The sequence below is a fragment of the Hordeum vulgare genome, chromosome 3H (assembly GCF_904849725.1).
Source record: "Hordeum vulgare subsp. vulgare chromosome 3H, MorexV3_pseudomolecules_assembly, whole genome shotgun sequence".
Lineage (NCBI taxonomy): Eukaryota > Viridiplantae > Streptophyta > Magnoliopsida > Poales > Poaceae > Hordeum > Hordeum vulgare.
Window position 1 is genome coordinate 32,725,675 of NC_058520.1, and position 72,089 is coordinate 32,797,763.

The following is a 72,089-nucleotide window of genomic DNA, read 5'->3' on the forward strand; positions in this document are numbered from 1 at the left end:
TTGCGAGACGGTTACTCGTTTAAGTCAGGGAATAATGGTTGTTCTATTTCTATGAGTAATATCTTTTATGGTCATGCACCCAATGTGAGAGGATTGTTCATATTGAATCTTGATTGTGATAATACACATATACATAACTTTGAGACCAAAAGAGTTAGAGTTAACAATGATAGCGCCATGTTTTTCTGGCACTGCCGCTTAGGTCATATTGGTGTAAAGCGCATGAAGAAACTCCATACCGATGGACTTTTGGAGTCACCTGACTTTGATTCACTTGACATGTGCGAACCATGCCTCATGGGCAAGATGACTAAAACTCCGTTCTCCGGAACAATGGAGCGTGCAAGTGACTTGATGGAAATCATACATACCGATGTGTGTGGTCCGATGAGGGTGGAGGCACGCGGCGGATATCATTATTTTCTCACCTTCACTGACGATTTGAGTAGATATGGTTATGTCTACTTGATGAAGCACAAGTCTGAGACGTTTGAAAAGTTCAAACAATTTCAGAGTGAAGTCGAAAATCATCATAACAAGAAGATCAAGTTCCTACGGTCTCATCGTGGGGGTGAGTATCTAAGTTTCGAGTTTGGTACTCACCTAAGATAATGTGGAATTGTTTCACAGTTGACACCGCGTGGAACACCACAATGTAATGGTGTGTACGAACGTCATAATCGTACTTTATTGGAGATGGTGCGATCTATGATGTCTCTTACGATTTGCCGTTATCATTTTGGGGTTATGCATTAGAAACAACTGCATTCACTTTAAATAGGGCATCATCAAAATCCATTGAGACGACACCATACGAACTGTAGTATGGCAAAAGACCAAAGTTGTCGTTTCTTAAAGTTTGGGGATGTGATGCTTATGTCAAAAAGCTTCAGCCTGAAAAGCTGGAACCCAAAGCAGAAAAGTGCGTCTTCATAGGTTACCCAAAGGAGACAGTTGGGTATACCTTCTATCTCAAGTCCGAGGGCAAAGTGTTTGTTGCTAAAAACGGAGCTTTTCTTGAGAAGGAGTTTCTCTCGAAAGAATTGAGTGGGAGGAAGGTAGAACTTGATGAGGTTGTCGAACCTCTAATTCCTCTTGATGGTGGCGCAGGGCAAGGGGAAACCCCTGTTGCTGCGGTACCGGTTGAGGAACAAGTTGATGATGATGATCATGAAACTTCGGATCAAGTTACTATCGGACCTCGCAGGTCGACAAGATCACGTACTGCTCCCAAGTGGTACGGTAATCCTGTCTTGACAATTATGTTGTTGCACAACAATGAACCTGCGAATTATGAAGAAGCAATGGTGGGGCCGGATTCCAAAAAATGGCTGGAGGCCATGAAGTCCGAGGTAGGATCCATGTACGAGAACAAAGTATGGACTTTAGAAGTACTACGTGAAGGCCGCAAGGCTATTCAGAACAAATGGATCTATAAGAACAAGACAGATGCAGATTGTAATGTGACCGTTTATAAAGCTCGACTTGTGGCAAAGGGTTTTTATAAGTTCAAGGAATTGACTACGATGAGACTTTCTCACCGGTAGCGATGCTTAAGTCTGTCCGAATCATGTAAGCAATAGCTGCCTTTTACGATTATGAAATATGGCAGATGGATGTCAAAACGGCGTTCCTTAACGGTTTTCTTAAGGAAGAGTTGTATATGATGCAACCCGAAGGTTTTGTCGATCCTAAGAATGCTAACAAAGTATGCAAGCTCCAGCGATCCATTTATGGACTGGTGCAAGCATCTCGGAGTTGGAATAAGTGCTTTGATGAGGTGATCAAAGCATTTGGGTTTATGCAAGTGGTTGGAGAATCTTGTATTTAGAAGAAAGTGAGTGGGAGCTCTATGGCATTTCTAATATTATATGTGGACAACATATTATTGATTGGAAACAACGTGGAGCTTTTGGAGAGCATAAAAGGTTACTTGATTAAAAGTTTCTCTACGAAGGACCTAGGAGAAGCTGCTTACATTCTAGGCATTAAGATCTATAGGGATAGATCGAAACGCCTGATAGGACTTTCACAAAGCACATACCTTGATAAAGTTTTGAAGAAGTTCAAAATGGATCAGTTCAAGAAAGGGTTCTTGCCAGTGTTAGAAGGTATAAAATTGAGTAAGACTCAGTGCCCAACAACTGAGGAAGATAGAAAGACAATGAGTTCCGTCCCCTACGCTTCAGCCGTTGGTTCTATCATGTATGCAATGCCGTGCACTAGACCAGACGTCAGCTTGGCCATAAGTATGGCAGGCAGGTTTCAGAGTAATCCAGGAGTGGATCACTGGACGACGGTCAAGAATATTCTGAAGTACCTGAAAAGGACTAAGGAAATGTTTCTCGTGTATGGAGGTGACAAGGAGCTCGTCGTAAAAGGTTACGTCGACGCAGGCTTTGAACCGATCCGGATGACTCTAAGTCTCAAACCGGATAGGTATTTATTCTTAATGGGGGTGCGGTAAGCTGGTGCTGTTCCAAGCAGAGCGTCGTAGCAGATTCTACATGTGAAGCGGAGTACATGGCTGCCTCGGAGGCCGCTAAAGATGATGACTAGATGAAGCAGTTCATGATAGATCTTGGAGTTGTGCCAAGTGCATTGGATCCATTGACTCTGTTATGTGACAACACTAGTGCCATTGCCTTAGCATAGGAACCAATGTTTCACAAGAAGACCAGAAACATCAAACGACGCGTCAACCTCATCCGCGACTACGTCAAAGGAGAGGACGTGACTATTTGCAAAGTGCACGCGAAGCTGAATGTAGCAGACCCGCTGACTAAGCCTCTTCCACGGGCAAAACATGATCAACACCAGAACTGTATGGGTGTTCGATTTATTACAATGTAAAATCACATGGAGATGTGAGGACTAGATTATTGACTCTCGTGCAAGTGGGAGGCTGTTGGAAATATCCCCTAGAGGCAATGATAAATAGTTATTATTATATTTCCTGTTTAAAGATAATCGTTTATTGTCCATGCTATAATTGTACTGAATGAAAACATAGATACATGTGTGGATAAATAGACACAACAATGTCCCTAGCAAGCCTCTAGTTGGCTAGCCAGTTGATCAAGGATAGTCAAGGTTTTCTGACTATGTGCAAAGTGTTGTTGCTTGATGACTGGATCACATCATTGGGAGAATCATGTGATGGACTAGACCCAAACTATGAACGTAGCATATTGATCGTGTCATTTTATTGCTATTGTTTTCTGCGTGTCAAGTATTTGTTCCTATCACCATGAGATCATATAACCCACTGGCACCGGAGGGATGCCTTGTGTGTATCAAACGTCACAATGTAACTGGGTGACTATAAAGGTGCTCTACAGGTATCTCCGAAGGTGTCCGTTGGGTTAGTATGGATCAAGACTGGGATTTGTCACTCCGTGTGACGGAGAGGTATCTCGGGGCCCACTCGATAATACAACATCACACACAAGCCTTGCAAGCAATATGACTAAGTGTGAGTTACGGGATCTTGTATTACGGAACGAGAAAAGAGACTTGCCGGTAACGAGATTGAAATTGGTATACGGATACCGAGGATCGAATCTCGGGCAAGTAACATACCGAAGGACAAAGGGAATGACATACGGGATTGCCTGAATCCTTGACACTCATGTTCAACCGATAAGTTATTCGGAGAATATGTAGGATCCAATATGGGCATCCAGGTCCCGCTATTGGATATTGACCGAGGAGTACCTCGGGACATGTCTGCTTTGGTGATAGAGATCAAGAAGCACAAGTTCATGGCCATATCATGTCACTTTTGATTTGCATGTGATGTTAATCCTTTTATGCACCTTATTTTTCTTAGGATGATAGTAGCATTATAAGGTGATCCCTCACTAAAATTTCAAGATAAAATTGTGTTGCCCCCGACTGTGCACCGTTGCGATAGTTCGTCGTTTCGAGACACCACGTGATGATCGGGTGTAATAGACTCAACGTTCACATACAACGGGTGCAAAACAGTTGCACGTACGGAACCCTCGGGTTAAACTTGACAAGCCTAGCATGTACATAGATGGCCTCGGAACACAAAAGACCGAAAGGTCGAGCTTGAATCATATAGTTGATATGATCAACATGGAGATGTTCACCATTGAAACTAATCTCAACTCACGTGATGATCGGACTTGAGTTAGTGGATTTGGATCATGCCACACTCGAATGACTAGGGGGATGTCTATTTGAGTGGGAGTTTATAAGTAATATGATTAGCTAAACTCAATTGTCTTGAACATAGTCTAAGTAATCTTTGCAAAATTTTATGTTGTAGATCAATGGCTCACGCAGTAGCAACCCTGAATTTTAATACGTTCCTAGAGAAAGCTAAGCTGAAAGATGATGGAAGCAACTTTGTTGACTGGGCTCGTAATCTGAGGCTTATCCTCGCGACTGGCCAAAAGCAATATGTCGTTGATGCTGCGCTAGGTGATGCACCACCCGCTACGACGACCCAAGATGTTTTGAACGCTTGGCAGACCCTTAAGGATGACTACTCATTGGTTCAATGTGCAATTTTGTATGGCTTAGAACCGGGACTTCAAAGACGTTTTGAACGTCATGGAGCATATGAAATGTTCCACGAGTTGAAGTTTATCTTCTAAAAGAATGCCCGGATCGAGAGGTATGAGACCTCCGATAAGTTCTATGCTTGCAAAATGGAGAAGAACGGGTCTGTCAGTGAACACATACTCAGAATGTTTGGGTACTCTCACCGTCTAGATGAGCTGGGGATTGAACTCCCGCAAGAGGCTATCACTGATAGAGTTCTTCAATCACTGCCACCTAGCTATAAGAGCTTCGTGTTGAACTATAACATGCAAGGGATGAACAAGTCACTCGCCGAGCTGTTTGCGATGTTGAAAGTCGCAGAGTCAAAAATCTAGAAAGAGCATCAAGTGTCGATGGTCAATAAGACCACTAGTTTCAAGAAAAACGGCAAAGGAAAGAAGGGTAACTCCAAGAAGAGTGGAAAACCTGTTGCCCCTCCGACGAAGAAACCCAAGGCTGGACCTAAGCCGGAAACTGAGTGTTATTATTGGAAGGGAAACTAGTCACGGGAAGCGAAACTGCCCCAAGTATCTGGCCGATAAGAAGGCGGCCAACGCCAAACAAGGTATATTTGATATACATGTTATTGATGTGTACCTCACTAGCTCTTGTAGTAGTGCTTGGGTATTTGATACCGGTTCTGTTGCTCACATTTGCAACTCGAAACAAGAACTGCGGAATAAACGAAGGCTGGCGAAGGATGAAGTGACGTTGCACGTGGGAAATGGTTCCAAGGTTAATGTGATCGCCGTCGGCACGCTCTCACTTCAGTTATCATCGGGTTTAGTGATGAACTTAAATAATTGTTATTTAGTGCATGCGTTGAGCATGAACATTATATCTGGATCTTATTTATTACGAGATGGTTACTCATTTAAGTCAAAGAATAATGGTTGTTCTACTTATATGAGCAATATCTTTTATGGTAAGCACCCAATGTGAGGGGTTTGTTCATATTGAATCTCGATTTTGATGACACACATGTCCATAACATTGAGATCAAAAGATGTAGAGTTAATAATGATAGCATCACTTTCTTGTGGCACTGCCGCTTAGGTCATATTGGTGTAAAGAGCATGAAAAAACTCCAGGTTGATGGACTTTTGGAGTCACTTGATTTTGAATCACTTGACACATGCGAGCCATGTCTCGTAGACAATATGACTAAGACTCCGTTCTACGGAACAATGGAGCATGCAAGTGACTTGTTGGAAATCATACATACTGATTGTGTGCAGACCAATGAGCATAGAGGCACGCGACGGATATCATTATTTTCTCACCTTCGTTGATGATTTGAGTAGGTATGGTTATATCTACTTGATGACGCACAAGTCTGAAACGTTTGAAAAGTTCAAGCAATTTCAGAGTGAAGTTGAAAATCATCGTAAAAAGAAGATCAAGTTCCTACGATCTGATCGAGGAGGTGAATATCTGAGTTATGAGTTTAGTGCTCACTTAAGACAATGTGGAATTGTTTCACAGTTGACACCACGTGGAACACCACAGTGCAATGGTGTGTTCGAATGTCGCAATCGTACTCTATTAGATATGGTGCGTTCTATGATGTCTCTTACCGATTTACCGTTATCATTTTGGGGCTATGCATTGGAGACACTTCATTCACTTTAAATAGGGCACCATCAAAATCCGTTGAGACGACACCATATGAATTGTGGTATGGCAAGAAGCCAAAGTTGTCGTTTCTTAAAGTTTGGGGATGTGATGCTTATGTCAAAAAGCTTCAGCCTGAAAAGCTGGAACCCAAAGCGTAAAATTGTGTCTTCATAGGTTACCCAAAAGAGACAGTTGGGTATACCTTCTATCTCATATCCGAGGGCAAAGTGTTTGTCGCTAAGAACGGAGCTTTTCTTGAGAAAGAGTTTCTCTCGAAAGAATTGAGTGGGAGGAAGATAGAACTTGATGAGGTTGTGGAACCTCTACTTTAACAAGATGGCGGGCTGGGCAGAAAGAAATTTCTGTTGAGGCAACACGAGTTGAAGAGGAAGCTAATGATGGTGATCATGAAGCTTTAGATCAAGTTGCTATCGGTCCTCGCAGATTGACAAGAGCATGTATGTAACGACCAAACCTCGAAGGATTTGAGTCTCTGTGCTTTACCGTGCTAGTCCCTAGATCGACTCGCTAGCACACACAGTATAGATGAAAACCAGAATAGCAAGTGCATCATTTATAATAACGTATGATCCAGAATTTACAAAATATAACAATCTGCATAGCACTTAGCTAGCTTTATTCTAATAAACAACGGAAAAGTAGCAGAATAATAACGATGAGTCCCATCATAGCCCACTGGCGATGTTGAGTGAAGACTCGCGACCCTAACGGTACCTTACTCCTCGTCTGAATATCCTGCAACATGATACGTTGCAGCCATATAGGTCAATACTTGGAATGTATTGGCAAGTTACACAAGGAAAAAAAATATAACACACCTACATGTATATGCATAGTATAACAAAAGAAAGGCTGATGGTTATTTTGCAGAAAGCTGATTTTATCCTCATAGCTACCTAATAGTCAAGTTTTAATTTGTTTGCTACAATAACTCACATATGGTTGAATTGGCATCTCCAACTCCAACCTATTACCATTATTAAGTTTCCCACCAAGTTTTATTAAGTGTGTCATCTGTCAAGATCATCCAACAACTGTAATGGCCTAGCTGCTCAAAATTGTCCATAACCGGGGACACGGCTAATCATGATTAGTTTATACACTCTACAGAGGTTTGCACACTGTACCCACTAGACCCAACCCTAAGATTGGGTCGAAGTCTTTCAGAAGTAGTCACCTCCACCCAACGGCAAGCCGGTACACCTATTTATATCTACATCTGCTAGCTTTGCCCAGGCAAGGTTCCCACAACCTACTCAACTAAGCTAGAGCCCATATAGCTAGTGGTTGCGCACGGAAGCTACTAGTCACTAAGTCTGTCTGATCTTTTTGAACCTGGGCGGCATTCCACTTACATTCAGAGGGTAGAAACCATGATGTTCTTGAAACCACCCAGCAATACCATATCCGCCCAGAGGTGTATTATATCCTGAATTACTACTCAATTTATTTTGTAGTAATCCTCACATAAACTCAATGAATACAGAAACCAATCCCCGTCTACATAGCATAGCAAAATATATCTAACACGATCTTCAATGACGAGGGGATATAGCTCAATAGCATAGCAATAATAATATTCCTATACATGCATAACTTTCATAGGGTGGTATAATACTACATGCATAGGAAAATAATAGGTAAAGGATGATCAACATGTAACTTGCCTTGATTCTGATTCAGAAGGTCACACTCCTGACAATAGTTTGCGTCGCACTTCGCACAATCTACACGTTGCAAACAATCACACCAATCAATCACCACAATCACATAACACCAAATAAGATCATCGGCAATAAAACAACTTGTTAAAACCAAAGCATAAATAGCATGGCAGCAGGTATAAAATCATCTACATGCTGATACGATGTCGACGCAAAAAGAATTAACTAAACCGGATGAACGGTTTGCAAAATATGGCCTCCGGTAGGCTTAAAATAATCTGTTTTAACAAAAAAATAAATTTTCGTAAAACTGAAAACTACTGGTTCTAACATGTTCTACTCATCAATACGAGATCACAGGAAAAAGAATTTCCTGAATCGGAGTTACGAGTAAAAAGATAAACGCGTTTCAAAATTATACCGAGAATCTGATAGAGCTAAAATAGATTAAAAACAGATTGAATTTCGTCCTGAAGCTGTTCATCAGGGTCTGATGAATCCGCTCGTGCGTGCGTTCTCACCACGAACAGTGGGGAAAAACGGAACCGTCTCGGTGTGGCTCCTCCGATGGTGCTCCGGTGGCGGTCGAACGGACCCCGGTGACGGCGGTTCCGCAAACTCCGGCGAACACGGATGAACTCCGGTGATGCTCCGGTGGACGGGGCTCCGGTGGTGGTCGAAATTGAGGCCACAAGAAATTTAGGTTGTGGAGAGAACGAATCTGGAGAAAGAAAAACAAATCGGGACAAGGCTATGGCTCGTGGTAATATTTCCTAGCTATGGGAGTCCGTTCCTAGCTAGGTTGCTGGGTGTGCCGGGGCGATCGTGGCTGGGAGTCCTGGGGCAAAGGGGCTCGCTGGCCAGGGAAGGCAGGAGTGCTCGTGGCGTGGGACCTCGCTGGAGGCTGCGCTCGGTTCCTGCTAGCTCGGCCGGGCTGGCTGGCTTAGCTAGCTGGCTCGGCCCAGTTAGTTTTTTTTTAAAAAAGAAAAGAAATAATAAGTAAAACCATAAAAACAAAAACAAAAATAACTAAATAATATTTTTTTAAAGAATAACAAACAGAGAAAAAGAAAAGTATACGTATACAAAAATATATACATATATATATATAAAAAAATATATGCATATAGTAATATATATATATAAGTATATATAGATACATATATTAAAATTCTAGTATAGATATATATATATATACATATAAATATAAAAAAAATCCAACTAATAAATAATAAAGGAACCTAGTTCCACCTATTGCAAATATTTTGAAAATAGTTTTAATGCAATAGGCCACACAAATAGCATTTAAAAACTTAACTAAAAATAATTTCGGGCATTATAAAATTTGCGAAACCAAAACGATAACTCCAAATGACATTTTAAACATCACGAACTTTTTATTTCACACGGGAGAAGTCATATTATCTCCACTCCAATAAATTGCCCGAAGTTGCAAAATGAATAAAATTTTCAGAAGAACAAATAATGCATAAAAATATGAGATGCATATGAATGATCTATTAACATCCGAATTTAGGAAAATTGGGATGTTACAAACCTACCCCCCTTAGGATGAATCTCGCCCTCGAGATTCGGGTTGGCTAGCAAATAGGTGTGGGTGCTCCTGCTTGAGATCCTCCTCTCATTCCCAAGTAGCCTCTTCTTCGGTATGATGATCCCACTAAACTTTGCATAACCTGATTGTCTTGGTGCGAGTAACTCTCTCTGCCGTTTCCAGAATCTTAACAGGCTTCTCCTCATATGTCAAGTCGGTCTCCAACTGAATTGCTTCAAGTGGCACTGTATCTCTCAAAGGAACATCTGCCATCTCGGCATGACACTTCTTCAGCTGGGATACGTGAAACACATTATGAACTCCTGACAAAGCTTCTGGCAACTCCAGCTGATAAGCTACTTCTCCTCGACGCTCCAAGATCTTGTAAGGCCCCCCAAAGCGTGGTGCTAACTTACCTTTGATCCCAAACCTCTTAATTCCACGAAGTGGTGAAACTCTAAGGTATGCACGGTCTCCTACCTCATATGTCACCTCCTTACGCTTTGCATCTGCATAACTCTTCTGTCTGGACTGTGCTATCTTTAGCCTGTCACGAACCAACCTGACTTTCTCCTCAGCATCTCTAATCAAGTCCGGTCCAAAGAACTGACGCTCTCCAACCTCATCCCACATCAATGGCGTCCTACACTTCCTGCCATACAGAAACTCAAACGGTGCCATTTGCAGACTAGCCTGATAACTGTTATTATATGAGAACTCTGCATATGGTAAATTATCATCCCAACTGGACCCGTAGTCCAAAGCACAAGCTCTCAACATATCCTCCAATATCTGGTTCACCCTCTCAGTCTGCCCATCTGTCTGTGGATGGAATGCTGTACTGAACTCCAGTCTAGTACCCAATGATTCATGCAACTGACGCCAAAATTTAGAAGTGAACTGAGTACCTCTATCAGACACTACCTTCTTTGGAACTCCATGCAGACAGACAATTCTGGACATATAAATCTTAGCTAGCTTAGCACTGGTATAGGTAGTCTTTACCGGGATGAAGTGAGCGACTTTAGTCAAACGATCAACAACTACCCAAATAGAATCATAACCTGATCGAGTCCTGGGTAATCCAGTGATGAAATCCATACCAATCTGATCCCACTTCCAATCAGGTATAGGCAATGGTTGTAACAAACCTGCTGGTTTCTGATGTTCTGCTTTAACTCTCTGGCACACATCACATACTGCAATATACTCAGCAATTTCCCTCTTCAGGCTAGGCCACCAAAATCTCTCCCTCAAATCCAAATACATCTTAGTATTACCTGGGTGGATAGAATAAGGTGAATCATGCGCCTCCTGAAGAATCAATTTCCTTATATCTGCATCCCGAGGTACACAAATACGCTTCTCAAACCATATGGCTCCATGTTCATCCTCATGGAAATCTTTTGCCTTCCCTTTTTGCATATTCTCCTTTATCTCAGCAATATACTTATCATCCTGTTGAGCTTCTCTAATTCTGTCAAGCAAAGTAGGCCTTACCTCAAGTGTAGCCAAATAGCCTCTAGGGACCATATCCAATCTCAGATTTCTGAACTGCTCACATAACTCCGGTGGCAGATCCTCAATATTAATTGCATTAGCATGGCTCCTACGACTCAATGCATCAGCAACAACATTAGCCTTACCAGGATGATACTGCACATTCAAATCATAATCCTTAATAAGCTCCAACCATCTCCTCTGTCTGAGGTTCAACTCCCTTTGAGTAAATATGTACTTCAGGCTCTTATGATCAGTAAATATATCACAATGATTACCAACGAGATAATGCCTCCAAGTTTTCAATGCATGCACAACTGAGGCTAACTCCAAATCATGTGTAGGATAATTATGCTCATGATTCTTAAGCTGACGTGAAGCATAAGAAACAACTTTACCTTCCTGCATCAAAACACTCCCAAGTCCCTGACGAGAAGCATCACAATATACCTGGAAGTCTTTATGTATGTCTGGCAGAGTTAAAACTGGTGCTGTGACTAAACGTTGCTTCAACTCCTGAAAGCTAGCTTCACAATCATCGGTCCAAACAAACTTTTTCCCCTTCTTCAACAATTCAGTCATAGGCTTTGCAATCTTCGAGAAATTCTCAATAAACCTCCTGTAATAACCTGCTAAGCCCAAAAAGCTGCGAATCTCACGAACTGACGTGGGTGTCTCCCACTCTGTAACACCAGCAACCTTGGATGGATCAACTGCAACTCCATTACCTGACATAACATGGCCAAGGAATGCTACCTCATCCAGCCAAAACTCACATTTACTGAACTTGGCATACAATTGGTGCTCCCTCAGTTTCTCCAACACCAAACGTAAATGCGCTTCATGCTCTTGCTTATTCTTGGAAAACACCAATATATCATCAATGAAAACAACCACAAATTTCTCCAAGAACTCCATAAACACCTTGTTCATCATATTCATGAAGTATGCTGGGGCATTAGTCAATCCAAATGACATAACAGTATACTCATACAGCCCATACCTCGTAGTGGAAGCAGTCTTTGGAATATCTTGCTCACGAATCTTTAATTGATGATAACCAGAACGAAGATCAATCTTAGAAAACACAGTAGCTCCCTCCAACTGGTCAAACAGATCATTTATCATAGGCAAGGGATACTTATTCTTAATGGTTACCTCATTCAGAGAACGATAATCAACACACATCCTCAAGGTTCCATCCTTCTTCTCCACAAACAAAACAGGGGCTCCCCAAGGTGATGAACTTGGGCGAATAAATCCTTGTGCCTGTAACTCCCTCAACTGCTTCTTCAATTCCTCCAACTCTTGAGGAGGCATTCTGTATGGTCTCTTTGCAATAGGTCCAGTACCAGGAATCAAATCAATGAGAAACTCAATATCTCTATCTGGTGGCATACCTGGCAACTCCTCCGGAAACACATCTGGATAATCCTTCACAACTGGCACCTCTTCCAGGCTACCCCCCTTAAGAGAGTTCACCTGCATCCTCTTATGCTGGTACTTACATACATATTTGATTCTCTTCCCTCCTGGTGCACTGAGAGAAATAGATCGACTAGCACAATCGATAACTCCTTCATATTTGGCCATCCAATCCATACCCAAAATAATATCAAGACCTTGTGACTTCAATATGATCAAATCTGTCGGGAAAACATGCTTCCCAATAGACAAGGGCATCTGAAAACATCCCAAACTTGCTGCCATCTCAGCCCCAGGAGAACTTACTAGAATGGGTGACTTAAGGACTACGGTAGGCAGCTTATGTTTATCCACAAATACCCGTGATATGACTGAATGCGATGCACCAATATAAAAAAGAACAAGAGCGGGTACTGAATTGATCAAGAACTTACCAATCACTGCATCAGGCTCATTATAGACCTCCTCCACATTAACGTGGTTAACATGACCCTTTTGAAAGGGGTTTGGCTTGATGACTCCAGAACTCCCCTTACCATTATTGCTCTCTGGGCATGCATTGGAGTAGTGGCCCATCTTTCTGCACTTGAAGCACTGGACCTGATTAAGGTCCCTCTGCACTGGCACATTCTGGCGGTTCTGGTTATTATTACCTCCATTACCACTACCATTACCGTTGCCATTATTACCCTTGTGTCCATTATGATGATGGTGGCCATTACCTCCATGATGATGATGCCCATTACCTCCATGGTGATGATGTCCATTACCTCCATGATTATGATATGAAGTGCGTGGCTTCTGCTGTGGTCCTGAATTAAACTTGTTGTTGCTATACTTCCTCTTGCGGTTCTCTATTGCCTGATGCTTTCCCTCAAGCACAATAGCCTTATCAACAAGCTCCTGATAATTACCAAAAGTGGCCACAGTCAACTGAACTCCCAAATCATCATTCAGGCCCTCCAAGAACTTCTCTTGTCTAGCTGCATCAGTATTAACATCATTAGGAGCATAACGTGCAAGTTTGTTGAACTCCTCCACATACTCATTAACTGAGCGACCCCCCTGACGCAAGCTGCGAAACTCCTTCTTCTTTAGACTCATGGCGCCAGCAGACACATGTGCGGCGCGGAAAGCTGCCTCAAACTGCGCCCATGTGATAGTATCAATGGGATAGGTGACCAAGTAGTTGTCCCACCAAGCTGCGGTAGGACCCTCCAATAGATGTGAGGCAAACCTCACCCTCTCTGCATCTGTGCATCCAACGGTCTGCAGGTTCCTACCAATAGAACGAAGCCAATCATCCGCCATAATAGGTTCAGGGCTGCTGGAGAATCTTTGAGGATTCAACCTCAAGAACCTAGTGAGCATATCCATAGGTGGCGGAGGCGGTGGGTTGTTGTTGTTATTGTTGGCCAAACTCTGGGCAAGCAACTGGATCAACTGGCCTTGTCCCTCAAGTATCTGCCGCACATATTGCGGTGCATCATTGCCATTGCCATCATTGTTGCCTGCTCCTGCATTCCCGTCCCTAGGCTCACGTCTCGGCCGCATCTGGTGGGCAAGAATAGATAAGAAAATAGATAGAATAGGTCTAAAGGAATATATATGTTCTACCCATATGCATATTATGATCAAGGTAATATATATGAGGCAACAAAACATCATAACAAATAACACAAACAAGCATAACAATAATCAAACATATCTATATATATAGTCGAATAATTCCAACAAGATCCTAGTTTAACAACAAGCAAAATAACAATCAAGCAAGCAACCTAGTATCGTCATGCCACAAACCGGGCATAAACAGATACGCTAACACGTTAATAGCGCAATTAAAACAAGAAAAGTGGTGGTCTCAACACTAGTTCCTACTTAAGCTGGTCAAGATACTAGGGTGGTTGTCTAATGAAAGAGTAAGATGTAGACAAAGTTAATAGAATAAACTTAGACTCCTATGGCTTTTCTAATCCATTTTCTAGGGTCACGACCTACAGTCAACGCATTGCTCTGATGCCATATGTAACGACCAAACCTCGAAGGATTTGAGTCTCTGTGCTTTACCGTGCTAGTCCCTGGATCGACTCGCTAGCACACAGAGTATAGATGAAAACCAGAATAACAAGTGCATCATTTATAATAACGTATGATCCAGAATTTATAAAATATAACAATCTGCATAGCACTTAGCTAGCTTTATTCTAATAAACAGCGGAAAAGTAGCAGAATAATAACGATGAGTCCCATCATAGCCCACTGGCGATGTTGAGTGAAGACTCGCGACCCTAACGGTACCTTACTCCTCGTCTGAATATCCTGCAACATGATACGTTGCAGCCATATAGGTCAATACTTGGAATGTATTGGCAAGTTACACAGGAAAAAAAAATATAACACACCTACATGTATATGCATAGTATAACAAAAGAAAGGCTGATGGTTATTTTGCAGAAAGCTGATTTTATCCTCATAGCTACCTAATAGTCAAGTTTTAATTTGTTTGCTACAATAACTCACATATGGTTGAATTGGCATCTCCAACCCCAACCTATTACCATTATTAAGTTTCCCACCAAGTTTTATTAAGTGTGTCATCTGTCAAGATCATCCAACAACTGTAATGGCCTAGCTGCTCAAAATTGTCCATAACCGGGGACACGGCTAATCATGATTAGTTTATACACTCTGCAGAGGTTTGCACACTGTACCCACTAGACCCAACCCTAAGATTGGGTCGAAGTCTTTCAGAAGTAGTCACCTCCACCCAACGGCAAGCCGGTACACCTATTTATATCTACATCTGCTAGCTTTGCCCAGGCAAGGTTCCCACAACCTACTCAACTAAGCTAGAGCCCATATAGCTAGTGGTTGCGCACGGAAGCTACTAGTCACTAAGTCTGTCTGATCTTTTTGAACCTGGGCGGCATTCCACTTACATTCAGAGGGTAGAAACCATGATGTTCTTGAAACCACCCAGCAATACCATATCCGCCCAGAGGTGTATTATATCCTGAATTACTACTCAATTTGTTTTGTAGTAATCCTCACATAAACTCAATGAATACAGAAACCAATCCCCGTCTACATAGCATAGCAAAATATATCTAACACGATCTTCAATGACGAGGGGATATAGCTCAATAGCATAGCAATAATAATATTCCTATACATGCATAACTTTCATAGGGTGGTATAATACTACATGCATAGGAAAATAATAGGTAAAGGATGATCAACATGTAACTTGCCTTGATTCTGATTCAGAAGGTCACACTCCTGACAATAGTTTGCGTCGCACTCCGCACAATCTACACGTTGCAAACAATCACACCAATCAATTACCACAATCACATAACACCAAATAAGATCATCGGCAATAAAACAACTTGTTTAAAACCAAAGCATAAATAGCATGGCAGCAGGTATAAAATCATCTACATGCTGATACGATGTCGACGCAAAAAGAATTAACTAAACCGGATGAACGGTTTGCAAAATATGGCCTCCGGTAGGCTTAAAATAATTTGTTTTAACAAAAAAATAAATTTTCGTAAAACTGAAAACTACTGGTTCTAACATGTTCTACTCATCAATACGAGATCACAGGAAAAAGAATTTCCTGAATCGGAGTTACGAGTAAAAAGATAAACGCGTTTCAAAATTATACCGAGAATCTGACAGAGCTAAAATAGATTAAAAACAGATTGAATTTCGTCCTGAAGCTGTTCATCAGGGTCTGATGAAGCCGCTCATGCGTGCGTTCTCACCACGAACAGTGGGGAAAAACGGAACCGTCTCGGTGTGGCTCCTCCGATGGTGCTCCGGTGGCGGTCGAACGGACCCCGGTGACGGCGGCTCCGCAAACTCCGGCGAACACGGATGAACTTCGGTGATGCTCCGGTGGACGGGGCTCCGGTGGTGGTCGAAATTGAGGCCGCAAGAAATTTAGGTTGTGGAAAGAACGAATCTGGAGAAAGAAAAACAAATCGGGACAAGGCTATGGCTCGTGGTAATATTTCCTAGCTATGGGAGTCCGTTCCTAGCTAGGTTGCTGGGTGTGCCGGGGCGATCGTGGTTAGGAGTCCTGGGGCAAAGGGGCTCGCTGGCCAGGGAAGGCAGGAGTCCTCGTGGCCTGGGACCTCGCTGGAGGCTGCGCTCGGTTCCTGCTAGTTCGGCCGGGCTGGCTGGCTTAGCTAGCTGGCTCGACCAAGTTAGTTTAATAATAATAATAATAATAATAAGTAAAATCATAAAAACAAAAACAAAAATAACTAAATAATATTTTTTAAAGAATAACAAAGAGAAAAAGAAAAGTATACGTATACAAAAATATATACATATATATATTAAAAAATATATGCATATAGTAATATATATATATAAGTATATATAGATACATATATTAAAATTCTAGTATAGATATATATATATACATATAAATATAAAAAAAATCCACCTAATAAATAATAAAGGAACCTAGTTCCACCTATTGCAAATATTTTGAAAATAGTTTTAATGCAATAGGCACACAAATAGCATTTAAAAACTTAATTAAAAATAATTTCGGTCATTATAAAATTTGCGAAACCAAAACGATAACTCCAAATGACATTTTAAACATCACGAACTTTTTATTTCACACGGGAGAAGTCATATTATCTCCACTCCAATAAATTGCCCGAAGTTGCAAAATGAATAAAATTTTCAGAAGAACAAATAATGCATAAAAATATGAGATGCATATGAATGATCTATTAACATCCGAATTTAGGAAAATTGGGATGTTACAATGTAGTGCTCCTGAGTGGTACGGGAATCCTGTCTTGTCAATCATGTTGTTGGACAACAATGAGCCTGCGAATTACTGAAAAGCAACGGTGGGCCCAGATTCCACCATATGGTTAGAAGCCATGAAATCCGAGAAAGGATCTATGTATGAAAACAAAGTATGGACTTTGGAAGTATTACCTGAAGGTCGAAAGGCTATTCAGAATAAATGGATCTTTAAGAAGACGGACGCAGATGGTAATGTGACCGTTTATAAAGCTCGACTTGTGGCAAAGGGTTTTTCACAAGTTCAAGGAGTTGACTAGGATGAGACTTTCTCACCCGTAGTGATGCTTAAGTCCGTTCGAATCATGTTAGCAATAGCTACATTTTTCGATTATGAAATCTGGCAGATGGATGTCAAAACGGCGTTCCTTAATGGTTTTCTTAAGGAAGAGTTGTATATGATGCAACCCTAAGATTTTGTCGATCCAGAGAATGCTGACAAAGTGTGCAAGCTCCAGCGATCCATTTATGGATTGGTGCAAGCATCTCAGAGTTGGAATCAGCGCTTTGATGAGGTGATCAAGGCGTTTGGGTTTGTACAACTTTTTGGAGAAGCTTGTATTTACAAGAAAGTGAGTGGGAGCTCTATAGTGTTTCTAATATTATGTGTGGATGACATATTGCTGATTGGAACCAATGTAGAGTTTTTGGAAATCGTAATGGATTACTTGAATAAAAGTTTTTCAATGAAGGACATAGGAGGAGCTGCTTACATATCGGGCAAAAAGATCTATAGATATAGGTCAAGGCGCCTGATAGCTCTATCACAAAGCACATACCTTGATAAAGCTTTGAAGAAGTTCAAATGGAACAATCCAAGAAGGGGTTCTTGCCTGTGTTACAAGGTATAAAGTTGAGTAAGACTCAATGTCGAGTAACTGCAGAAGATAGAGAAAAGATGAGTGTCGTTCCATATGCTTCAGCCATAGGGTCAATCATGTATGCAATGTTGTGCACAAGACCGGATGTCAGCCTGGCCATAAGTATAGCAGGCAGGTTTCAGAGTGATCCAGGAGTGGAGCACTGGGCGGCGGTCAAAAATATTTTGAAGTACCTAAAAAGGACTAAGGAAATGTTTCTCGTTTATGGAGGTGACGAAGAGCTCGTCGTAAAGGGTTACGTCGATGCAAGCTTTGACACTAATCCGGATGACTCTAAGTCTTAAATCGGATACCTATTTATTCTTAACGGGGGTGCGGTAAGCTGGTGCAGTTCCAAGCAAAGCGTCATAGCTGATTCTACATGCGAAGCGAAGTACATAGCTTCCTCAGAGGCGGCTAAGGAGGGTGTCTGGATGAAGTAGTTCATGTCAGATCTTGGAGTAGTGCCAAGTGCACTGGACCCAATCAATATGTTCTGTGACAACACTGGTGCCATTGCTCTACCCAAGGAACCAAGGATTCACAAGAGGACCAGACACATAAAGAGAAGCTTCAATGTCATCCGCGATTACATCAAGGAGGAGGACATAAATATTTGCAAAGTGCACACGGATCTGAATGTTGTAGATCCGCTGACTAAGCCTCTTCCACGAGCAAAGCATGATCAACACCAGAACTGTATGGGTGCTAGATTCATTACATTGTAAATCACATAGAGATGTGAAACTAGATTATTGACTCTAGTGCAAGTGGGAGACTCTTGGAAATATGCCCTAGCATCAATAATAAAATAGTTTTTATTATATTTCCTGTTTCAAGACAATCGTTTATTATCCATGCTATAATTGTAGTGAATGGAAACATAAATGCATGTGTGGATATATAGACAAAACAATGTCCCTAGTGAGCCTCTTGTTGACTAGGTCGTTGATCAAGGATGGTTAAGGTTTCCTAGCCATAGACAAGTGTTGTCACTATAAACGCAACATATGATCGTGTCATTTTGTTGCTATTGTTTTCTGCATGTCAAGTATACGTTCCTATGACCATGAGATCATGTAACTTACTGACACCGGAGGAATGCCTTGTGTGTATCAAACTTCGCAATGTTACTGGGTGACTATAAAGGTGCTCTACACGTATCTCCGAAGGTGTCCTTTGAGTTAGCATGGATCAAGACTGGGATTTGTCACTCCGCGTGATGGAGAGGTATCTCGGGGCCCACTCGGTAATACAACATCACAAAAAAGCCTTGCAAGCAATGTGACTAAAGAGTTAGCCATGGGATCTTGTATTACGAAACGAGTAAAGAGACTTGCCGGTAACGAGATTAAAATAGGTATGTCGATACCGACAATCGAATCTCGGGCAAGTAACATACCGAAGGACAAAGGGAATGATATACGGGATTGTGTGAATCCTTGAAATAGAGGTTCAACCGATACGATCTTCATAGAATATGTAGGATCCAATATGGACGTCCAGGTCCCGCTATTGGATATTGACCGGAGATTGTGTGAATCCGTGACATAGTTCTCGAACCCGCAGGGTGTGCACACTTAAGGACCGGTGACGTTTTCGGTATAGTTGAATTATTGATGTTGGTAACCGAATGTTGTTCGGAGTCCCGGATGAGATCCCAGACATCACGAGGGACTCTGGAATGGTCCGGAAACAAAGACTGATATATAGGATTGTTGCATTTGGCTTCCGAAAAGATTTCGGGCATTACCGGTAAAGTACCGGGAGTGACGAATGGGTTACGGGGTGTTAGCAGGAGGGGCCACCTACCTCGGAGAGAACCTAATTGGCCCATGGGTGGTGCACCAACCCTTACTGGGCTGGTGAGGCCAGCCCAATAAGCCTATTTCGGCCAAATAAATAATTGGAAGGAAAAAGAAAAAAAGAAGAAGGAAGGAGGTGGACAAGATGGGAAGGAGTCCTTCCACCAAACCGAATTGGAGGAGGACTCCTCCCTCTTGGTTCGGCCGACTCCTCCTACTTGGAGTAGGAGGCAAGCCACCCTCCCTGTTGTTCCTCCTATATATAGTGGAGGTTTGAGAGGCTTTTTGCACCCCAAGACTTTGTGCAACCCTCTCTCCCTCCATTACCTCATGACACCCCGTAGCTAGTTCGGTACGACACGGCGAAGCCCTACCAGAGTAGCTCCACCGTCATGACCGCCGCGTCGTCATGCTGACGGAGAATTCAGCTATCTCTTCATCTCTCTTGCCGGATCAAGAATGCGGAGATCGTCATCGACCTGTACGTGTGCTGAACGTGGAGGTGTCGTCCGTTTGGCTCTAGATCAGGACAGATCGTGGGACGGCGGTGATTTGGATCGCGAAGATGTTCCACTACATCAACCGTGTTTCTTAACGCTTCGCTTAGCGATGTACAAGGGTATGTGGATCCGATCTCCCTCTCATAGATGATCATCACCATGATAGGTCTTCGTGCGCGTAGGATTTTTTTTGTTTCCCATGCAATGTTCCCCAACACAATCGACCGCAAAGCACGACAAATAGTAGCTCTTCATATATAGCTTGCTTCTTGCCGAATTTCTTATTTGACACCTTCAGTGCTAATTAATGCGCTACTGATACATAACGCCCATGGATGTTCCATACAGGTCGGCCCATGTAAAGGGATACATGGTGGTTGATAAGACAAACTTATCATAAGCCCACCACATAATCAAGAGAAGAGAATAAATAATAATGTGCATAAGTTTAATTGTTAATCTTAGATGGAGAAATTAATGGGTGACTAGAAATCCCTAATTTGTGGTGAGACATATTGTTACTAGGAGATCATATTTTAATTAAGAGAAGGTAAGCATTTTCTTATTGTTTCACTCTCCTTCACATCAGCATTTATCCTACGTAATACTAGTAAAATAAATGTGTTGTATAAGCCCTACGTTCATCCGTGTATCGATTTCCAGAAGTTGTGTGAGCCCTTTATAACCCACAAGTGTGGGGCCCTTCATTTCCATCGTAGGTCTCACGTTCACCGACAGACAACTTGCAAACTCCATTAAGGATGAGTAGGACATATGGAAGGCGGCATGGCATTGTGTCCCAAGCGGGCTAGTTCGTATCGCATGTTCTTCTAGTCTCTGCTGGCGATCCCACCTTCATTTTACTTTTTATCTCCACTGCACACGAAGACAAGAAGACGATGTCGCTCAAAGACACAACAAGGACTTGAACGATCGGTCCGTATGCAGACCACACCATCGTTTGGTTGGCATTTGCTGTTGGTTCTGTTGACGACGTTAACGTTGCTGCTACGGCTTCCATGAGCTCCCACTGAGATAGGAGCAAAAGCGCCAAAAAATTTCCTAGTCGCTGATCGACCATGCGCGCGCGCATTGGAGGCACCAGAACAATTTGGAAGTTGTGAAAACGGAAGGCCGCCTGGATTATGCTCCGCAGGATCAGATCTGGCGAAGAGTAAAACAAGAGTTGGCTCTGCTCTACACTGGTTGCATACCGGCGTACGCCCAGACGGAGGGTGACGACTGTCAGCGCCCGTGGGAAGGCTGGCCCACCTTCACCGAGACCCGCTCGTCATTGACGTCCGAGCACAATGACGAGCGGGCCGGATTGGGTGAACCAGCTGGCGGCCACTACTTAGCTACAGTAAAAGACCCACTCACACCATGCACAAGATCACGACATCCACTGACGGAGCCAGGATTGGAGCAAGCCCGGGCCCAATTATTTTTCCTTGAAATGAAAAAACTTAACGTCCATAAGGCTTTTAGCTACCACAAAAGATACCCCATACGAAATATGGATCAATTGCAGACTTATTTTAGAATTGAAACTCAATTATTAACGATACAACAAAGTAGATAAAAATATATCGGAAACTAGAAAGAACATTATGAGATAAAAGGAGTACCAAATCAACGGTTTGCTTCATTAGTGCCTCACATAACCTCATCCATGTTGGAAGAAGAGGCAACACCTTGAAGACATCAAGAGAAAAGTTTCATAAGATAAGGCATAAAAATAAGTGAAACAATTATCATTGATTTAAATATGAAAACCTACCACTTTGACAAGGTAAAAGTCCTTTACGACACCTATATGATTGAAATCGATATACGATATCATCATCATAGTACTTGCAAATACATCTCTCTCAATGTAGCAAACCTTCCTATAATTAAGCCAATCATCACTCATCCTATTCCTCAAGTCTGTCTTGATAATACTCATAGCTGATAAATCTCTTTCCACTGATACGGTTGCAACAGGCAAAATTAATGCCAACTCAATGAGGTGATATACCAAAGGGAAAACAATGTGTCTACCAGTCTTAACCATCTTCACAGCAAGATTACCAAGGTCATTACAAGTCAAAAGAATTGAATCAGCTCTCACATCAGCAATGAATGTTTCCAACTGATTTCTAAGGACAAAATAAATCTCATATGTGGAGAAGTCATCAGCATACATCTTAGCAAGTTCGACAAGTTTGTCTTCATCAAAATTAGCAAATGAGTTCCTTGGATCAAGACAGGCAGTGCATCTTAACAATTGAGTAGATCTTTTAGCAAAGCGGTTATTTAACTCAGTAATTACTTGGTCATGCACAACATAGAATAATTCATATATGAAGCGGTGATAATAAGTTACCATTTGACCACCACGCCCGCTTGAACGACCTCGAGCAGGTATTGTATCATCCATGTTAGGCAATAGAATGTTATGTTTCACACAGAAGTCATTTGTCTCTTCCAAGAGCTCATCCCATCCATTTTCTCTTATATCCTGAAGTTTCTGCAATGTGACCCCAATCAAACTCACTGCAAGCACAATGTTCTGATCTTTCCTTTGCAAACATTGTGACAACTCATTGGTCTTGCCCAATAGTTTGATCATAAGATGCAACATGAAAACAAATTCGAAGCTTTCCATCTGAGAAATCAAGCCACCTGTTGTGCTTCTTTGTGTTAAATTTTCTGCATCATCATGAATGTTCTCTAACACTTGTAAAACATATTTCCACATAGTTAGAAATCGACTCAAATTTTTGTGATGTGTGCCCCACCGTGTATCCCCCGACCGTACAAGGTTGGTTGCTTGGTTTTTCCCTCTTCCTGAAATTTTTTCCCCAGACTCCAATTGGCTTACAATATTGTCATGTTGTTGTTGAGCTAGTTCATCATGTCTCTTACAAGAAGCGTTGACGTTGTTGACAATCAAAGTTATGTGGTTGAAGAAATATGTTGCACATGAACAACACTTGGCAACAACAACAACCACTAACTTCAACTGATGGGCAAAGCAATGGATATAAAATGCATAAGGATTTTCATCTTGTATCAACTTTTGCAACCCACCAAATTGCTCTCTCATGTTAGAAGCTCCATCATACCCTTGCCCTCTAAATTTAGACATAGATAAACCATGTTCAAGAAACATGCCATCCAAAGCTGCATTTAGAGAAGCTGCTAATCTGAATAAACCTCTCAATCGTGTACCCTTGACTGTTGACATACCTACATGAGACAAAGAGGCACATGTAACTAAAAATCAGGTGTTACTATTAGTAGTGAACAAAACAACAATTAACATAACAAATACTAAGTTACTAACCTTAAAATCATAGCCATTTGCTCTTTTATAGATGCATCTCTCGATTCATCAACAAGTAAATAGAAATTCCTATCTCCAATATCAGCAATAATGGATTTGGTGGTCTCTTCTGCACAAGCTTGGCATAATTGAAATTGTATCTCATGTGAAGTCATCAAATGGTTCCCGCCCGCACTATCAAGCAAAGTCCTAGCAATTGAATCCTTCTTCCTGTACCAACTCATCAACTCCAAAAAGCCCCCCCTGTTATTTGCGGTCAAACTCTCATCATGACCACGAAAAGCATAACCTTGTGATAGAAGAAATCTGATAACACCCAAAATAATGATAAGACGAGCTTTATAGTCCTCTTTACTCTTTTTGGTACCACGATACATCACATGTGCCACACATTGTCTTTGATTTTTCAAAGCCTCGTATTGTTGTCTAGATTTATTGTGAGCACTATCATTATTTACCAACATGTGTATCAAGAACACTAGGTCCATCCTTCCAATTTCTAAATCCGACCCTTGTGAATGCCTCAATACCATAATTTTCAGCTCATGGTTGCTTAAAAATAAAGCAATAGAAACAAAAGGCCACTTCTTTAGCAACACTATATTCCAACCAATCACCATGGTTCTTAAACCAATTAGCATGAAAGCTTCTTCTTTTTTGAAGAATTTCCTTGGGGTAATTTTTTATATTTATGATCAGTTGGTTGGCATGGACCCATATTTATATAAATCCTTCTAGCAGCATCTCTAATATTCGGATCTAAGTTTTCAATTGGTTTCCTAAGACTAGGATGAGGTTCAATATCACCTTTACGGAATTGAGAACGGGTATTAGAAGCAATACCATTATTATTACTCTCTAGAGTTGGCGTTGTAGGTGGGTTGCTTGAAGTCAAAGGCGGTGGTCCCATTTCTATAGTTGTTTCAATTTCTCTAGTTGAGTCAATCCTATCAGTCGCTTGATTCCCTCCATATGAACTGATAGGTGTAGACACTCTTGTTGCGGACACCGGTGGAAAACATTCTTCATCTTTGTTTTTCTACAATATGAGAAATATATGACTGAAAACATAAATAACATACACATTGTTGCAATTAAGATTACTTCGGAATGATACGCAGTAATATAGATGTTAAACTGACATTATAGAACATGATACAAGTGGAAGCATGGGGAAACCGGGAAAGGATAAAAAATACCCATGTGCGGCTGTAGCGAGGCGCACTACACGGGCGATTGGGCGAACCAGGCGAACGATGAACCGTACGACAGTACGGCAGTGGCTGAGATGCATCGCCCAAGACGACGGCGGATGGCAACGCCGGCGGTAGGCGCGAGCGCTGCTGTCCTGACTCCGAAGATTGATCCTGCGTGTGAATTAGGTCGACCGACGACCGTCGACGGCGGCCAGACGAGCGATGGCGTTTCCTGATGATACGCTCGTGTTGTCCGACCGCACTCCTAGTCGCGTGGTTGCGTTCGTGTTTTCATGTGAGTTGATTTTCACTTTGTTTAGGATAGTTAGATCGTGGCTTGTTAGTTTTTCTCCCGTCGCGTGCGTGCGTGAGAATGAGTTGGAGTTGTGTCCATTTCACAAGGTAAAATAGCACATGACGCTATGGGCCTTCTTCATTTGAGTGGGTTGTACCCCGGGCCTGCAGGGAAACATACATATGTAATATCCTAGCAAAATTTCCTAGCCCCGGGCGTGGACCGTGGGTGCCCGAGTCCCAGCTCTGCCCCTGACGACATCGGTGGCACGGCCTGGCTCCCACGTACCTCCTCCCTTTCGTTGTTCTTCCTTAAATTCCCAATTCATGTAATCTCGGATTGTATCAACACTAAGTTGAATCCTGTAGCTACCAGTATAATTTGTCCGAGAGTATAGATCGGGTCCATCACATCTGGTATCAGAGACACCATCGATCCCGATCTCGCTCGCTGGTGCACATTGCTACGGCGAGAGAAGTCTTCTGTCGTCTCTTGAGCTTGCGTTGGTTTTTCCGTTGAGGAGGAAAGGGCGATGCAGCACAGGAGCAATAAGTATTTCCCTCAGTTTGAGAACCAAGGCATCAATCCAGTAGGAGAATCGCGTCAAGTCCAGAGTACCTCCACAAACACAAAAGAGCTTGCACCCAACGCTATAAAGGGGTTGTCAATCCCTTCAAGATTTATTGCAAAGTGAGAACTGAAGGCAGAAAGTGCAACGAAGTAAAAGTGCAAGGCAGAAAATATGATGTGAAGTAGACCCAGGGCCATAGTGTTCACTAGAGGCTTCTCTCAAAATAGCAAATATTACAGTGGGTGAACAAATTACTGTCGAGCAATTGATAGAACCGCGCAAAGTCATGACGATATCCAAGGAAATGATCATACATATATGCATCATGTCCGAGACAAGTAGACCGATACTTTCTGCATCTACTACTATTACTCCACACATCGACTGCTATCCAGCATGCATCTAGTGTATTGAGTTCATGACGAACAGAGTAACGCCTTAAGCAAGATGACATGATGTAGAGGGATAAACTCAAACCAATGATGAAAACCTCATCTTTTTACCCTTGATGGCAACAACATGATGCATGCCTCGCTACCCCTTCTATCATTGGGTGAGGTCACCACATGGTATGAACCCAAAACCAAGCACTTCTCCTATTGCAAGAATCATAGATCAAGCTGGCCAAACAAAACCCGCAACTCGAAGAGAATTACAAGGATATGAAATCATGCATAAGAGAGATAAGAAGAAACTCAAATAAGATTCATAGATAATCTGATCATAAATACACAATTCATCGGATCTCGACAAACAAACCACAAAATAAGATTACATCAGATAGATCTCCATGAAGATCATGGAGAACTTTGTATTGAAGATCCAAGAGAGAGAATAAGCCATCTAGCTACTAGCTATGGAACCGAAGGTCTATGGTGAACTACTCACGCATCATCGGAGAGGTCATGGTGTTGATGAAGAAGCCCTCCATATCTGAATCCCCCCTCCGGAAGGGCACCAGAACGTGCCCCAGATGGGATCTTGCGGAGACAGAATCTTGCGGCGGCGGAAAAGTACTTTCGATGATCTCTTGATTTTTTCTGCGATTTTAGGGAATATATAGGCGAAAGACCTAGGGCAGAGGAGGTCCAGGGAGCCCACAAGCCTGGGAGGCACGGGCCCCCTGGCCTCAGCTAGGGGGCTTGTGGGGTCCCTGGTGGCCCCCTGCCTTTGTTCTCAAGTCTCCTAATTGTCTTCTGTTTTGGAAAAAATATTTTCGGAAGTTTTATTCCATTTGGACTCCGTTAAAATCCTCGTGTGAAAAGGGTCAAAAACACGGAAAAAACAAGACCTGGCACTTGGCACCGAGTTAATAAGTTAGTCCCAAAAAAGATATAAAAGGCATACAAAACATCCAAAGTTTGACAGGATAATAGCATGAAACCATCAAAAATTATAGATACGTTGGAGACGTATCAAGCATCCCCAAGCTTAACTCCTGCTCGTCCTCGAGTAGGGAAGTGATAAAGACTGAATTTTTGATGTGGAATGCTACCTAGCATAGTTGTCGTTTCTAACTTCTTTCATGTGACATGACTGTTCAGATCCGTAAGATTCAAAACAATAGTTTGCTATTGACATGAAAACAATAATACTTCAAGCAAACTAGCAAGGTAATCATGAACTTTCGAAATAACAAGGCCAAATAAAGTTATCCCTACAAAATAATATAATCTGGCTATGCTCCATCATCCTCACACAACTAATTTAAATCATGCACAACCCCGGTATTGGCCAAGTAATTGTTTTCGCACTCTTACTTTCTCAAACTTTTTACAACTGTCACGCAATACATGAGAGTGAGCCATGGATATAGCACTATAGGTGGAATGGAGTGTGGTGGTGTTTGTGAGACAAAAAAGGAGGAGATGGTCACATTGACTCTACGTATCAAAGGGATATGGAGATGCCCATTAATAGATATCAATGTGAATGTGTAGGGATTGCCATACAAAGGACGCACTAGAGCTATAAGTATGTGCAAGCTCAAAAGGAGAACTAGTGGGTGTGCATCCGACTTGCTTGCTCACGAAGACCTAGGGCAATTTGAGGAAGCCCATCATTGGAATATACAAGCCAAGTTATATAATAAAGATTCCCACTAGTATATGGTGGTGATGAAACGAGATGCTCTCAATCATGAAGAACATGGTGCTATTATGAAGCACAAGTGTGGCAAAAGATAGTAGCATTGTCCTTTATCTATTTTTCTCTTTTTTTTTATTTGGGCTCTTTGGCCTATTTTTTTTGGGGCTCTTTGGCCTCTTTTTTTCCTCACATGGGACAATGCTCTAATAATGATGATCATCACACTTTTATTTACTCACAGCTCAAAGCTCAGAACGATGATGACTCTATAGAAAATGCCTCCGGCAGTGTACCGGGATGTGCAACGATCTAGCTTGGCGTATGACGTTGAAACATCTCGCTAGCTATCTTACGATCACGCAAAAGCAATATGAGAGTGACGGCACAAGTCATGAGACGGAACGGTGGGAGTTGCATGGCAATATATCTCGGAATGGCTATGAAAATGCCATAGTAGGTAGGTATGGTGGCTGTTTTGAGGAAGGCATATGGTGGGTTTGTGTACCGGCGAAAGTTGCGCGGCACTAGAGAGGCTAGCAATGGTGGAAGGTGAAAGTGCATCTATGCCATGGACTCACATTAGTCATGAAGAACTCACATATTTGTTGTGAAAGTTTTTATTAGTAATCAAAACAAAGTGCTAAACGCATACTCCTAGGGGAAGGTTTGGTAGGTGTTAACCATCGCGCGATCCCGACCTCAACACAAAGGATGACAATCAATAGATCAATTATGCTCCGACTTCCTAACATAGAGGTTCACCATACGTGCATGCAATGAGAATTACTAACTTCAACACAAGTATTTCTAGATTCACAACACCCTACTAACATAACTCTTAATATTACCAAATCCACGTCTCAAAACCAATTGAGAGGAATCAAAACTTCTCTTTCTACTCAATGCTCATGAAGATGGAGGTTTTTGTATCCTATTTCAGTACCTATCACCTTTGATACTACTTTCATATCAAAAGCCAACTACCAAGTCACGCACCGCCATTCTCTAAAAGATCTAAGTGAAGTACATAGAGCAAAATTATCTAGCTCAAAAGATATAAGTGAAGCACGATGAGCATTCTAGCAAATTGGCAATGAGTGCATGTCTCTCTCAAAAGGTGTGCAGCAAGGATGATTGTGACACAACAAAAGGTAAAGACTCCTACGATACAAGATGCTCCAAGCAAAACACATATCATGTGGTGAATAAAAATATATCTCCAAGTAATGTTACCGATGGATTGAAGACGAAAGAGGGGATGCCTTCCCGGGGCATCCCCAAGCTTAGGCTTTTTGGTGTCCTTGAATTTGGCTTGGGATGGCTTGGGAATCCCCAAGCTTGAGCTCTTTCCACTCTTTATCCCTTTGTCCATGAGAACATCACCCAAAACTTGAAAACTTCACAACACAAAACTTAAACAGGAACTCGTGATATCATTAGCACAAGAAAATAAACTACCACCTTTTTAGGTACTGTAGCAATCTTGATTTCTATTCATATTGGTGTTAGATTACTATATTATCACTTCTACATGGCTAGTACCCCCCCGATACTATCCATAGTTTCATCAAAACAAGCAACCAACTCAACATAAACAGAATCTGTCAAAAAGAGACCCGTCTGTAGCAATCTGTATACTTCGTATACTTATGGTACCTAAAAAATTCTGAAAAGTTACGAGTGCCTGGAAAAAAGCCATAGCAACCAGAAGCAAAAAGAATCAACTCAAAATCTCTTTCTGAATAAAAATAAAAAATAATCGCGTGAGCGAAAAGTTTCTGTCTTTTTCCAGCAGGATCAAACAACCATCACCAAGACTAGTCATAAAGGTTTTGCTTGGCTCAAACACAAAAAGAAACACAAAAGACACTATCATAACAGAATTATGTTGGTGTGGACGAAACAACACAGAAAGAAAAAGATAAATTCATTGGGTTGCCTCCCAACAAGCGCTATTGTTTAACGCCCTTAGTTAGGCATAAAGCGATAGAATCATGTATCGTCGTCTTTGGTGCTCAAACCATAAGTAGCCCTCATCATGGATTCATAAGGCAATCTTATTTTCTTTCTAGGAAAATGCTCCATGCGCTTCTTTAAAGGAAATTGAAATCTAATATTCCCTTCCTTCATATCGGTGATAGCACCGATAGTCCTTAGGAAAGGTCTACTAAGAATGATAGGGCATGTAGGATTGCAATCAATGTCAAGCAGAATGAAATCCATGGGTACATAGTTCCTATTTGCAATAATAATAACATAATTGATCCTTCCCATGGGTTTCTTGACAGTAGAATCCGCAAGATGCAAATTAAGAGAACACTCCTCAATCTCATTAAAACCCAGAACATCACATAAAGACTTTGGAATCGCGGAAACACTAGCACCCAAATCACACAAAGCATTGCATTCATAGTTTTTTATTTTGATTTTGATAGTAGGTTCCCACTCATCATGAAGCTTTCTAGGGATAGAAACTTCCAATTCAAGTTTCTCTTCAAGAGATTTTATCATAGCTTCGACGATATGATCGGTAAAGGCCTTGTTTTGGATATAAGTGTGTGGAGAGTTTAGCATGGATTGCATCAAGGAAATGCATTCAATCAAGGAGCAACTATCATAATTTAATTCCTTGAAATCCAAAGTAGTAATTTCATTACTACTCAAAATTTTAATATCTTCTACTCCACTTTCAATGCCTTTAGCATCAAGATAGATGGACTCTGAATCATTGGGGTGTTTTTTCAACCAAGGTGGATTCATATTCAGCCCCATCATCATTAGGTTTGACACAAGAAAACCAAGATTCAATGGGAGTCACACCAAGCACTTTAAGATCTTCGTGATTTTTATCACGAGAACACGCCTTTTTAAGCCATTCATGTCTAGCACGAATTTGGACAGTTCTTTCTTTGCTCTCACTCATGGAAACACACATAGTTTTAAAAGTTTCATCCATATTGATCTTGGGAGGAGCACATCTAACTTTCAAAGCATCAATATCACTAGACATTCTATCACCGCTCCTAGCCAAATCGTCAATTTTGAGTAGTTTTTCCTCTATGGACGCACTGAAAATCTTTTGTGAGTTGATAAACTCTTTGATATTACTCTCTAGATCAGAGGGTAATATATTGTAATTTCCATGAGTATTGTTGTAGGAGTTGCCAAAGTTATTAGAGGAGTTACTAGGAAAAGGCCTAGGAACATAGTTTCCTCTAAAAGCATTGTTGATGCCAAAATTATTCCTACCAACAAAATTAACGTCCAAGCTGGCGTTGCTACTCTCAATCAAGGAAGACAAGGGCATACTATTAGGATCTAAAGGAGCACTTCTACTAGCAACCAAATTTATTAACTCATCCATCTTAGCACTTAACGAGTTAATTTCTTCTATAGCGTGTACCTTCTTACTAGTAGGTGACCTTTCAGTGTGCCACTGAGAGTAGTTCGTCATGATATTGTCTAGGAGTTCTGTAGATTCTCCTAACGTGATTTACACGAACGTTCCACCTGAGGCGGAGTCCAAGATATTTCTAGAAGCAAAATTCAAGCCAGCGTAAAAGATTTGTATAATCATCCAAAGACTCAAGCCATGAGCGGGACAATTTCTAATCATCAATTTCATTCTCTCCCAAGATTGTGCAACATGTTCATGATCAAGTTGCTTCAAATTCATGATATCATTACGGAGAGAGATAATCTTAGCCGGCGGAAAATACTTGGATATGTAAGCATCTTTGCACTTATTCCAAGAATCAATACTATTTTTGGGCAAAGACGAAAACCAAGTTTTTGCTCGACCTCGCAACGAGAAAGGAAAAAACTTCAATTTAATCACATCATTATCCACATCTTTCTTCTTTTGCATATCGCAAAGCTCAATGAAGGTATTAAGATGGGATGCGGCATCTTCACTAGGGAGGCCGGAGAATTGCTCTTTCATAACAAGATTCAGCAAAGCAGCATTGATTTCGTATGACTCTGCACTAGTGGCGGGAGCAATCGGAGTACTAATAAAATCATTATTATTAGTATTCGAGAAGTCACAAAGTTTGGTGTTTTCAGTCATGGTGACTTCAGCAAGCAATCAAGCACACAAGCGAATAGAAAGCAAGCGAGAGAAAAGGGCAAACGAAAAAGGCAAACGAAGAAAAGGGCAAATATTTTTGTAAATTTTTGTTTTTCAGAAGTGGGGGAGAGGAAAACGAGAGGCAAAAAAGTAAATAAAAGAGATGAGTTTGCGACACTTACTTGGATGAGTTCTTGACTTGATCCTCCCCGGCAACGGCGCCAGAAATCCTTCTGCTACGGCAACAGAAATCTTCTGTCGTCTCTTGAGCTTGCGTTGGTTTTTCCCTTGAAGAGGAAAGGGTGATGCAGCACAGGAGCAGTAAGTATTTCCCTCAGTTTGATAACCAAGGTATCAATCCATTAGAATCGCGTCAAGTCCAGGGTACCTGCACAAACACAAAAGAGCTTGCACCCAACGCTATAAAGGGGTTGTCAATCCCTTCAAGAGTGATTGCAAAGTGAGAACTGAAGGTTGAAAGTGCAACGAAGTAAAAGTGTAAGGCTGAAAATATGATGTGAAGTAGACCCGGGGGCCATAGTGTTCACTAGAGGCTTCTCTCAAAATAGCAAATATTACGATGGGTGAACAAATTACTCTCGAGCAATTGATAGAACCGCGCAAAGTCATGACGATATCTAAGGCAATGATCATACATATAGGCATCACGTCCGAGACAAGTAGACCGATACTTTCTGCATCTACTACTATTACTCCACACATCGACCGCTATCCAACATGCATCTAGTGCATTGAGTTCATGACAAACAGAATAACGCCTTAAGCAAGATGACATGATGTAGAGGGATAATCTCAAACCAATGATGAAAACCCCATCTTTTTACCCTTGATGGCAACAACATGATGCGTGCCTCGCTACCCCTTCTATCACTCGGTGAGGTCACCGCACGGTATGAACCCATAACCAAGCACTTCTCCCATTGCAAGAATCATAGATCAAGCTGGCCAAAGAAAACCCACAACTCGAAGAGAATTAGAAGGATATGAAATCATGCATAAGAGAGATCGGAAGAAACTCAAATAATATTCATAGATAATCTGATCATAAATCCACAATTCATCCGATCTCGACAAACACACCGCAAAAGAAGATTACATCAGATAGATCTCCATGAAGATCATGGAGAACTTTGTATTGAAGATCCAAGAGAGAGAAGAAGCCATCCAGCTACTAGCTATGGACCCGAAGGTCTATGGTGAACTACTCACGCATCATCGGAGAGGTCATGGTGTTGCTGAAGAAGCCCTCTGTATCCGAATCCCCCCTCCGACAGGGCACCAGAACGTGCCCTAGATGGGATCTTGTGGAGGCAGAAGCTTGCGGCGGGGGAAAAGTACTTTCGATGATCTCTTGATTTTTTCTGGGATTTTAGGGAATATATAGGCGAAAGACCTAGGGCAGAGGAGGTCCACGGAGCCCACAAGCCTGCCAGGCGCGGGCCACCCCCCTAGGCCGCGGCTAGGGGGCTTGTGACCTCCCACAAGGTCTCCTGCATTGGTTGTCAAGTCCCCTGCGTATCTTCTGTTATGGAAAAAAAATCATCCCACATGTTTTATTCCGTTTGGATTCCGCTTAATATTCTTCTGTGAAAAAGGTCAAAAATACGGAAAAAACAGAAAGTGGCAATTGGCACTGAGTTAATAGGTTAGTCCAAAAATAGCATATTTATGCATATAAAAAATCCAAAGGTTACATGATAATAGCATGGAACCATCAAAAATTATAGATACGTTGGAGACGTATCAAGCATCCCCAAGCTTAACTCCTGCTCGTCCTCGAGTAGGGAAGTGATAAAGACCGAATTTTTGATGTGGAATGCTACCTAACATATTTGTTCTTTGTAACTTATTTCTTTTGGCATGAATGTCCAGATCCGTAAGATTCAAAACATTAGTTTACTATTGACATGAAAACAATAATACTTCAAGCATACTAGCAAAGTAATCATGAACTTTTGAAATAACAAGGGCAAAGAAAGGTATCCCTACAAAATCATATAGTCTGGCTATGCTCCATCATCCCGAGACAACGAATTTAAATCATGCACAACCCCGGTATTGGCCAAGTAATTGTTTTCGCACTCTTACTTTCTTAAACCTTTTCAACTCTCACACAATACATGAGCGTGAGCCATGTATATAGCACTATAGGTGGAATAGAGTGTGGTGGAGGTTGTGAGGCAAAAAGGAGAAGATGGTCACATCGTCTCGGCGTATCAATGGGCTATGGAGATGCCCATCAATAGATATCAATGTGATTGAGTAGGGATTGCCATGCAACGGATGCACTAGAGCTATAAGTGTGTGAAAGCTCAAAAAGAAAACTAGTGGGTGTGCACCCAACTTGCTTGCTCACGAAGACCTATGGCAATTTTGAGGAAGCCCATCATTGGAATATACAAGCCAAGTTATATAATGAAAATTCCCACTAGTATACGGAAGTGACAAAACAAGAGACTCTCTATCATGAAGAACATGGTGCTATTTTGAAGCATAAGTGTGGAAAAAGATAGTAGCATTGTCCCTTCTCTCTTTTTCTGTCATTTTTTTGTTTGGGCTCTTTGGGCTCTTTTTCATTTTTTTGGTGGGCATCTTTGGCCTTTTTTTTATTTCCTCACATGGGAAAATGCTCTAATAATGATGATCATCACACTTCTATTTACTTACGACTCAAAACTTAGAAAAATGATGACTCTATATGAAATGCCTCCGGCAGTGTACTGGGATGTGCAACGATCTAGCTTAGCGTATGACGTTGAAACATCTCGCTAGCTATCTTACGATCATGCAATGGCAATATGAAAGTGACGACACATGTCATGAGTCGGAACGGTGAAAGTTGCATGGCAATATATCTCGGAATGGCTATGAAAATGCCATAATAGGTAGGCATGGTGGCTGTTTTGAGGAAGGTATATGGTGGGTTTGTGCACCGGCAAAAGTTACACGGTACTAGAGAGGCTAGCAATGGTGGAAGGGTGAGAGTGCGTATAATCCATGGACTCGCATTAGTCATGAAGAACTCATATACTTATTGCGAAAGTTTTATTAGTAATCGAAACAAAGTGCTAAACGCATACTCCTAGGGGAAGGGTTGGTAGGTGTTAACCATCGCGCGATCCCGACCACCACACAAAGGATGACAATCAATATATCAATTATGCTCCGACTTCCTAACATAGCGGTTCACCATACGTGCATGCTACGGGAATCACTAACTTCAACACAAGTATTTGTAGATTCACAACACCCTACTAACATAACTCTAATATTACCATATCCATATCTCAAAACTAATTGTGAGGAATCAAACTTCTCTTACTAATCAATGCATTTGAATATGGAAGTTTTTATTATATCCTTTTTGGATGCTTATCATATTTAGGACTAATTTCACAGCACACGCCAATTACCAAGTTACTTAGAGAGAGCAGAGAGCACTCTCAAAAAGATATAAGTGAAGATCGAGAGTTTTTATTTCTACAAAATATGACACCACCGTGCTCTAAAAAGATTTAAGTGAAGCACTAGAGCAAAATTATCTAGCTCAAAAGATATAAGTGAAGCTCATTGAGCATTCTAGCAAATTCACGATGAGTGCATGTCCCTCTCAAAAAGGTGTTCAACAAGAATGATCGTGACAAAAAAAAGCAAAGACTCCTATAATACATGACGCTCCAAGCAAAACACATATCATGTGGTGAATAAAAATATAGCTCCAAGTAACGTTACCGATGGATTGAAGACGAAAGAGGGGATGCCTTCCCGGGGCATCCCCAAGCTTAGGCTTTTTGGTGTCCTTGAATTTGGCTTGGGATGTCTTGGACATCCCCAAGCTTAAGCTCTTTCCACTCTTTATTCCATTGTCCATGAGGACATCACCCAAAACTTGAAATGTTCACAACACAAAACTTAAACAGAAACTCATGATATCATTAGCATAAGAAAACAAACCACCAACTCTTTAGGTATTGTAGTAAACTTGATTTCCATTGAGATAGATGTTATATTACTGTATTCTCACGTTTCCATGGCTAGTACCCCCCCCCCCGATACTAACCATAGTTTCATCAAAATAAGCAATCAACACAACAAAAACAGAATCTGTCAAAAACAGACCAGTCTGTAGCAATCAATATACTTCGTATACCTCTGGTATCCCAAAAATTCCGAACGGTTATGAAAATTACGGAAATTCTCATATCAACTAGAAGCAAAAAGAATCAACTCAAAAACTCTTTATGGATAGGAATTAAAAATAATTTCGTGAGCACACAGTTTCTGTCTTTTTCAGCATGATCAAACAACTATCACCAAAACTAATCATAAAGGTTCTACTTGGCACAAACACTAAAAGAAACATAAAAAACACAATCATAACATAATTATGATGGTGTGGACACAACAAAACAGAAAGAAAAAAGCAAAAATAAATTTATTCATTGGGTTGCCTCCCAACAAGCGCTATCGTTTAACGCCCTTAGCTAGGCATTGATAATTCAATGATGCTCACACAAAAGACAAGAATTGAAGCACAACGAGAGCATCATAAAGCATGTGAAAATCACATCTAAGTCTAACATACTTCCTATGCATACGAATTTTATAGGAAAACAGATTATCAAGAGAACCAATAGCTACCATATGCAAAGAAGAAGAAAGAGACAATAACAATCTCAACATAACGAGAGGTGATTTAGTGCTATGAAAATTTCTACAACCATATTTTCCTCTCTCATAATAATTACATGTGGGATCGTATTCAAATTCAACAATATAACCATCACATAGAATATTCTTTTCATGATCCACATTCATGCAAAGTTGACGCTCTTCAAAAATAGTGGGATTATCCTCAACTAAAGTCATGACTTCTCCAAACCCACTTTCAATATTATTGCAAACATTATTATCAATATCATATTCATCATGAGGCTTAAACAAATTTTCAAGATTGTAAGAAAAATCATCAGCCCAATCATGATCATTGCAACAAGTAGTGGACATAGCAAAACTAGCATCCCCAAGCTTAGGGTTTTGCATATTTTTAGCATGATTGACATTAATAGGATTTAAAGTAAAAACATTGCAATCATTCTTTTCATTCAAGGAGCCCTCGTGAATCACTTAATAAATTTCTTCATCACAATTTTCAAATTCACGCATCTCAAGCAGAACTTCATAAAGATAGTCAAGTGCACTCAACTCACTAGCAAATTGTTCATCATAATTTGGTGTTTTGAAAAGATTAGCAAGTGGATGAGGATCCATATCAATAGATTTTTAGCAAGCGAAGATGCAAGAAAATATAAGGCACATGGCCACACAAGCAAACATAGCAACAAAAAGGCGAACGGAAGAAGAGCGAAAAAAAAGGAAAATATGTTTGGTATTTTCGGAAAATCGTTTTAGAAGTGGGGGAGAGGAAAACGAGAGGCAAAAGGCAAATAAAGTAAATGCAAGAGATGAGTTTGTGATAGTTACTTGGATATGCTTCACTTTCAATACTCCCCGACAACGGTGCCAGAAATCTTTCTTGCTACCTCTTGAGCTTGCGTTGGTTTTTCACTTGAACAGGAAAGGGTGATGCAGCAAAGTAGCGATAAGTATTTCCCTCAGTCTGAGAACCAACGTATCAATCTAGTAGGAGTATCAAGATGAGGCACCAATGTACCTGCGCAAAAACAAACAAACTTGCACCCAACGCGAAAAAGGGGTTGTCAATCCCTTCACGATTATTTGCAAGGTGAGATCTGAAGGTGAAAAGTGCAACAAAGTAATTTTGTAGATCTGAATATAGGATGTGAAGTAGACCAGGGGGCCATAGTGTTCACTAGAGGCTTCTCTCATGATAGCAAGTATTACGGTGGGTGAACGAATTACTGTCGAGGAATTGTAGAATCGCGCAAAGTCATGACGATATCTAAGGCAATTATCATACATATAGGCATCACGCCCGAGACAAGTAGACCGATACTTTCTGCATCTACTACTATTACTGCACACATCGACCGCTATCCAGCATGCATCTAGTGTATTGAGTTCATAACAAACAGAGTAACGCCTTAAGCAAGGTGACATGATGTAGAGGGATAGATTCATGCAATATGATATAACCCCCATCTTTTTACCCTTGATGGCAACAACATGATGCGTGCCTCGCTATCCTTTCTGTCACTGGGTGAGGACACCCCATGGTATGAACCCAAAACCAAGCACTTCTCCCATTGCAAGAATTATAGACCAAGTTGGCCAAACAAAACCCATAACTCGAAGAGAATTACAAGGATACGAAATCATGCATATAAGAGATAAGAGGAGACTCAAATAATATTCATAGATAATCTGATCATAAATCCACAATTCATCGGATCTCGACAAACACACCGCAAAAGAAAGTTACATCGGATAGATCTCCATGAAGATCATGGAGAACTTTGTATTGAAGATCCAAGAGAGAGAAGATGACATCTAGATACTAGCTATGGACTCGAAGGTCTGTGGTGAACTACTCACACATCATCGGAGAGGTAATGGTGTTGACGAAGAAGCCCTCCATGTTCGAATCCCCCTCCAACAGGGCACCAGAACGGTCCGTAGATGGGATCTTGCGGAGACAGAGGCTTGCGGCGGCGGAAAAGTATTTTCGTGGCTCTCTTCTTTGGTTTCGGGATTTTAGAGAATTTATAGGCGAAAGAGGTAGGGCAAAGGAGCCACGTGGGCCCACAAGCCTGCCAGGCGCGGCCACCCCCTAGGCCGCAGCTAGGGGGCTTGTGACCTCCCACAAGGTCTTTTGCCTTGGTTCTCAAGTTATCTCTCTAAGCATGTGAATGGACGATGGAGTGTTGAGATCGTCCTAAGAACAAACATGTGCAAGTTATTTTTCGGCGCATAAGCTTTGCCGAGAAACAGGCGTGCATGTCTTGACACCTGATTTTGGCACGGTGTAAAATACAATTAAGATAGCCTCAAATGAAAAGGTGTTCAAAAATGAAAAGGCTTTACTATGCCGAATGGAACAATTTTGATGTCTAAGCCATCATTCTCCAATCTCATCTTAAGGACCGAAAGTGTATTCGAAATGCCTGAATTTAACTTCCTGAGTGATGTTCGACCAATTACACCTCCAAGACGACCTCGGATGAGTAATTTCTCTACATGGATTGTCTTTGTTTCATCGAAGCGATCGATTTTGATATATATTTTGTCTTAATCCGAGTTCGTGTGCGACTTGAAGGGACAAAAAAGATCAGGTTGAAGTTTCAGTTGGGAGTCCGAGTGAAAAGTTTGCCGGCCGAGTGAAAAGTTTGTGAGTCGAGTGAAAAGTTTGCCAGCCGAGTGAAGATTGCGGGCCGAGTGAAAAGACGTCGAGTGATGATTGCCGGCCGAGTGAACATTGCCGACCGAGTGAAAAGACGTCGAGTGAAGATTGTTGGGCGAGTAAAGATTGCCGGTCGAGTGACGATTGTCGGCTGAGTGAAGATTGTTGGTCGAATGAAGATTGTCGGCCGAGTGAAGATTGTCGGCCGAGTGAAAAGACGTCGCGCAAAAGTAAAGTTGGTCATCGAGGTGAAATCCTATTATTAGGTTGAATAGATATGATCGTGCAATCCGAGTGAAGAATCCTAATATTCGATTGAAAAAGGCTTGAATCCGAGTGACGTTGGCCAATATCCAAACGGAAGCTGAAAAGATAGGTGCAAAACATTGTCTAGATGTTTTTATATAGAAAAGTGTTTAACACAAAAGTTGTGCCTATCATCAAGGAGATTAAATTTTATTTTGGAGTCATCATCATCTGAGATGGTATACAACCTGCAGAACTGGTACAAGATTCGGACAGTACAGTCACCAGAGTGCCCCAATCCAACTAGGAGCTGAAGATAACCTCGTGGATTATTCAAGATGGCCTTATTTGAAAAAATGGTCAATAGAAGAATTGTTCGTATCGTTGAGGCGGTAGATTCTGTTATGTAAATCGTCATAATCGGAAGTCATATGCAGATTCTGTGGCCCGTGCAAGGAGCAAGATAGAAGTTTGGGCCAAATTCGGGTTGAATCCGAATTAGACTAGAATTGGGACTCTAGGACGTGATTTGGTGTAATTTTATTGTAAGAAAAGCCTAGATGAATCCTTTTCTTGTATGGGGATTCCAGCCGCCTAGTATATATATTTGAGGTGATGACCCATTGAAACAACACACAATCGAACAAATCAATCTACTACTTTTGACCTTTACCTTTATCTCTCTCCATTGTTCTTCTTCCTCGTTCTTCGTTCGTTCTTTGTTTGAGGGCAGCGATCCACGAGGCCCTAGGGCGGTGAGGCCGACCTAGGGCATCCCATAGCTGTCGCACTCCCTGACGGGGTCCCTCCCGGGGGTGTGGGGCTTCGGGTCTTCAAAAGCATCTGGCGACTGTCTTGCGTATCACGTTGTCGGTCGGATCTCCTTCGACGTGAGCTGCGGTGCATCACCCTCGACGTTCAGGATACACGTGACGTGTTTGTGTGTCAACAGACATCAGCTAGAAGGTATGGATCGAGCGGTCAATAACTACCTGGACTCGCTCTGCAACTCGTTCAACGCCAACACAACGGTGATGCAAGCGCAAACGTCCAAGATCGACGATCTGCTATCCTGGCGACCCCACCTAGAGAAGCGTGTCGGTGATTTAGCCACCATTGTCTCCGATCCGCAACAAGAGCGCGCCCACAGTGCAACGGCTGACGCGGAGGCCGAGGCCAAGGCCGTGTCATCCCCACACCCCGCGACGAGCAGTGACAACCTCGGCATAGCTCCGGGCATGGAGACGCCTCCCCTCGAGTCTACGGACCGTGGCAAGCTACATCTCCATCGAGGGTAGGCACTGATGCACCCATCAGCGTCCCTCCCGGCCAACGGTCATTTTCAAACACAGTCTCCGCTCTAGCTTCCATCCCCGTACACACACGCGAGTCAAATCCTGTCGGGCTTAGGTCAAACTCATCCTTCCATCTCGTTTCCGATGTTTACTCGTGAAAATCCTCGCCACTAGCATACGCTGTGTGAGCAGTACTTCGCCATGTTCAACGTCCATGAAACATATTGGGTTCTTTGGCTCAGTGGTTAGGCGTGCGGTTGTGCAGCCTAACGACCCGAGTTTAATTCATAGAATTGACAGGTGATGCACAGGGGTTTCCCCTCATTTATTGAGGATCAAGTTTGATGTGTGGTAGAACTACTCATCAAAAAATATCTTGTTACTCATTCAAAAAAAAATCTTAAGACCATGTTTATCTTGGTATTCATACTAATATGGCTGTATGCATCCCTAGTTGGTGCAGAGGCCGAGAAGTGAAATTCTCTCCATTTTTAAAAAGGAAGGGAGCCACCACGTTCACGCACGCCTCCCTCCCTCCCTCCCAACCCTAGCCGCCTCCCCCTCCTCCTCCCTTCCTCGCACAGGAAGGCTAGCAGCCGCGCGGGCGACGGGATCCGGTGGTAGTTGGCGTCCGGCGGCGGCTTTTGAGGTGGCCGGTGCGCGCGATCTGGCGCCTCCCCTCCTCCCCTGTTCGGCGTGCGGGCCAGCCTGGTTGGGCCACGCTTCCTTGGGTCGCCGGTTTTGTACAGGAGGCGCTGCTGGTGGCGGGGATCTAGTTCGGGCGAAATCCTTGGTCGGCCATGGCCGGCTGATACGTCTCCATCGTATCTACTTTTCCAAACTTTTTTGCCCTTGTTTTGGACTCTAATTTGCATGATTTGAATGGAACTAACCCGGACTGACGCTGTTTTCAGCAGAATTGCCATGGTGTTGTTTTTGTGCAGAAATGAAAGTTCTCGGAACGTCCTGAAAATTTACGGAGATTATTTCTGGAAAATATGAAAAATACCTGCGCAAAGATCCACCGGAGGGGACGGGCCAGTGGGCCACAAGCCCTGTCGCCACGGCCACCCCCCTGGCCGCGACAACCAAGCTTGTGGGGCCCACGTGGCTTTGCCGCCCCCAACTCCAGCGCTATTTATTCCCTTTCGTCCCGAAAAAAAATTAGAAGAGAAGATTTCATCGCGTTTGCGATACGGAGGCGCCGCCACATTCTGTTCTTCATCTGGAGGGCAGATTTGGAGTCCGTTTTGGGCTCCGGAGAGGGGAATCATCGCCATCGTCATCATCAACCATCTTCCCTCTACAATTCCATGAAGCTCTTCACCGTTCGTGAGTAATCTATTCATAGGCTCGCTGGGCGGTGATGAGTAGGATGAGATCTATCATGTAATCGAGTTAGTTTTGACGGGGATTGATCCCTAGTATCCACTATGTTCTGAGATTGATGTTGCTACTACTTTGCCATGCTTAATGCTTGTCACTAGGGCCCGAGTGCCATGATTTCAGATCTGAAATTATTATGTTGTCACCAATATATGTGTGTTTTAGATCCGATCTTGCAAGTTGTAGTTACCTACTATGTGTTATGACCCGACAACCCCGGAGTGACAATAACCGGAACCACTCCTGGTGATGACCATAGTTTGAGGAGTTCATGTGTTCACCAAGTGCTAATGCGTTGGTCCGGTTCTTTATTAAAAGGAGAACCTTAATATCCCGTAGTATCCTTTTGGACCCCGCTGCCACGGGAGGGATGGACAATAGATGTCATGCAAGTTTTTTCCCTAAGCACGTATGACGACACACGGAATGCATGCCTCCATCACATTGACGAACGGGAGCTAGCCACATATCTCTCCGTGTTATAACTGTTGCATGATGAATATCATCGAACAAATCGCCGACCCGTTGCCTACGAGTTTGTCCCACTGCTGCTGTTACTAGCTTTGTCCTGCTGCTGCTGTTACTACTGTTGCTGCTACTGTTACTTGCTGCTACTGTTACTTGCTTTGTCATGCTGCTGCTGCCACTACTGCTGCTACTGCTGCTACTTGCTACTGTTGTTACTCGCTACTGCTGCTTCTTGCTACTGCTGTCACTACTGCTGTTCCTTGCCACTGCTGTTACTCGTTACACTGCTGCTACCTGCTACAATACTTTTTCTGGCACCGTTGCCGGGAAAGAATATTTCCCGTCCACGGGCAACTTTTGGCGCCATTGATACAACAGTTAGGAATAGTCGGCCTTGTCACCAAATCGTTTCTGGCACCGTTGTTATCATACTACTTTGCTGTTGACACCTTGCTTGCATATACTAATCTTTCAGGTGTGGTTGAATCTGACGCATTCAGCTGCTAATACTTGAGAATATTCTTTCACTTCCCATCGTGCGAACCAACAAATTTGGGTTGAATACTCTACCCTCAAAAACTGCCTCGACCCCACGCGCTGGTGGGCTATTGCAAGACAATATCTAATTGTTGAGCAATTGGGAGCAACTCTTTTCTGGCTCCGTTGCCGTGGAGGCATCAAGTCAGGAATAGTTGCACTCCTTGGAGGCGTCGGTATGGACCGATCCCCTCACTTCTCCTTCCTCTTGGTCTCCCGGTCGAAAGCCTTAACTTTGTTGGGCGGCGGCGGCGCTCACGATGATGTTCCCTTCTTGAAGGCGCTGCTTTGGGAACCTTGGGGCTGGGTGGCGCTTGTGGGTGGTGGGCGACGGTGGTGGTGCGGCCTTATCCTAGCATGAATCTCCGTCCGTTGCTTGGAGATGGACTCGCGTAGGTGGAGGTCGTCGTTTGGCGTCATGGTGGCATCGATGGCGGAGGCACCTGCCAAGGCTGGTACCTCAATTTGATCTAAAGATGGACCAGTGGAAGATGGCGGCGACGACACATGTGAGTGCTTCGAACCGGTTTGTGCCCCGGACCCGGTATGTGGCTCGGTTAGGGCCTCCGGCTTTAGATGTTAGGCTTAGGTGAGAGATCTGGGTATTTGGTCCAGCTTGCACCCCTTCATCATATGGATAGGAGTAGCGGCAAATGTTGTCAAGATGGCGGATTCAGACATATTGTTGTACTGCTTTGTAAGGTCCTCGAGAATAATCAATAAAATGCTCGCATGCATCTCCCAGATGTAGAGGCCGGGGGTCATCCTCCTTTTCTAAAGAAAATATTAAAAAATACTGGGTTCCTATGGCATCCCTGAATTTTTTAGGATCTGTTTATGTATGGTTACAATCGGTCCAGTAGAAGCTAGTTGGTCTCGATTGGGAGTCATTTTCCTCTCTGGTATGCACTAGATTCGCGCGTGACCGCTACCAGCTTCTCATACGCCAATTTTACATGATTCGCCAAACAGATTCAGTAGCGGAGTACATTAAGCAATTTGAGTTAATTATCAATCATCTAGCAGTTTATTCTCATTCCATTCATCCTTATTACCATCTTACTCGTTTTGTGAATGGATTACGAGCCGACAAACGCGCGGTGGTGCTCGTGCAGAGGCCGCCCGATCTCGACAAGGCGTGTTCCTTGGCCCTGCTACACGAGGAAGTGGCGGATTCAGTGGCGCTGGGTTCCTCCTCCAACACTACCCAGCGCGCCGCTGATCGTGCCCCACGCCTCGGCACACCGATACCCCTGCCTCCACTGATACGTCTCCAACGTATCTATAATTTTTGATTGTTTCATGGTGTTATAGTATCATTCTTGAATGTTTTACGATCATTTTATAGTCATTTTATATCATTTTTTCATACTAACCTATTGACATAGTGCCAAGTGCCAGTTGTTGTTTTGTGCATGTTTTTTACATCGCAGGAAATCAATACCAAATGGAGTCCAAACGCAACGAAACTTTTTGTGGATTGTGTTTGACCCACATGACATCCAGTGGGCCAGAAACACACATGAGGGGAGGTCCGATGGGAGCACAACTGTGATAGCCTGGCTTATTAGGGATGATAGACTACTCATATCAATAAGGAGTTCCTTCTTTTCTGGGAGCCCATTCGAACAGAACTCCCAGGTTAAGCGTTCTTGGCTTGGAGTAGTTCTAGGATGGGTGACCGACCCGGAAGTTGATCCCGGGTGCGCATGAGTGAGGACAAAGTGCGCGGAAAAGATTAGTATTGATATGTGGGGCTAGTCTAGATCCCGCCGGGAGTAACGACCGCCGGCGGGTGTGTCCGGGGCGTTACAAGTTTGGTATCAGATCCGACCCTCGCGGTTACACGGATGTTTGCAGACAGGTACGTTTGTGACCCGTTGTGGCACACGACATGGTACATGTATTGGACTGGATGCACAGACGTTTGTGCCAAGAGGGAACACTCCTATGGCCCAAGAGGACGTACGTCGGTTCCTCTGAGTGGTGGTGTATGTGATAGCCTAGCTTATTAGGGTTGATAGACTACTCATATCAATAAGGAATTCCTTCTTTTCTAGGAGCCCATTCGAACAGAACTCCCAGGTTTAGCGTGCTTGGCTTGGAGTAGTTTTAGGATGGGTCACCGACCAGGAAGTTGATCCTGGGTGCGCATGAGTGAAGACAAAGTGCACATAAAAGACTAGTATTGATATGCGGGGCCAGTCTAGATACCGCCAGAAGTAACAACCGCCGGCGGGTGTGTCCGGGGCGTTACAACAACCCACCAGGGCGCGCCTCCTGGTGGGTTGGCCATATTAAAGTCCAGAAACACCAGATCCAATGTAGACACCATCACAGAGGGGTTAATCATGTCCTAACAACCGCCAGCGGGTGTGTCCGGGGCGTTACAACAACCCACCAGGGCGCGCCTCCCAGTGGGTTGGCCATCGCAAAGTCCAAAAACACCAGATCCAATCTAGACACCATCACGGAGGGGTTAATCATGTCCATTGGCACCTCTCTAATGATGTGTGAGTAGTTCTTTGTAGACCTATGATACGTCTCCAACGTATCTATAATTTTTGATGGTTTCATGCTATTATCTTGTCAAACTTTGGATGTTTTGGATGCCTTTTATATCTTTTTTGGGACTAACTTATTAACTCAGTGCCAAGTGTCAGTTCCTATTTTTTCCGTGTTTTTTACCCTTTTCAGAGGAAGATTTGAAACGGAGTCCAAACAGAATAAAATCCCCAAAAGATTTTTTCCAAAACAGAAGAAGATCGTGAGACTTGAGAACCAAGGCAGGGGGTCCCCAGGGACCCCACAAGCCCCCTAGCCCCAACCAGGGGGGAGGCCGGCCCTCCCTGGCATGTGGGCCCCTGGACCTCCTCTGCCCTAGGTTCTGCGCCTATATATTCCCTAAAATCCCAGAAAAAATCTGGAGATCATCGAAAGTACTTTTCCGCCGCCGCAAGCCTCTGTCTCCGCAAGATCCCATCTGGGGCACGTTCTGGTGCCCTACCGGAGGGGGGATTCGGACACGGAGGGCTTCTTCATCAACACCATGACCTCTCCGATGATGCGTGAGTAGTTCACCATAGACCTACGGGTCCATAGCTAGTAGCTAGATGGCTTCTTCTCTCTCTTGGATCTTCAATACAAAGTTCTCCATGATCTTCATGGAGATCTATCCGATGCAATCTTCTTTTGCGGTGTGTTTGTCGAGATCCGAGGAATTGTGGATTTATGATCAGGTTATCTATGAATCTCATTTTAGTTTCTTCTGATCTCTCTTATGCATGATTTCATATCCTTGTAATTCTCTTCGAGTTGTGGGTTTTGTTTGGCCAACTAGATCTATGATTCTTGCAATGGGAGAAGTGCTTGGTTTTGGGTTCATACCGTGCGGTGACCTCACCCAGTGAGAGTAGGGGTAGCGAGGCACGCATCGTGTTGTTGCCATCAAGGGTAAAAAGATGGGGTTTTCATCATTGGTTTGAGATTATCCCTCTACATCATGTCATCTTGCTTAAGGCGTTACTCTGTTCGTCATGAACTCAATACACTAGATGCATGCTGGATAGCGGTCGATGTGTGGAGTAATAGTAGTAGATGCAGAAAGTATCGGTCTACTTGTCTCGGACGTGATGCCTATATGTATGATCATTGCCTTAGATATCGTGATGACTTTGCGCGGTTCTATCAATTGCTTGATAGTAAGTTTTTCACCCACCGTAATACTTGCTATTTTGAGAGAAGCCTCTAGTGAACACTATGGCCCCCGGGTCTACTCCACACCATATTTTCAGCCTTACACTTTTACTTCGTTGCACTTTCGGCCTTCATATTTCACTTTGCAATCAATCTTGAAGGGATTGATAACCCCTTTATAGCGTTGGGTGCAAGCTGTTTTGTGTTTGCGCAGCTACTCTGGACTTGACGACATTCTCCTACTGGATTGATACCTTGGTTCTCAAACTGAGGGAAATACTTACTGCTCCTGTGCTGCATCGCCCTTTCCTCTTCAAGGGAAAAACCAACGCAAGCTCAAGAGACGACAGAAGGATTTCTGACACCATTGCCGGGGAAGGACTTTTGTTGCCGTAGCAGAAGAATTTCTGGTGCCGTTGCCGGGGAAGGACTTTTGTTGCCGTAGCAGAAGAATTTCTGGTGCCTTTTCCGGGGAGGATCAAGTCAAGAACTCATCCAAGTAAGTGTCACAAACTCATCTCTTGCATTTACTTTTTTGCCTCTCATTTTCCTCTCCCCCACTTCTGAAAAACAAATAATTACAAAAAGATTTGCCCTTTTCTTCGTTTGCCTTTTTTTCGCCCTTTTCTCTCGCTTGCCTTTCCTTTGCTTGAGTGCTATGTGCCTTCAATATGCTTGCATCTTCGCTTGCTGAAAATCTATTGATATGGATCCTCACCCACTTGTTAATCTCTTTAAGAGATCCACTTATGTGGAACCAATTGCTAGTGAGTTGAGTGCACTTGACTTTCTCTATGGAGTTTTGCTTGAGATGCGTAAATCTGAAAATCGTGATGAAGAGATTTATGAAGTGATTCACGAGGGCTCCTTGAATTAAAAGCATCATTGCAATGGTTTCACTATAAATCCTATTAGTCACAATCATGCTAAAAATATGCAAAACCCTAAGCTTGGGGATGCTAGTTTTGCTATGTCCACTACTTGTTGCAATGATATTTGCAATAATATTGAAAGTGGGTTTGGAGAAGTCATGACTTTAGTTGATGATAATCCCACTATTTTGAAGAGCGTCAACTTTGCATGCATATGGATCATGAAAAGAATATCCTTTGTGATAGCTATATTGTTGAATTTGATTTTGATCCCACATGTAATTGCTTTGAGAGAGGAAAGTATTGTGGTAGAAACTTTCATGTTACCCAATTACCTCTCGTTATGTGGAGATTGCTATTGTCTCTTTCTTCTTCCTTGCATATGGTAACTATTGGTTGTCTTGACAATCTATTTTCCTATAAAATGCCTATGCATAGGAAGTATGTTAGACTTAGATGTGATTTTCACATGTTCTATGATGCTCTCATTGTGCTTCAATTCTTGTCTTTTGTGTGAGCATCATTGAATTATCAATGCCTAGCTAAGGATGTTAAACAATAGCGCTTGTTGGGAGGCAACCCAGTGAATTTATCTTTTTCTTTCTGTTTTGTTGCGTCCACACCATCATAATTCTGTTATGATAGTGTCTTTTTTGTTTCTTTTTGTGTTTGAGCCAAGAAAAACCTTTATGACTAGTCTTGGTGATGGTTGTTTGATCCTGTTGGAAAAAGACAGAAACTATTCGCTCACGAAATTATTTTTCATTTTTATTCAGAAAGATCTTTTGAGTTGATTCTTTTTTCTGATGGTTGATATGCCTTTTTCCCAGGCATTCGTAATTTTTGCAGAATTTTTGAGGTACCAGAAGTATACGAAGTATACAAATTGCTACAGACTGGTCTATTTTTGACAGATACTGTTTTTGTTGAGTTGGTTGCTTGTTTTGATGAAACTATGGTTAGTATCGGGGGGTACTAGCCATGGAAAAGTGAGAATACAGTAGCCAACACCAATATAGATAGAATTAAAGTTTTCTACAGTACCAAAAGAAGTGGTAGTTTGTTTTCTTGTGCTAATGTTATCACGAGTTTCTGTTTAAGTTTTGTGTTGTGAAGTTTTCAAGTTTTGGCTGATGTTCTCATGGACAAAGAGATAAGGACTGGAAAGAGATCCACTTTGGAAATTCCCAAGGCATCCCAAGCCAAATTCAAGGACACCAAAAAGCCTAAGCTTGGGGATGCCCCGGGAAGGCATCCCCTCTTTCGTCTTCAATCCATCGGTAACATTACTTGGAGCTATATTTTTATTCACCACATGATATGTGTTTTGCTTGGAGCGTCTTGTATCTTAGGAGTCTTTTATTTTTGTTGTGTTACAATCATCCTTGCTGCACACATTTAGAGAGAGACATGCACTCATCGTGATTTTGCTAGAATGCTCATAGTGCTTCACTTATATCTTTTGAGCTAGATAATTTTGCTCTATGTGCTTCACTTAGATCTTTTGGAGCACGGCGGTGCGTGACTTGGTAGTTGGCGTATGCTATGAAAGTAGTCCCAAAGGTGATAGGTACCCAAAGGGGATACAAAAACCTCCATCTTCATGTGCATTGAGTAGAAAGAGAAGTCTTGATTCTTCTCAATTAGTTTTGAGACCTGGATTTGGTAATATTAAGAGTTATGTTAGTAGGGTGTTGTGAATCTAGAAATACTTGTGTTGAAGTTAGTGATTCCCGTAGCATGCACGTATGGTGAATCGCTATGTTAGGAAGTCGGAGCATAATTGATCTATTGATTGCCATCCTTTGTGTTGAGGTCGGGATCACGCGATGGTTAACACCTACCAACCCTTCCCCTAGGAGTATGCGTTTAGCACTTTGTTTTGGATTACTAATAAAAACTTTCGCAATAAGTATGTGATTTCTTCATGACTAATGTGAGTCCATGGTATAGATGCACTTTCACCTTCCACCATTGCTAGCCTCTCTAGTGCCGCGCAATTCTCGCCGGTACACAAACCCACCATATGCCTTCCTCAAAACAGCCACCATACCTACCTACTATGGCATTTTCATAGCCATTCCGAGATATATTGCCATGCAATTCCCACCGTTCCGTCTCATGACTTGTGCCGTCACTCTTATATTACCATTGCATGATCGTAAGATATCTAGCGAGATGTTCCAACGTCATACGCCAAGCTAGATCGTTGCACATCCCGGTACACTGCCAGAGGCATTTCCTATAGAGTCATCATCATTTTGAGCTTTGAGCTGTGAGTAAATAAAAGTGTGATGATCATCATTATTAGAGCATTGTCCCGTGTGAGGAAATAAATAAATAAAAGAGTCCAAAGAGCTCAAATAAAAAAGAGAAAAGAAAAAAAAGAGGCCCAAGAGCCCAAATAAAAAAAGAGAAAAAGAGAGAAGGGACAATGCTACTATCTTTTTCCACACTTGTGCTTCATAATAGCACCATGTTCTTCATGATTGAGAGCTTCTTGCTTTGTCACTACCATATGCTAGTGGGAATCTTCATTATATAACTTGTCTTCTATATTCCAATGATGGGTTTCCTCAAATTGCCCTAGGTCTTCGTGAGCAAGCAAGTTGGACGCACACCCACTAGTTCTCCTTTTGAGCTTTCACATACTTATAGCTCTAGTGCATCCCTTGTATGGCAATCCCTACTCATTCACATTGATATCTATTAATGGGCATCTCCATAACCCTTTGATACGCCGAGTCAATGTGATCATCTCCTCCTTTTTATCTCACAACCACCTCCACACTCTATTCCACCTATAGTGCTATATCCATGGCTCACGCTCATGTATTGCGTGATAGTTATAAAAGGTTTGAGAAAGTAAGAGTGCGAAAAAAATTACTTGGCAAATACCAGGGTTGTTCATGATTTAAATTAGTTGTGTGAGGATGATGGAGCATAGCCAGACTATATGATTTTGTAGGGATAACTTTCTTTGGCCTTGTTATTTTGAAAGTTCATGATTACCTTGCTAGTTTGCTTGAAGTGTTATTGTTTTCATGTCAATAGAAAACTATTGATTTGAATCTTACGGATCTGAACATTCATGTCACATGAAAGAACTTACAAAGGACAACTATGCTAGGTAGCATTCAACATCAAAAATTCAGTCTTTATCACTTCCCTACTCGAGGACGAGCAGGAGTTAAGCTTGGGGATGCTTGATACGTCTCCAACGTATCTATAATTTTTGATGGTTTGATGCTACTATCTTGTCAAACTTTGGATGTTTTGTATGCCTTTTTTATATTTTTGGGACTAACTTATTAACCCAGTGCCAAGTGCCAGTTCCTGTTTTTTCCGTGTTTTTGACCCTTTTCAGAGGAAGATTTGAAACGGAGTCCAAACGGAATAAAATCCCCAAAAAGATTTTTTTCCGAAACAGAAGAAGATCGGGAGACTTGAGAACTAAGGCAGGGGGTCCCTAGGGACCCCACAAGCGCCCTAGCCCCGACTAGGAGGGAGGCCGGGCCTCCCTGGCTTGTGGGCCCCCTGGACCTCCTCTGCCCTAGGTTTTGCGCCTATATATTCCCTAAAATCCCAGAAAAAATCAGGAGATCATCGAAAGTACTTTTCCGCCGCCGCAAGCTTTTGTCTCCGCAAGATCCCATCTGGGGCACGTTCTGGTGCCTTGTCGGAGGGGGGATTCGGACACATAGGGCTTCTTCATCAACACCATGACCTCTCCGATGATGCATGAGTAGATCACCATAGACCTACGGGTGCATAGCTAGTAGCTAGATGGCTTCTTCTCTCTCTTGGATCTTCAATACAAAGTTCTCCATGATCTTCATGCAGATCTATCCGATGTAATCTTCTTTTGCGGTGTGTGTGTCGAGATCCGATGAATTGTGGATTTATGATCAGATTATCTATGAATCTTATTTGAGTTTCTTCTGATCTCTCTTATGCATGATTTCGTATCCTTGTAATTCTCTTCGAGTTGTGGGTTTTGTTTGGCCAACTAGATCTATGATTCTTGCAATGGGAGAAGTGCTTGGTTTTGGGGTCATACCGTGTGGTGACCTCACCCAGTGACAGAAGGGGTAGCAAGGCAAGCATCGTGTTGTTGCCATCAAGGGTAAAAATATGGGGTTTTCATCATTGGTTTGAGATTATCCCTCTACATCATGTCATCTTGCTTAAGGCGTTACTCTGTTCGTCATGAACTCAATACACTAGATGCATGATGGATAGCGGTCGATGTGTGGAGTAATAGTAGTAGATGCAGAAAGTATCGGTCTACTTGTCTCGGACGTGATGTCTATATGTATGATCATTGCCTTAGATATCGTCATGACTTTGCGCGGTTCTATCAATTGCTCGACAATAATTTGTTCACCCACCGTAATACTTGCTATTTTGAGAGAAGCCTCTAGTGAACACTATGGCCCCTGGGTCTACTCCACACCATATTTCCAGCCTTACACTTTTACTTCGTTGCACTTTCCGCCTTTAGATCTCACTTTGCAATCAATCTTGAAGGAATTGACAACCCCTTTATAGCGTTGGGTGCAAGCTCTTTTGTGTTTGCGTAGGTACTCTGGACTTGACGATATTCTCCTACTGGATTGATACCTTGGTTCTCAAACTGAGGGAAATACTTACTGCTCCTGTGCTGCATTGCCCTTTCCTCTTCAAGGGAAAAACCAACGCAAGCTCAAGAGACGATAGAAGGATTGCTGGCACCATTGACGGGGAAGGACTTTTGTTGCCGTGGCAACCTACGGGTCCGTAGTTAGTAGTTAGATGTGTTCCTCTATCTCTCTTGATTATCAATACAATGGTCTCTTGGAGATCCATATGATGTCAGTCTTTTTGCGGTGTGTTTGTTGGGATCCGATGAACTTTGAGTTTATGATCAGATCTATGTTTTTATCCATGAAAGTTATTTGAGTCTTCTTTGATCTCTTATATGTGTGGTTGATTATAGACTCGTATTTCTTCTCCGATATTTGGGTTTTGTTTGGCCAACTTGATCTATATATCTTGCAATGGGAAGAGGTGCTTTGTGATGGGTTCAATCATACGGTGCTTGATCCGAGTGACAGAAAGGGAAACGACGCATATGTATCGTTGCTATTAAGGATAACAAAATTGGTCTATTTCTACATAAGTAGATCTTGTCTACATCATGTCATCGTTCTTATTGCATTACTTCGTTTTTCCATGAACTTACTACACTAGATGCATGCTGGATAGTGGTCGATGTGCGGATTAATAGTAGTAGATGGAGTCAGGAGTTGGTCCACTAATCTTGGACGTGATGCCTATATAATGATCATTGCGTGGATATCGTCATGATTATTTGAAGTTCTATCAATTGCCAAACAGTAATTGTTTTCCCACCATTTGCTATTTTTCTCGAGAGAAGCCACTAGTGAAAACTACGGCCCCCGGGTCTCTTTTCATCATATTTGCCCTTGCGATCTATTTTACTTTGCTTTTATTTGAAGATCTATTAAACCAAAAATACAAAAATACCTTGCTGCAATTTATTTGTTCTGCGATCTATTTATCCTGTCTACCACTTTTACCTCACGTTATTTGCCTATCTTGAGGCACCGTACCCGAAAGGAATTTCTGACGCCATTGCCGGGGAAGATCAAGTCAAGATAGTCTCCCGCCAACGTGCCAATTTCTGGCGCCATTGCTGGAGACGGATCGACAACCCCTTTAACACGTCGGGTTGCGAGTATTTGTTACTTGTGTGCAGGTGCTATTTACGTGGTGTGAGGAGGTTCTCCTACTCGTTCGATAACATTGGTCTCAGCACTGAGGGAAATACCTACCGTTGATATACTGCATCATCCCTTCCTCTTTGGAGAAATACCAACGTAGTTCTAGCAGACATCATCCACCAACGGGGCGTCCCTTCGCTTCACCGACAGGCCACAATGCGTCGGCGACCGACGCCGCAACACGTAGCTAGCCCGTCCCACCGATATTCCACACGGCAATTCTTCCAAGCTCAAGGCTCTTCATGAATACCGACGCGCGTGTGGATTGTGCTTCAAGTGCGGCGAGTGGTGGGGCCATGACTACTCTTGCTCCACCTCGGTGCATCTACATCTAGTGGAGGAACTACTCGATCTCTTCGGCATCGACCCAGTTCTCAATTTCGGGGAGCACCTCCAGTTGGTCCGGCTACGGGGATAGCTATGGAAATCTCCTGTCAAGAACTCATAGGCCGAATTCCACCCAAGGCCTTTCAATTACACGCTTGGATTCAAGGGTGCGAGGTACTGATGATTGTGGACTTCGGCAGTTCGGCTTCATTTGTTGATCATCAGTTTTCTCAACACTTGCAAGGTGTGCAGAATCTTATTAGGCCGTGTCATGTCAAAGTTGTTGATGGAGGGAATTGTGTTGTTATCAAGGGATTCAGGACTGTGTTTGGAGCTCCTAGGGCTGCGAATTTACCATTAATATGAAGCCCTTACTGCTAGTCACATACAATGCTATTCTAGGAATGGACTGGCTGGAGTCACACAGTTTGATGACAATGGATTGGAAGGCCAAATCCTTGGTCCTCAGAACACCTTTTGGTCCAGCGTTCCTTCATGGTCATGCGTCTTCAGTTCAATACTTGCAGATTAATAGTGTACCGCTGATGGGTTTATGCCGCGAGGGGGCTTTGTGCCACGCGATTCATGTCTATTTTGCTTTCGATACAACAGAGGTCAACCAACTTCCAACACGACCAGAACTTCATGCCGTGTTGATGGGATTTGAGGACATTTTTCAGGAACTCACATCATTACCTCCCAAGCAAGCTTGTGATCACACCATCCCACTAATTCCAAGGGCTCAACCACTCAACATGAGTTTGTATCGTCACAAGCCTCACCACAAAAATGAGATTGAGCGGCAGGTTGTAGAAATGCTAAAAGCTGGTCTCATTCAACGTAGAATTAGTCCTTTCTCTTCGCCTATCATTTTCATAAATAAGAAAGATGGAACTTGACATCTCTACATTGACTATCGACACCTCATCGCTCTGACTTGCATTGGCAAATTTCCCATTCCTGTGATTGAAGAAATCTTGGATGAGCTACACAAAGCCAAATGGTTCTCTAGGTTGGATCTGTATGCCGGTTCAGGTGTTGTTGGATCAGTTGCTACATCACAGAACGCTCCTCAAGTCCAGTTCGGAGTGACGGGACGATGATCAAGTTGGTAGCTGTTATTCCCCCGCTGTCTTGGTTCTCTGCCATACATAGCCTTGAAAGGAGACATCCCAATGGCTGAGTGGGGGGCGAATTGTACCAAAACTGAGCCAATGGTAGCCAGTGACTCTATCACTTGGGACATGCCTCAGTAAAGCAGTGCAAGTGTTCCAAGTGTTGGAGTCACTAGCTAGCATTGTCTTAGTTCTTGCGCTGCTTTAATCAGGCTTGTTCCAAGTGTTAGAGTCACTGGCTAGAATTGACTCAGATCTGGTACAATTCGGTCGCCCACTCAGCCATTGGGATGTCTCATTTCAAGGCTATGTATGGCAGAGAACCAAGATAGTGGGGCATAACAGCTACCAACATGATCATCGTCCCTGTTGGAAATAAGCCCTAGAGGCAATAATAAATTGGTTATTATTATATTTCCTTGTTCATGATAATCGTTTATTATCCATGCTAGAATTGTATTGATTGGAAACTCAAATAAATGTGTGGATACATAGACAACACACTGTCCCTAGTGAGCCTCTAGTTGACTAGCTCGTTGATCAAAGATGGTCAAGGTTTCCTGGCCATAGACAAGTGTTGTCACTTGATAACGGGATCACATCATTGGGAGAATGATGTGATGGACAAGACCCAAAACTATGAACGTAGCATATGATCGTGTCAGTTTATTGCTACTGTTTTCTGCATGTCAATGTATCTGTTCCTATGACCATGAGATCATGCAACTCCCGGACACCGGAGGAATACCTTGTGGGTTATCAAATGTCGCAACATAACTGGGTGACTATAAGGGTTCTCTATAGGTATCTCCAAAGGTGTCTGTTGGGTTGGCATGGATCAAGATTGGGATTTGTCACTCCGTGTAACGGAGAGGTATCTCGGGGCCCACTCGGTAATACAACATCACAACAAGCCTTGCAAGCAATGTGACTAAGGAGTTAGTTACGGGATCTTTTATTACGGAACGAGTAAAGAGACTTGCGGGTAACAAGATTGAACTAGGTATGGAGATACCGACGATCGAATCTCGGGCAAGTAACATACCGAATGACAAAGGGAATAGTGTACGGGATTATATGAATCGTTGACATAGAGGTTCAACCGATAGAGATCTTCGTAGAATATGTGGGGGCCAATATGGACATCCAGGACCCGCTATTGGTTACTGACCGGAGAGTTTCTCAGGGAATGTCTGCATAGTTCTCGAACCCGCAGGGTCTGCACACTTAAGGTTCGATGACGTTTCGGTATAGTTGAGTTATATGTGTTGGTGACCAAAGGTTGTTAGGTGTCCTGGATGAGATCCAGGACGTCATGAGGAGCTCCGGAATGGTCTGGAGGTAAAGATTGATATATAGGAAGTCATGTTTTGGTCACCGGAAAAGTTTCGGGCTCATCGGTAGTGTACCGGGAGTGCCGAAAGGGTACCTAAGACCACCGGGAGGGGTGTGACGACCCAAAAGGGTTCATGGGCTGTGAGAGGAGGTAGAACAGCCCTTGGTGGTCTGGCCAAAGCCTCCCCTAAAGTCCCATGCGGCTGGAATAAAGAAACAAGGCAAAAAGATCAAAAGGTGGAAAGAGTTTCCAATTAGGAAAGTGTCCTAATAGGATATCACCTCCCACAAGGGAGGTGAAATCCTCCTCCTTGGTTCGGCCGAAGCCCTAGGGGCTTCCCTTCGAAGACAAGCCTCCTCCCTCTCTCCTCCTATATATACTAGAGGTTTAGGGCTTTTTGAGACACAACTTTGCCACGTGCTGCCCTCTCCTCTAGTTCGTTGTTCTTCCTCTAGATCGGTTTTCTGCGGAGCTCGGGCGGAGCCCTGCAGGAATAGATCGCCACCAACACCGGAGCGCCATCATGCTTCCCGGGAACTCATCTACATCCCCGTCTCTCTTGCTGGATCAACAAGGCGGAGATCGTCATCGAGCCATACGTGTGCGGAACACGGAGGTGTCGTCCGTTCGGCACTTGATCGGGATGGATCGTGGGACGGATCGTGAGACAGTTCGTGGGACGGATCGTGAAGACGTACCACTACATAAACCGCGTTTATTAACGCTTCCGCTTAGAGATCTACAAGGGTATGTGGATCCGATCTCCATCTCGTAGATGCTCATCACCATGATAGGTCTTCGTGTGCATAGAATGTTTTTTGTTTCCCATGCTACGTTCCCGACAGTGGCATCATGAGCTAGCTTCATGCGTAGATGATATCTCGAGTAGAACACAAAAGAGTTTGTGGTCGTTGATGTTCTTTTTGATGCCCTCCTTAGTATTTTCTCGATTCGGCGATATTGTTGGATTGAAGCGGCCCGGTCAAACCTTACTCGTACGCTTATGAGAGACCGGTTTCATCGACTAACATGCAACTTGTTGCATAAAAATGACTGGCGGGTGTCTGTTTCTTCAAGTTTAGTTGAATCGGATTTGACCGAGACGGTCCTTGTATAAGGTTAAATAGCAAATTGCAGATCATCGTTGTGGCTTTGCGTAAGTAAGATGTGATCATACTAGATACCCATAGCAGCCACGTAAAACATGCACCAACAAATTAGAGAATGTCTAACTTATTTTTGCAGGGTATGCTTGTGGTGTGATATGGCCAAAGACATGATATGAAATATTGGATGTATGAGATGATCATGTTGTAATAGTTAAATATCGACTTTCACGTCGATGCTATGGCAACCGGCAGGAGCCATAGGATTGTCTTTAAACTAACGTTTGTGCTTGCAGATGCGTTTACTATATTGCTAGGTAGTGGCTTTAGTAGTAATAGCATAGATAGCACGACAACCTCGATTGCGACACAATGATGGAGATCATGATGATGAAGATCATGGTGTGGCGCCGGTGACGATGAAGATCACGAAGCACAAGATCATGGCCATATCATGTCACTTATGATTTGCATGTGATGTTAATCCTTTTATGCACCTTATTTTGCTTGGAACGACGGTAGCATTATAAGGTGATCCCTCACTAAAATTTCAAGATAAAATTGTGTGCTCCCCGACTGTGCACCGTTGCGATAGTTCGCCATTTTGAGACACCACATGATGATCGGGCGTGATAGACTCAACGTTCACATACAACGGGTGCAAAACAGTTGCACACGCGGAACACTCGGGTTAAACTTAACGAGCCTAGCATGTACAGACATGGCCTCGGAACAAAAGAGACCGAAAGGTCGAGCATGAATCATATAGTTGATATGATCAGCATGGAAATGTTCACCACTGAAACTATGCTCAACTCACGTGATGATCGTACTTGAGTTAGTGGATTTGGATCATGCGCCACTCGAATGACTAGAGGTATTCTATTTGAGTGGGAGTTATTAGTAATATGATTAGCTAAACTCAATTATCATGAACATAGTCAAAAGGTCTTTGCAAATTATGTTGTAGCTTGCGTTGTAGCTCTACTTTTTTATATGTTCCTAGAGAAAATTTAGTTGAAAGTTGTTAGTAGCAATTACGCGGACTAGTTCCGTAAACTAAGGATTGTCCTCATTGCTGCGCAGAAGTCTTATGTCCTTAATGCACCGCTCGGTGTGCTGAACCTCGAGCGTCGTCTGTGGATGTTGCGAACATCTGACATACACGTTTTTGATGACTACGTGATAGTTCAGTGTGTAATACTTGACGGCTTAGAATTGAGGCACCGAAGACGTTTTGAATGTCACGGAACATATGAGATGTTCTAAGAGATGAAATTGGGATTTCATGCGCGTGCCCTTGTTGAGAGGTATGAGACCTCCGACAAGATTCTTTGTCTAGAAAGTGAAGGAGAAAATCTCAACCATTGAGTATGTGCTCAGATTGTGTGAGTGCTACAATCACTTGAATCGAGTGGGAGTTAATCTTCCAAATGAGATAGTGATGGTTCTCCAAAGTCACTGCCACCAAGCTACTAGAGCTTCGTGATAAACTATAACATGTCAGGGATAGATGTGATGATCCTTGAGCTATTCGCGATGTTTGACACCGCGAAAGTAGAAATTAAAAAGGAGCATCAATTGTTAGCAAAACCACTAGTTTCAAGAAGGGGCAAGGGCAAGAAGGGATAGTTCATGGAACGGCAAACCAATTGTTGCTCTAGTGAAGAGACCCAAGGTTGAACCCAAGCCCGAGACTAAGTGCTGTTGTAATGAGGGGAACAGTCACTGAAGAGGAGCTACCCTAGATACTTGGTAGATGAGAAGGCTAGCAAAGTCTTCAGAAGTATATTTGATATACATGATGTTGATGTGTACTTTACTAGTACTCCAAGTAGAACGAGGGTATTAGATGCTGGTTCAGTTGCTAAGTGTTAGTAACTCAAAATAAAAGCTGCGGAATAAACGGAGACTAGCTAAAGGCCAGGTGACGATATGAGTTGGAAGTGTTTGCAAGGTTGATGTGATCAAACATCGCACGCTCCCTCTACCATCAGGATTAGTGTTAAACCTAAATAATTGTTATTTGGTGTTTGCGTTAAGCATGAACATGATTAGATCGTGTTTATTACAATACAATTATTCATTTAAAGAGAATAATGGTTATTCTATTTGCTTGAATAAAGACCTTCAATGGTTTATTGAACCTCGATTGTAGTGCTACACATGTTCATAATATTGATGCCAAAAGATACAAAGTAGTAATGATAGTACCACTTACTTGTGGCACTGCCGCTTGAGTCATGTTGGTATAAACACATGAAGAAACTACATGCAGATGGATCGTTTAGACTCACTTGATTTTGAATCACTTGAGACATGCAAATCATACCACACGGGCAAGATAACTGAAGGCCTCGTTTTCCAGTGAAATGGAACTAGAAAGTAACTTATTGGAAGTAATACATTTGGATGTATGCAGTCCAATGAGTGCTGAGGCATGATATGTCTCCAATGTATCTATAATTTTTGACGATTTCATGCTATTATCTTGTCAAACTTTGGATGTTTTGCATGCCTTTTATATATTTTTGGGACTAACTTATTAACTCAGTGCCAAGTGCCAGTTCCTGTTTTTTCCATGTTTTTGACCCCTTTTAGAGGAGATTTTGAAACGGAGTCCAAACGGAAGAAAATCTCCGAAAAGATTTTTTCTGGAACGGAAGAAGATCGGGGAGCTTGGGAGCCAAGGCAGGGGAGCCTCAGGGGCCCCACAAGCCCCCACCCCGCGACCAGGGGGGAGGCCGCGCCATCCAGGCTTGTGGGCCCCCTTAGCGCCCCTGACCTAGGGGTTGCGCCTATAAATTCCCTAAAAATCCCAAAAAAAACCAGGAGATCATCGAAATAACTTTTTTGCCGTCGCAAGATTCTGTCTCCGCAAGATCCCATACGGGGCACGTTCTGGTGCCCTGCCGGTGGGGGCATTCGTACACGGAGGGCTTCTTCATCAACACCATGACCTCTCCGATGATGCGTGAGTAGTTCACCATAGACCTACAGGTCCATAGCTAGTAACTAGATGGCTTCTTCTCTCTCTTGGATCTTCAATACAAAGTTCTCCATGATCTTCATGGAGATCTATCCGATGTAATCTTCTTTTGCGGTGTGGTTGTCGAGATCCGATGAATTGTTGGATTTATGATCAGATTATCTATGAATCTTATTTGAGTTTCTTCTGATCTCTCTTATGCATGATTTCATATCCTTGTAATTCTCTTCGAGTCGTGGGTTTTGTTTGGCCAACTAGATATATGATTCTTGCAATGGGAGAAGTGCTTGGTTTTGGGTTCATACCGTGCGGTGACCTCACCCAGTGACAGGAGTAGCGAGGCACGCATCATGTTGTTGCCATCAAGGGTAAAAATATGGGGTTTTCATCATTGGTTTGAGATTATCCCTCTACATCATGTCATCTTGCTTAAGGCGTTACTCTGTTCGTCATGAACTCAATACACTAGATGCATGCTGGATAGCGGTCGATGTGTGGAGTAATAGTAGTAGATGCCGAAAGTATCGGTCTACTTGTCTCGGACGTGATGCCTATATGTATGATCATTGCCTTAGATATCGTCATGACTTTTTGCGGTTCTATCAATTGCTCGACAGTAATTTGTTCACCCACCGTGATATTTGCTATTACGAGAGAAGCCTCTAGTGAACACTATGGCCCCCAGGGTCTACTCCACACCATATTTTCAGCCTTACACTTTTTACTTCGTTGCACTTTCCGCATTCAGATCTCACTTTGCAAACAATCTTGAAGGGATTGACAACCCCTTTGAAGCGCTGGGTGCAAGCTTGTTTGTGTTTGTGCAGGTACTTTGGACTTGACGAGGCCCTCCTTCTGGATCGATACCTTGGTTCTCAAACTGAGGGAAATACTTACTGCTCCTGTGCAACATCACCCTTTCCTCTTCTAGGGAAAAACCGACGCAAACCAGAGAAGTAACAAGAAGAATTCCTAAATGCCAGGGAAGGACTTTTGTTGCCGCAGCAGAAGAATTTCTGGCGCCGTTGCCGGGGAGGAAGATCAAGTCAAGAACTCATCCAAGTAGGTGTCGCAAACTGATCTCTTGCATTTACTTTGTTTGCGAGTTGCCTCTCGTTTTCCTCTCCCCCCACTTCACCAATTTGCCTTTTTCGTTCGCCTTTTCGTTCGCCCTTTTTCTCCCCTGCTCGTTCTTTGCTCGTGTGCTTGCTTGATTTCTCAAGTCACCATGAACGAAAACACCAAACTTTGTGACTTCTCGAATACTAATAATAATGATTTTATTAGTATTCCGATTGCTCCCGCCACTAGTGCGGTGTCATACGAAATCAATGCCGCTTTGCTGAATCTTGTTATGAAAGAGCAATTCTCTGGCCTTCCTAGTGAAGATGCCGCATCCGATCTCAATACCTTCATTGAGCTTTGCGATATGCAAAAGAAAAAAAGATGTGGATAATGACGTGATTAAATTGAAGCTTTTTCCTTTCTCGTTGCGAGATCGCGCAAAAACTTGGTTTTCTTCTTTGCCCAAAAATAGTATCGATTCTTGGGATAAGTGCACAGATGCTTATATATCCAAGTATTTTCCGCCGGCTAAGATCATCTCTCTCCGTAATGATATCATGAATTTCAAGCAACTTGATCATGAACATGTTGCACAAGCTTGGGAGAGAATGAAATTAATGATTAGAAATTGTATCGCTCATGGCTTGAGCCTTTGGATGATTATTCAAATCTTTTACGCTGGCTTGAATTTCGCTTCCAGAAATATCTTGGACTCCGCCTCAGGTGGAACGTTCATGGAAATCACGTTAGGAGAAGCCACAAAGCTCTTAGACAACATCATGACGAACTACTCTCAGTGGCACACTGAAAGGTCACCTACTAGTAAGAAGTTACACGCTATAGAGGAAATTAACTCGTTGAGTGCTAAGATGGACGAGTTAACGAATTTGGTTGCTAGTAGAAGTGCTCCTTTGGATCCTAATGATATGCCTTTGTCTTCTTTGATTGAGAGTAGCAATGCTAGCTTGGCCGTTAATTTTGTTGGTAGGAATAACTTTGGTAATAAAAATGCTTTTAGAGGAAACTATGTTCCTAGGCCTTTTCCTAGTAACTCCTCTAATAACTTTGGCAACTCCTACAACAATACTCATGGAAATTACAATAGATTACCCTCTGATCTAGAGAGTAATATCAAAGAGTTTATCAACTCTCAAAAGATTTTCAATGCGTCCAAAGAGGAAAAACTACTCAAAATTGATGATTTGGCTAAGAGCGTTGATAGAATTTCTTGTGATGTTGATGCTTTGAAAGTTAGATGTGCTCCTCCCAAAATCAACATGGATGAAACTTTGAAAGCTATACTTATTTCCATGAATGGCTTAAAAAGGCGTGTTCTCGTGATGAGAATCACGAAGATCTCAAGTGCTTGGTGTGACTCCCATTGAATCTTTGTTTTGTTGTGTCAAACCTAATGATTATGGGGCTGGATATGAATCCACTTTGGTTGAAAAGTGCCCCAATGATTCGGAGTCCATCTATCTTGATGCTAAAAGCATTAAAAGTGGAGTAGAAGATATTAAAACTTTGATTCGTAATGAAATTACTACCGTGGATTTCAAGGAATTCAATTATGATAGTTGCTCCTTGATTGAATGCATTTCTTTGATGCAATCCATGTTGAACTCTCCGCACGCTTATAGCCAAAACTAGGCCTTTACCGATGATATCGTCGAAGCTATGATAAAATCTCTTGAAGAGAAACTTGAATTGGAAGTCTCTATCCCTAGAAAGCTTCATGATGAGTGGGAACCTACCATCAAAATCAAAATAAAAAACTATGAGTGCATTGCTTTGTGTGATTTGGGTGCTAGTGTTTTTGCGATTCCAAAGTCTTTATGTGATGTTCTGGGTTTTAATGAGATTGAAGAGTGTTCTCTTAATTTGCATCTTGCTGATTCTACTGTCAAGAAACCCATGGGAAGGATCAATAATGTTCTTATTGTTGCAAATAGGAACTATGTACCCATGAATTTCATTGTGATTTACATTGATTACAATCCTACTTGCCCTATTATTCTTGGTAGACCTTTCCTAAGGACTATCGGTGCTATCATCGATATGAAGGAAGGGAATATTAGATTTAAATTTCCTTTAAGGAAGGGCATGGAACACTTCCCTAGAAAAAAAAGATTGCCTTATGAATCCATGATGAGGGCCACTTATGGTTTGAGCACCAAAGACGATGATACATGATTCTATCTCCTCTATGCCTAGCTAAGGGCGTTAAACAATAGCGCTTGTTGGGAGGCAACCCAATGAATTTATCTTTTTCTTTCTGTTTTGTTGTGTCTACACCATCAAAATTCTGTTGTGATTGTGTTTTTTGTGTTTGAGCCAAGCAAAGCCTTTATGACTAGTCTTGGCGATGGTTGTTTGATCCTTCTGGAAAAAGACAGAAACTTTTCGCTCACGAGATGATTTTTCATTTTTATTCAGAAATAGCTTTTGAGTTGATTCTTTTTTCTGCTGATTGATATGCTTTTTTCCCAGGACGTCGTAATTTTGCAGATTTTGTGAGGTACCAGAAGTATACGAAGTATACATATTGCTACAGACTGGTCTGTTTTTGACAGATTCTGTTTTTGTTGAGTTGGTTGCTTGTTTTGATGAAACTATGGTTAGTATCGGGGGGTACTAGCCATGGAAAAGTGAGAATACAGTAGCCCAACACCAATATAGATAGAATTCAAGTTTTCTACAGTACCAAAAGAAGTGGTAGTTTGTTTTCTTGTGCTAATGTTATCACGAGTTTCTGTTTAAGTTTTGTGTTGTGAAGTTTTCAAGTTTTGGCTGATGTTCTCATGGACAAAGAGATAAGGACTGGAAAGAGATCAACTTTGGAAATTCCCACGGCATCCCAAGCCAAATTCAAGTACACCAAAAAGCCTAAGCTTGGGGATGCCCCGGGAAGGCATCCCCTCTTTTGTCTTCAATCCATCGGTAACATTACTTGGAGCTATATTTTTATTCACCACATGATATGTGTTTTGCTTGGAGCGTCTTGTATCGTAGGAGTCTTTTCTTTTTGTTGTGTCAGAATCATCCTTGTTGCACACCTTTTTGAGAGAGATAGACATGCACTCATCGTGATTTTTGCTAGAATGCTCATAGTGCTTCACTTATATCTTTTGAGCTAGATACTTTTGCTCTATGTGCTTCACTTATATCTTTTAGAGCATGGCGGTGCGTGATTTGGTAGTTGGCTTATGCTATGAAAGTAGTCCCAAAAGTGATAGATACCCAAAGAGGATGAAAAAACCTCCATCTTCATGTGCATTGAGTAGAAAGAGAAGTTTTTATTCCTCTCAAATAGTTTTGAGACATGGATTTGGTAATATTAAGAGTTACGTTAGTAGGGTGTTGTGAATCTAGAAATACTTGTGTTGAAGTTAGTGATTCCCGTAGCATGCACATATGGTGAACTGCTATGTTAGGAAGTCGGAGCATAATTGATCTATTGATTGTCATCCTTTGTGTTGAGGTCGGGATCGTGCGATGGTTTACACCTACCAACCCTTCCCCTCGGAGTATGCTTTTACTAATAAAAACTTTCGCAACAAGTATGTGAGTTCTTCATGACTAATGTGAGACCATGGTATAGATGCACCTTTTCCTTCCACCATTGCTATCCTCTCTAGTGCCGCGCAATTCTCGCCGGTGCACAAACCCACCAAATTCCTCCCTCAAAACAGCCACCATATCTACCTACTATGGCATTTTCATAGCCATTCTTCGATATATTGTCATGCAACTCCCACCATTCTGTCTCATGACTTGTGCCGTCTCTCTCATATTGCCATTGCATGATCTAAGATAGCTATCGAGATGTTTCAATGTCATACGCCATGCTAGATCGTTGCACATCCCGGTACACTGCCGGAGGCATTTCCTATGGAGTCATCATCATTGTGATCTTTGAGCTGTGAGTAAATAAAAGTGTGATGATCATCATTATTAGAGCATTGTACCATGTGAGGAAATAAAAAAAAGGCCAAAGAGCCCAAAAACAAAAAAAAGATAAAAAAAGAGGCTTAAGAGCCCAAATGAGAAAAAGAGAGAAGGGACAATGCTACTATCTTTTTCCACAGTTGTGCTTCATGATAGCACCGTGTTCTTCATGATTGAGAGCGTCTTGATTTGTCACTACCATATGCTAGTGGGAATCTTCATTATATAACTTGGCTTGTATATTCCAATGATGGGCTTCCTCAAAGTTGCCCTAGGTATTCGTGAGCAAGCAAGTTGGATGCACACCCACTAGTTTTGCTTTTGAGCTTTCACATACTTATAGCTCTAGTGCATCCTTTGTATGGCAATCCCTACTCATTCACATTGATATCTATTAATGGGCATCTCCATAGCCTATTGACACGCGAGTCAATGTGACCATCTCCTCTTTTTTGTCTTACAACCACCACCACACTCTATTCCACCTATAGTGTTATATCCATGGCTCGCGCTCATGTATTGCGTGATAGTTACAAAAAGTTTGAAAAAGTAAGAATGCGAAAACAATTACTTGGCCAATGCCGGGGTTGTGCATGATTTACATTAGTTGTGTGAGGATGATGGAGCATAACCGGACTATATGATTTTGTAGGAATAACTTTCTTTGGCATTGTTATTTTGAAATTTCATGATTGCTTTGCTAGTTTGCTTGAAGTATTACTGTTTCATGTCAATAGCAAACTATTGTTTTGAATCTTACGGATCTGAACATTCATGTCACGTGAAAGAAGTTGCAAAGGACAACTATGCTAGGTAGCATTCCACATCAAAAATTCATTCTTTATCACTTCCCTACTCGAGGACGAGCAGGAGTTAAGCTTGGGGATGCTTGATACGTCTCCAACGTATCTATAATTTTTTATGGTTTCATGTTATTATCTTGTCAAACTTTGGATGTTTTGCATGCCTTTTATATATATTTGGGACTAACTTATTAAATCAGTGCCAAGTGACAGTTCCTGGTTTTTCCATGTTTTTGACCCCTTTCAGATGATATTTTGAAACAGAGTCCAAACGGAAGAAAATCCCTGAAAAGATTTTTTCTGGAATGGAAGAAGATCGGGGAGCTTGGGAGCCAAGGCAGGGGAGTCGCAGGGGCCCCACAAGCCCCCACCCCGCGGCCAGGGGGGAGGTCGCGCCATCCAGGCTTGTGGGCCCCCTGAGCGCCCCCTGACCTAGGGGTTGCGCCTATAAATTCCCTAAAAATCCCTAAAAAATCACGAGATCATCGAAATCACTTTTCCGCCGCTGCAAGCTTCTGTCTCCGCAAGATCCCATCTGGGGCACGTTCTGGTGCCCTGCCGGTGGGGGCATTCGGACACGGAGGGCTTCTTCATCAACACCATGACCTCTCCGATGATGCGTGAGTAGTTCACCATAGACCTACGGGTCCATATCTAGTAACTTGATGGCTTCTTCTCTCTCTTGGATCTTCAATACAAAGTTCTCCATGATCTTCATGGATATCTACCCGATGTAATCTTCTTTTGCGGTGTGTTTGTCGAGATCCGATGAATTGTGGATTTATGATCAGATTATCTATGAATCTTATTTGAGTTTCTTCTGATCTCTCTTATGCATGATTTCATATCCTTGTAATTCTCTTCGAGTCGTGGGTTTTGTTTGGCCAACTAGATCTATGATTCTTGCAATGGGGAAGTGCTTGGTTTTGGGTTCATATCGTGCGGTGACCTCACCCAGTAACACAAGGGGTAGCGAGGCACGCATCATGTTGTTGCCATCAAGGGTAAAAAGATGGGGTTTTCATCATTGGTTTGAGACTATCCCTCTACATCATGTCATCTTGCTTAAGGCGTTACTCTGTTCGTCATGAACTCAATACACTAGATGCATGGTGGATAGCAGTCGATGTGTGGATTAATAGTAGTAGATGCAGAAAGTATCGGTCTACTTGTCTCGGACGTGATGCCTATATGTATGATCATTGCCTTAGATATCGTCATGACTTTGCGCTGTTCTATCAATTGCTCGACAGTAATTTGTTCACCCACCGTGATATTTGTTATTATGAGAGAAGCCTCTAGTGAACACTATGGCCCCCAGGGTCTACTCCACACCATATTTTCAGCCTTACACTTTTTACTTCGTTGCACTTTCCGCCTTCAGATCTCACTTTGCAAACAATATTGAAGGGATTGACAACCCCTTTGAAGCGTTGGGTGCAAGCTTGTTTGTTTTTGTGCACGTACTTTGGCCTTGACGAGGCCCTCCTTCTGGATCGATACCTTGGTTCTCAAATTGATGGAAATACTTACTGCTCCTGTGATGCATCACCCTTTCCTCTTCAAGGGAAAAACTGACGCAAACCAGAGAAGTAACAAGAAGAATTCCTAAGCGCCAGGGAAGGACTTTTGTTGCTCCAGCAAAGCACGCAATGGCTACCGTTATGTTCTTACTTCACAGATGATTTGAGTAGATACTAGTGTATTTGCTTGATGAAACACACGTCTGAATTATTGAAAGGTTCAAGTATTTCAGAGTGAAGTTGAAGATCGTCGTGACAAGAGGGTAACATGTCTACGATATGACTATAGACATGAATATCTGAGTTGCGAGTTTGGTACACAATTAAGACAAATTTGAAAATTGTTTCACATCTCATGCCACCTAGAACACCATAGTGTGATGGTATGTTCGAACGTCATAGCCGCGCCCTATTTGATATGGTGCATACTATGATGTCTCTTATCGAATTACCACTATCGTTTATGGGTTATGCATTAGAGACAACCGCATTCACTTTGAATAGGGCACCATGTTTTTCCGTTGAGATGACACCGTATGAACTATGGTTTGAAGAAACCTAAGCTGTCGTTTCTTAAAAGTTTGGGGCTGCGATGCTTATGTGGAAAAATTTCAGCATGATAAGCTCGAACCCAAAGCGGATAAATGCATCTTCATAGGACACCCAAAACAGTTGGATATACCTCCTATCTCACATCCGGAAGCAAAGTGTTTGTTTCTAGAAACGGGTCCTTTCTCGAGGAAAAGTTTTTCTCAAAAGAATTGAGTGGGAGGGTAGTGGAACTTGATGAGGTTATTGAACCGTCACTTCAACCAGTGTGTAGCAGGGCGCAGGAAGTCGTTCTTGTGGCGCATACGCCAATTGAAGTGGAAACTGATGATATTGATCATTAAGCTTCAGATCAAGTTACTACAAACCTCATAGGTCGACAAGGTCGCGTACTGCTATAGAGTGGTACGGTAACCCTGTCTTGGAGGTCATGTTGTTGAACAACAATGAACCTACAAGCTATGGAAAAGCGATGGTGGGCCCGGATTCCAACAAATGGATGGAGGCCATGAAATCCGAGAGAGGATCCGAGTATAAAAAAAGTGTAGACTTTGGAAGAACTACTTGATGGTCGTAAGACTATTAAGTACATATGGATCTTTAAAAGGAAGATAGGCAATGATGGTGAAAAGTTACTATTAAGAAAAGCTCGACTTATCGCGAAGACGTTTCCGAGAAGTTCAAAGAGTTGACTATGATGAGACTTTCTCACTCATAGCGACGCTAAAAGTCTGTTGGAATTATGTTAGCAGTTTCTGCATTATTTATGAAATATTGCACATAGGATGTCAAAACATTGTTTCCTCGACGGTTTCCTTGAGGAAAGGTTGTATGTGTTACAACCAGAAGGTTTTGTCGATCCTAAGGATGCTAACAAGTATGCAAGGTCCAGTGATCCTTCTATGGATTGGTGCAAGCATATCGGAGTTGGAATATACGCTTTGATGAGATGATCAAAGCTTTTGGGTTTATACAAGGTTTATGAGAAACTTGTATTTCCAAAGAAGTGAGTGGGAGCACTATAGAATTTATGATAAGTATATGTGGTTGACATATTGCTGATCGGAAGTAATGTAGAATTTTTGTAAAGCATAAAGGGTTGTTTGAAAGGAGTTTTTCAAAGAAAACCTGGATAGAGCTACTTGAACATTTAGCATCAAGATCTATAGAGATAGATCAAAACACTTAATAGAACTTTTAATGAAATGCATGCCTTGACAAGTTTTTGAAGGAGTTCAAAATAGATCAGCAAAGAAGGAGTTCTTGGTTGTGTTGTAAGGTGTGAATTTGAGTAAGACTCAAAGCCCGACCACGACATAAGAAAGAGAAAGGACGAAGGTCGTCCCCTATGCCTTAGCCGTAGGCTCTAAAGTATGCCATGTTGTGTAGCGCACCTGATGTGTGCCTTGCCGTGAGTGTGTCAAGGGGTACAAAAGTGATCCAGAATGGATTACTGGACAGCGGTCAAAGTTATCCTTAGTAACTAGTGGACTAAGGAACTTTTCTCAATTATGGAGGTGATTAAAGAGTTCGTGGTAATGCATTACGTCGATGCAAGCTTTGACAGTAATCTGAATAACTATGAGTAGTAAACCGGATTCGTACAGTGGAGCAGTTATTTCGAATAGTTCCAAATGGTGCGTGCCAGCATCATCTATAGGATGACATAGGGATTTGTAAAGCACACACGGATCTGAAAGGTTCAGACCCATTGACTAAAAACCTCTCTCACAAGCAAGATATGATCAAACCCCATAACTATATGGGTGTTAGGTTCATTGCAATCATATAGTGACATGAACTAGATTATTGACTCTAGTGCAAGTGGAAGACTGTTGGAAATATGCCCTAGAGTCAATAATAAAATGGTAATTATTATATTTCCTTGTTCATGATAATCGTTTATTATCCATGCTAGAATTGTATTGTTTGGAAACTCAAATACATGTGTGGATACATAGATAACACACTGTCCCTAGTGAGCCTCTAGTTGTCTAGCTCGTTGATCAAAGATGGTCAAGGTTTCCTGGCCATAGACAAGTGTTGTCACTTGATAATGGGATCACATCGTTGGGAGAATAATGTGATGGACAAGACCCAAAACTACGAACGTAACATATGATTGTGTCAGTTTATCACTATTGTTTTCTGCATGTCAATGTATTTGTTCCTATGACCATGAGATCATGCAACTCTCGGACACCGGAGGAATACCTTGTGGGTTATCAAACGTCGCAACTTAACTGGGTGACTATAAAGGTGCTCTACAGGTATCTCCAAAGGTGTGTGTTGGGTTGGCATGGATCAAGACTGGGATTTGTCACTCCGTGTAACGGAGGGGTATCTCAGGGCCCACTTGGTAATACAACATCACAACAAGCCTTGCAAGCAATCTGACTAAGGAGTTAGTTATGGGATCTTGTATTACGGAACGAGTAAAGAGACTTGCCGGTAACGAGATTGAACTAGGTATGGAGATACCGACGATTGAATCTCGGGCAAGTAACACACCGAAGGACAAAGGGAATAGCATACGGGATTATATGAATCCTTGACATAGTGGTTCAACCGATAGAGATCTTCGTAGAATATATGGGGGCCAATATGGACATCCAGGTCCCGCTATTGGTTTTGACCGGAGAGTTTCTTAGGTCATGTCTCCATAGTTCTCCAACCCGCAAGGTTTGCACACTTAAGGTTCGGTGACGTTTCAGTATAGTAGAGTTATATGTGTTGGTGACTGAAGGTTGTTCGGAGTCCCGGATGAAATCCATGACGTCACGAGGAGGTCCGGAATGGTCCGAAGGTAAAGATTGATATATAGGAAGTCATGTTTTGGTCACCGGAAGAGTTTTGGGCTCATCGGTAGTGTACCGGGAGTGTCGGGGGGTGTGACGACCCAAAAGGGTTCATGGGCTGTGAGAGGAGGTAGACCAGCCTTTGCTGGGCTGGACAAAGCCTCCCCTGAAGGCCCACGCGGCTAGAATAAAGAAACAAGGCCAAAAGATCAAAAGGTGGAAAGAGTTTCCAATTAGGAAAGTGTCCTAATAGGATTCCACCTCCCACAAGGGAGGTGGAATCCTCCTCCTTTGTTCGGCCGTAGCCCTAGGGGCTTCCCTTGGAGGCCAAGCCTCCCCCTCTCTCCTCCTATATATGCTAGAGGTTTAGGGCTTTTTGAGATACAACTTTGCCACGTGTTGCCCTCTCCTCTAGTCCGTAGTTCTTCCTCTAGATCGGTTTTCTGTGGAGCTCGAGCGGAGCCCTGCAGGAATAGATCACCACCACCACCGGAGCGCCGTCACGCTACCGGGGAACTCATCTACATCCCCGTCTCTCTTGCTAGATCAAGAAGGCGGAGATCATCATCGAGTTGTACGTGTGCGGAACATGGAGGTGTCGTCCGTTCAACACTTGATCGGGATGGATCGTGGGACGGATCTGAGACGGTTCGTGGGACGGATCGTGAAGACGTACCACTAGATCAACCACTTTTATTAACGCTTCCGCTTTGCGATCTACAAGGGTATGTGGATCCGATCTCCCTCTTGTAGATGATCATCACCATGATAGGTCATCATGTGCATAGGAAATTTTGTTTCCCATGCTACGTTCCCCAACAGTCCCGACACTCAAAATATGACTTGAGGAGCGTTCTGTGATGCAGCAACTGATCCAACAACACCTGAATCATGCTCATCAATGTATGAAGACTCGGGCGGACAAGAAACACACTTTCCGCACCTTTCAGGTTTGTTATATGGTCTTCTTGAAGCTCCATCCATATGTACA